This window comes from Carya illinoinensis, chromosome 6, assembly GCF_018687715.1.
Source record: "Carya illinoinensis cultivar Pawnee chromosome 6, C.illinoinensisPawnee_v1, whole genome shotgun sequence".
NCBI classification, from domain to species: domain Eukaryota; kingdom Viridiplantae; phylum Streptophyta; class Magnoliopsida; order Fagales; family Juglandaceae; genus Carya; species Carya illinoinensis.
In genome coordinates this window covers 8,402,470-8,474,337 of record NC_056757.1, presented here as the reverse complement: position 1 = coordinate 8,474,337, position 71,868 = coordinate 8,402,470, and the positions used below count along the sequence as shown (strand labels likewise).

The window sequence follows — 71,868 nt, the reverse complement described above, 5'->3', positions numbered from 1 at the left end:
TGGCCAACACATGGAACCACCACATATATCATGTCTAGTGTTCCATCTTGCTTTAAGATAATCAACTTGAAAAGCGGTGTGATTTTCATCTCTTGGAAGACCAGCTTCTCTTCCTTTTTCTCCCTCTTCATCCATGGATACTCCTCAGTGGCCACAGGTAAAGAGACTTTTTCGTTCTTTTCTTCCACGAAATTATGAAATTTTCTTCTGGGCTTGGGGGTTTTTCAAAGCTAAATAAAGAATATTTTGGTTTGAGTTCTGAAATTTCTCTCTATTGATTGTTTCGAAAGGTACAACCCCCAATGAGGTGATGTTGTTCAGCTAGCCCCCCTACTTATATTTGAATTTGTGTTACTGTCTTTTAAGATCTCTTCATGTTCTTCAAAGTACTGCACCTTTTTCTTTCTTTTTTCCACCGTCTGATAAAGCACCCGGAAAAGTTTTTGTAATTTGTTTTTATTGCTGGTCATGTAATCCTCATCGAAGTGTAAAGCAGCTTCCTTGTTTTCTCTGCCTTGTTTGTTTCCTACTACACTTTCTTTCTCTGTCTTTAAAATTCTTCTCTCCTGGCCTGAGACGTTTACTTTTGTTTTGATCATCAACTTATGGCCTTTTGCTGTCCGCTCTTTGTTCTTTCTTGGTTTTTTATTCTTCTTTAACTTCAGGGAGTTGGAGTGGTTAAACCCATGGAGGATTCGAGGCCTATGAGGGCAAGGCCTCAAAAGGATCAAGCTTTGAACTGTCCAAGGTGCAATTCAGTTAATACCAAGTTTTGCTACTACAATAATTACAATCTCTCTCAGCCAAGATACTTCTGCAAGACATGTAGAAGGTATTGGACTGAAGGTGGGTCTTTGAGAAATGTTCCTGTTGGAGGAGGTTCAAGGAAGAACAAGAGATCAACTTCTTCTTCATCATCATCATCAACGTCATCACCTGCTTCATCTTCAAAGAAGCTTCCTGATCATCATCATCTTACCCCACCAGCTGGTTTTCCTCACTCTGCTTCTCAAAACCCTAAGATTCATCAGGGTCAAGATCTTAACTTGTCATATCCACCTGGTGATCAGGATTACAACAGCATATCTAAATATGTTGAGGTACCCTTTAATACTGACAGCAAAACCCACCATCAAAACCCTAGCTCATCCTCAAATACTTCAACTCAACTCTCAGCCATGGAACTGCTCAAGACTGGGATCACTTCAAGAGGATTTAGTTCTTTCATGCCCATGTCGGTATCAGAATCTAGCACAATATATTCAAGTACTGGGTTTCCTTTGCAAGAGTTCAAGCCGAGTACTCTGAATTTTTCTCTCGAGGGGTTCGAAAGTGGGTATGGGAATAGTACTCTTCATCAAGGGGTGCAAGAGAGTGGTACTGGTGCGAGGCTCCTTTTTCCTATTGAGGATTTGAAACAGATCCCAACAACAAGCGAATTTGAGCAGAATAGAGGGCAAGGAGATCATTCTAATGGTTATTGGAATGGAATGATGGGAGGAGGATCATGGTAAATATGCCCCACAAGCTCAGAAATATTGGATGAACGATCGAGGAGTTGGTGTTTCAGTTTGTTTTCTTCCACTCCATGGGTGACTTGTTTTTTCTTTTCTTTTCTTGTTTTTTTTTTTTTTTTTGGGTTAATCAAAACTAACAGATCATAGGGTACTACATGGGTTTCTTTCTCTTTCTCATGTTATTATTATTACTATTATTATTGTTTGCATCAATTTCCCCCTTTATTTTCTTTGTTCCCTGTACTTATTTTATTTCGCTCGTCTTTCTTTGCACTATGATCAATGTGGATGTCTGAAGCTTTATTTTAGGTTGGCTTTTCAAAAGAGTGTCCCGGCATGCAGCATAAAAGCTGATAGAACAAGAGGCTAAGAAAGATCGATCGATGTCTCTTTTTAGGACTTAAGGAACAAATGACTTCTTCACTTAGATAATTTTTGTAATTTATTACAGTGATGGGATTTGTGGCTTGATTATCTGTAACTATTTCTGGATTGTTTATATCCTTTGAACTTAAAAGTGAGTTGGAAAGATGGCTGTCAATCCTTTACAGCAAAAGTTTCTCCTTTTTCTTTTTCCCCTTTTCTCTTTTTGCTTGCCAACAGGGTCCAGAAGTGTCAGGTCTTTAATCAGCACTATCTGGGTCTTAGATCAGATTCTTCCACCCAATAAAGCACCACATTCATGAAGAAAATAGGATCTGAAGAACTACCTGAATGACTTGGTATGACACCCACGAACCATTTCTTCACATGCCACACTAAAACTGCAGAAAGAGGGAAAAAATAGAAAGGTAAAAAAGATCAACTTGCTGTACCACTTGGCAACTAGTGATCCAATGTACATGATATGCATGCCTTATAATATATCACAAATGTGTCTCTCCATGCAGCAGTGCAGCCACACGAGTCCAAAGCTCATTCCTCAAATTCATGCATCATGTGCTCGATCCATTTCCATGAGTTATTAATACTTATACTGATCTATCTCCAAGTCCATGCCCCCACCCCCATCTTCGCAGCTTCTTTCTTTCTCATTTTCTTGCACCTCTACGGCTGATCTGGTGCATGCGTACTGGGTCCCAGAAACATTCCCCTTGTTAAGCGTGCTGCGGAATAATCTCCTCCACTCCGCAAATCCTCCCGATTATATATAATCTCTATGTTTATAGACCCTGGCCTCCATGTTTCTTTAATATATACATAGATATATTGTAGAGACCTAGCTAGCGTTGAACTTCCAATATTCATATATAATTCATATACTTTACTTTCTTTTGTGTCTGAAGATGTGTTTGGCACTAGGGTTTTTTTCTTTTTTCTTTTAAAAAAATATAAAGTGGTTGATGGAAGAGGGGTCACCACATAATCATGGAGGTCTTTTTCTTTCCACGCATAGTTATCTACTCCATTACTCTCTCTCTCTCTCTCTCTCTCTCTCTCTCTCTCTCTCTCTCAATCTTTTCCTTTTGCTAGTCTTTCAACTTTGTCAATGCGATGGGTGAAAATATTTAAGACTTATCACTGAACTTTCATCCCCTAGTGTCGGCGTTAATTAGGGTCAATAATTAGAATTCATGATGTGGATGTATGCATATATGCCACCCTCACAATTAACTCATTATGTATATATATATATATATATATATATATAATTGTACAGTACTATACTCTTTATAAGAAAAACATACTATAGCCCTCGTAATTATAACTTAGTTTTGACGCACAGCTCTAATTTTCCTAGCTACTAATTAATTAACCATTAATTTGTCACGTTGATCCAACCATTAAGTACTTCTCAATGTTACAATAATATCCGAATTTAACTTGGAGTACTGCAACCATTATATAGAACTGTTGCATGCATTAATATGTCATAGTCTCCGGCCAGTTATTCAATGACCTTGCAGTTTGACGATATTAATTTTCCCGCCGGCCTCCATTAATCTCGTAGAAGATATCCAAGAATTGAATCTTATACTTACTCCGGTCTAAACCCCCTTTTATAAAAGATTTATTAGTTCTAGAGCTAGCTAGGAACACCCATCATGTTCATGTATATATAGTATGTTTTGGCATATTAATGAGGGAAATGAAGATTTGGGAAATTGATGCAAGGAAAATTATATGTGGATCAGGGAAGAAGTCATGAAGGAACTAATTAAGCTAGGCGTCCCCCATGCCACTGCAATTTGGTCCGAAATTGGGTGGGATTTTTGTAATAACTGGAAGAAATTGAAACATTTAAAACATATTGAACAAATTCATAATCTAAAGAAATTCATAATCTAAGTATAAGACCTTAATGGATTAATCGATCTATATTTTCCCCGGCCCTTTGTTTCGCTGTTCTTCGATCATTTTTCTTCGATCCTCTCCTTTTTATAATTCTATTGTTAAATAATGTGATCAGATACTGCAAACTTAATGTTTTCTCTTACGACTCAAGCATATTTAAGTTATTGAACACCTCCCTGGCCTTTACAAACAGGCTTTCAAAGGTGATGATTCTATGCATGGAAAATTCTATAAACTACATTCTCAACCCATTTTATTTCATTGGCATTGCTCATCAACCTTTGAATTTCTTCTTTTATCGATCTAAGGATGGTAAAAGTGTGTCATCTTTTATATAGTGAAATAAAAATAAGATAGAAGTAATAATTTTGTTTGTTGCATTAGTCTTATATATATATATATATATATATATATATACACCTAATCAAGGTAGAACTCATCCCACAAAAGTGCTTGTGAATGAGAGTGTGCCTTTCTCAATATAAGCCACTTGCAGGATCACTACTAGCCGATGTGGGACAATCCCTTCCCCCCCTTAGATGTCCCTTGTTATATCTGTTCATCCAGTCTATTGTGTCATCTCTCAATTCTTTGCTTCGTGCTCTATTAATCTTGTTCAATTCTTGTTTCTGTTGGCATCATCCTAGTTGTAAAGAATACCAAGAACTATGTCTATAATGCCCTTTTTGCTAGGAGTGTTTAGGGCTTGAGTGGGTAGATGGTTGACTCCAGGGTATGTATTACGAAATGTAATAGGTACATGAGTAAAGACAGGGTTAGTGAGTATCAAGTTTGGTTTTGATTACTTTCATAATCAATATGATGTTTAGATCTAATTCATATATTAGTTTTAGATCTAATATAACTCTTAATATCATTAATGAGAAAGACTTTTTTGTTGAAAAAACTGATAATATTGATTTTAATAAATGAAGTATTCCAAATATTGATGCTAAATCTATTTACAAAACCAATTGGGTTCAATACGCTTTTAAGATTGAGTTCAATATTAAAACTGTTGAACAAACTTATGTTATTTCTAAAACCCATTAGAAATGTTGCATGTTTAACTGAAAATCAATTCAAAACTTTCTGGTAAAAGCTTAGAAATTTCTGCATATTGGTTCTATTTAAGTTGCTATTAAATCTCTTACGAGGAAAGACATCAATGCTTCGATATTTCTTTGTTTGTGTGATGTTAGATTCAAGAAATTTGAAACTAGTATATTTGGTATAATTCAATCTTTTCTGTTTAGTGGTCCTGTCCACTTTGATTGTTTTCCTGATTTAACTCTTGTTTTGGATGATCCTAATATTCTTAAAGTTTTGACTTTAAATATTTTGATGTCTGGATATGATATTGAAGAAGGTAGCAAACCTCTTGTCATAGTTTACCGCATTTATTATCGGATATTAAAAACTAATTGAAATCATAAAACTATTTAAAAAACTTCAGGAAATAAAACTTTGTTAATTTAGAGTTATACTCTTGATGCTTATATTCATGTTCTAAAAATGGTTCACTAGAAGGACTTTGCAAACCTCTTTCTGATGAATGGGCTTTGGAACATGAGGTTCCTCCTGCTAAGGTTATTTCTTATAAACTTAACCTTGGTTATATTCAACAATATTTGAATGGTACTGTTAAAATTAGTTTTGATCAACCTCTAGTAAACAACGAAAGAAGAAACTCTTTTGCTGGAATGAGAAGTTCGTTTGTTGAGTCTATTGTTGATAACCTAGAAAGAAGAGGCCAAAATCTCATAAACTTTATGGAAGATTTAATAAAAACCGTTAAACCGGATTTAAAACTGAAATGTATTTCTACATCCTTTTAGGTTACTTCTGCCTATTATACTACCAAAGATACTGACGTATCCAGAGGAAGAAGCTGATAAAGGAGAAGAAAATGCTTCATCTTTATCTCCAACAGTTTCGGATATAGTTGCTCATGTTCATCATAGCTAGCTTACTGTGATTAATAAAATTTTTGAAATTGATTTAATTGCTTTGGATAAAGAATATAGTTTTGCTAAAAATCATAATAAGAGAAAATCTTATCATGCTATTTTTTCTTATTCTAAAAAATTGCGTGTTAAGAGAACATAGAAAGAAAAAATATATGCCCTACAAAAGCATATACTTTTATTTGATTTTCTTGAAAATTATTATGTTTCTAAGCATAGTTTAAATGTTGTTAAAAGAAATTTTGTCAAGGAAGAAGGAAAGACGATGGTTAAATCTAGTCATCCTCCTTCAGAGATAATTATTATTTCCTATAAAGGAACATATATTAATGCTTTTCCATTCAAAGTACCCAATGTTGATACTAAAGCTACCACTTTAACTAAAACCAAGAAAATTATTGAACAAAACAATTTTGTTGATCAAACTCTCATGTTATAGGTTAGTAATTGGATCGTATTGAAGAAAACGTTGAAAGTCCTGTTTCTACTTCGACTTCCAAACCTGAAAAACCTTTGATTATTTAACCAGAGAATAGGTAAGGTCCTAAAGCCAAACAGGCCAACACTCGTGATAAAATCAATCAGATGCTTGTTGATTTTAAAAGAGAACAACCCTCTACTAATGCTTTAAATAGAAATGGTAAAGAAGTTGATTTTGGTTTTTCTACAGATGAATCAACCAAGTTTAAAATTAGTATCTTGAGTCAAACGAATGGGTGGAGGTAATGGGCATAGCATAAGGATCATAAGGTGTACTAAGAGTAGATGAAAATGAAGCAAGTTTAATAGTAGGAATACTACCAAAAGTAGCAAACCTATTAGCAATATCTAATGTAGTAGAAGGCTCATTTTTAATAAGCTTCATGTTAAGAATTGGGGAAGGGGTGATAATCTTCTTCCCCTTGTCTTTTTTCTTGCTCATGGTTGTCGCAGGAATTCACGAATAAGAAAATAAGTAATAGGTTTGGCTTGAAATAAGGAGAACCAATTTTGATCCATGTTATACAAGCTATGGAAGAGGGCGATATGACTTAGGGTTTCTTATCTAGGCCTATTGTTAGGTTTATGTGATTGAAAGTTTTGGGCTTATTTGATTCATTAAAAGGACATATATTATAAGTTATAGAAATTAGTCTAGACTATTTGGCCTTGAGGATGTTTGGCCCAATTTGGCCTTGAGGATGTTCGGCCCACATATATTTTATTTTGATGAACTAAAGTTTCAAGGGAATTAGGCATTAGTCGGGGCACCGGCCAAGGGCTTTGGGGAAAGCCTTATTTTTGGCCCAGGGTTTTTTGGGGATGGGTATTTAACTCCCATGTAGCCACATATCACAAGGTTAGACATTGAATGAATATTTTCATAGTAAGTTGAGTTTTCTCCTCTTGTTCTTAAATGAACTTTTGAACTTATCAAAGACAAAAACTTTTATGGCGTTCTTCATGCAATTTATGTTCTTGAAACAAATTTTCAATGGGTCTAGATCTCTCTGACTTGATTATTGGCTTTCTTTGGTTGGATTTCAAATTAATTGTGAGTTCAAGGGATTTCAATCCCAAAGGTTCATATCTACCCTATCCCAAATAAAAATGATTTGATTCATAGGCTTAATAACACAGTAGTCTTCTCCAAATTTAACTTGAAATCAGGATTTAGGCAAATTAAGATTTGTGAGTCGGATAGATATAAGATTGCCTTTATTACCCATTTGGATATTATGAGTGGAATGGAATGTCTTTTTTACTCAAAAATACCCTAGTGAATTCCAAACATTATGAATGATATTTTCAATTCATTTACCCATTTCACTATTGTTTACATTGATGATGTTCTTATTTACTCAAAATCTATTGATGAACATTGAAAACATTTGAATTCATTTTTAGATATTATTAGACAAAATGGTCTTGTTGTCTCTACTAAGAAAATCAAATTTTTCCAAACAAATATTACATTCCTTGGTTATGATATTTTTGAAAGTAAAATTTGATCTATTAGCCATGTTATTGAACTTGCTACCAAATTTTCCAATGTTATTCTTGATAAAACCAAGTTGCAAAGATTCCTTGGTTCTCTGAACTATATTGCAGAATTCTACAAGGATATAAGGAAACAATGGCGTCCACTCTTTGAGCGACTTCATTCCAACCCTCGTCTTAGGACTGAAATTCATATTAATCTTATTAAACAGATTAAGACACATATTAAAACTCTTCCGTGTCTTAGTATTCCTACTTTCGTTTCTTTCAAAATTCTTGAAATAGATGTCTCAGACATTGGTTACATTGACATTTTGAAACAAACTATTTCACCAAACTCACTTGAACAAATTGTTGGTTTCTATTCTGGAGTCTGGAATAATGCACAGCTTAATTATAGTACTATATAGAAACAAATTTTATCTATAATACTATGTAATTCTAAATTTCAAATTGATTTCTTAAATAAAAAATTCTTATTACATATTGATTGTAAAAATATGTTTTAGAAAAATATGTTTAAAACATTGCTTCTAAGCACATTTTTGCCAAACAACAATTTATTTTAAGTGTATTTGATTTTGATATTAAATATATTAAATGATCTCTTAATTCTATTACTTATTTTCTTATTCGTGAATTCCTGCGACAACCATGAGCAAGAAAAAAGACAAGGGGAAGAAGATTATCACCCCTTCCCCAATTCTTAACATGAAGCTTATTAAAAATGAGCCTTCTACTACATTAGATATTGCTAATAGGTTTGCTACTTTTGGTAGTATTCCTACTATTAAACTTGCTTCATTTTCATCTACTCTTAGTACACCTTATGATCCTTATGCTATGCCCATTACCTCCACCCAATATTACCTTGCTTCAAATACTGATTATATTTATTAAAAAAATAATAATAATTGCCTAGAGTCTGTTTTACGTTGAACCAAATAGGTCTATGTATGCATATCCTTTTAAAACTGCTTCCAGTTATTTTTCCCTGTCTTTCACTAGATTCTCAAGAATCCTGCAAAAAAATTTTCAATACTACTTTGCTACCATTTTCCAAACAGAATCTCTTATTATTAAACTCATTTATGATAAGACTAATAAAACCAAATTGATCTAGTACATGCTTACATCTTGAATATTGTTACTGAAGAAAAATGGAGAACTCATCCCTGTACTTCAAAAAAGCTCCCCCATTATGATATTGTTTATTGTTATTATGATTATATTGATGTCTAGTTCAAATTCATGTTATTCCAAACCCTAGAGATGGCACAATCTTGCTAAACCTGCTATTTCCTCTATTACATCTGGTAAATCAAATAAATCTTCTATGTCCAAGAAGAAGTCTTGATGTGAACCCACGGGATTGAAATCCCTTAATCCCATAATAAATTTGAAAAACTCACCCAAGAAAGCCAAATCAAGTCAATGGATGGAAAATTTAGACTCTTTGAGAACTCATTTCAAGAACCTAAATTATATTAAAATCTAGATTTGTTAAATAACTTGTCTCAAGAACCCAGATTACAAAAGAGGAACGCTACAAAAGTTGTAATTTACCTTTGATCAGTTTAAAAGTTCAAGAAGAACAAGAGGAGATAACTCAACTCACAATGAAAATTCAATATTATCTAACTTGAGATAGACAGCCACAAGATATTTAAATACTCCCCAACAAAAGTAACCCTAGGCAAAAAATAAGGCCCATTTCTAAAAATACCCTTAAGTGAATAGTTCAACACTACAATACCGTGAATAGTGCTACGCTACCGTGAATAGTACTACCCTTAAGTCATTCTCATAGTAAACTCAATTATTCTAAACTAATAAAATGAGTCATTTAAATGAATGAACTAAGTTGAAAGCCTTCAAGTTATATTGCTCTATTGCTCTCTTCCATAGCTTGTATCAAATTGATTAAAATTTGTTCTCCTTCCTTTAAACTCATCTTGAGTGTTGGGCTCTTGCTAGCTTCATCCTAAGTGGATTGCACCAACCCTTGCATTGCCTCCTTGATTTTCTTGGCTCTTGATCTTATAATTGGCACATCTAAAACTTGCAACGGATCTTTAAGACTATGTCCATCTTGGTGCCCATCAAGTCTATTCTCCAAGGACTCAAGGAAAAAAAAAATTGATTTATTTCTTGAAGAAGTCCCTCCAAAAAGACAATGATAATTCTAATGATGAGTCTAAGACATCCCCTGAAACCTTTATTAATAATACTGATCATTATGATAACATATTTGGACATGATCCAGAAACTACCCCAATGCTATTTAGTGATTAATCCCCATGAAAAATGATGAAATTATTGACGTTGGTACAAGCCAACAATGCCGATGATGATGTCCCCTTGATTCCCGTTAATGGTTCCTACAAAAACAAAGATTCCTTTTGATTGAACTTTGATTTTTTTTAAAAGTTAGGTTTACTGTTCACAACTGTTCATTGTACTTGTATTTACTATTCACTACTTTTAACCACTGCTCACTACTGTTGAAATAATTGTAAAGACGCCTCCTTGATCTATAAGAGGGGAACCTGGCTTTAGAAGAAGAACACTTCTTTCTCTCCCATCTCTCTTTGATACCACATGTTTCCTATCCAACCTTCCTGATACATTTAAGTTATTTGGAATAATGACTATTTCTTTATTTCTACTTATATTCATCTTATTTTTATCATTATTTCCATTATTTTAATCTAATTCCAGTTATCTGGTCTTGCTTTTATTTCTAGATTTTATTTACCTGCACTATCACTCCAGTTATTTGGTCCTTACTGCAACTCCAGTCATTTGGTCTCTTTCTTTACTACTACTTATTTTTTATTACCCTTCTTTTGTAATATGTGTGTGTGTGTGTGTGTGTGTGTGTGTGTGTGTGTGTGTGTGTGTTGCGTGTGTTGCGTGTGTATGGTGTTCGTGTGCGTGTGCATGTGTGTAAGAGTGCTTGCTATATATCAATTGACATCAGAGATTCCCTCGCACCAAGTTGAGTTGATTAGATATGATATTTAGATATATTTGGCTTTGTAGATGGATCTCCTCTTACAATTAAGTTGGTTTTCTAGGGTAAGTACTTGATCTGCATGAGGGTTTGCATCTCTTGTTGCTCATCATGTTTATCTTGTATTCTTCAGTTAATTTAATTAAAGAATTCTTTTCCAAGCATGCAGAAGTATATTTCTAATGATGCTCTCCTTCTGGAAATCATACACATGAATATTATGTTGTCATTCTTTTATTATCATGGATATACGTAGATACATACATATTTATATATATATATATATATAATGCAACAAAGGTGTTGCCCAAATGACTAACACAAGAGGGGGGTGAATTGAATTGTATTTAAAAAAAATAACAATTATAAATCAAATATATAATATAAAATATAAACAAAATACGAAATAACAATAAATATAAAGAGTAAGGGTAAGAGAGAAGTAAACTTAATATGTTAACGAGATTCGGCCCCACTATCTACATCCTCGCCTCAAGCTACCCCTTGAGAATTCTCAAATTTACTATTAAACCTCTTTCAGGTGGAGATAAAAACCTATTACACATTTGAACAATACCGCTACAAAAGATCCCTGTAGAACACCATCTACACTTACAATCACCTTATACGTGGTGATTCAACTATTTTCTGTGTAGAACACTTTCTACACACATAATGGTTATACACACCCTTTTACTGATACAAGAGCTAATAGTTGGTAAGTTATTAGAAAACACTCCTCAATGAGTGGAATAAGAACAATACAGCGCAAACTATATCTCTCTCAAAATGAACAAGGTTTAAGGCTCAATGCTTAGAAAAGAGAGAATGAAAACTTTGAATGGATGTTATATACTCTTGGTGTTGTGAATGTGAAGCTCTCAAATGATCTATTTATAGGCATATAAGACTTTATATTTAAATTTAAAAAGATTCACATGTCAAAAGCAACATCATTCACTTTTCAAAAATTTCAAACCTAATCTTTTTACATTTTGCATATGACAAAAAGAGCACATTTTACTTTTCAAAAATTTCAAATCTATTCTTTTTGCATATGACAAAAGGAGCACACTTTACTTTTCAAAAATTTCAAACCTAATATTTTTACTTTTTGCATATAACAAAATGAGCACACTTTACTTTTCAAATTTTTCAAACAAATCATCTACCTTTTGCATAACTCAAAAAAAGTATCAATCACTTTTGAAAACATTCAAATAAAGCATGCATATATAAAAGATGACAATCAATCATCTTTAATATTTTCAAAGTTCAAACATTTAATCATGTCATGCACATGTAAAAGATGACAATCAATCATCTTTCAAAATATTCATTCACATGTTGAAAATGTATTTTAATGCTTTATGATAAAATATTAATTTTGAAGTTTAATCCTAATTTCAAATTTTTAAGAGATTTATAACATTACTCTATGACTTTAATGTGAACTTATTCCCTTCTTGCTCATGCTTGGTTCCTTGATGTGCTTGACTCCATTGTGTAGTAACTTGAACTTGAAACTTATTTATTCTTTGAATTCATTTGTTATCATCAAAATTCATGTGTAGATATATAATTACACGAAACTTGAAACCTTGGGTTCAACAAAAGGAAATAAACACATATGCACCATGTTATAATTATGATGATTGAGTCTCACTTATCACTCTGATCTCTCTCTCTCTCTCTCTCTCTCTCTCTCTCTCTCTCTCTCTCTCTCTCTCTCTCTCTCTCTCTCTCTCTCTCTATATATATATATATATATATACATATATGTTAACATTATGTTTTGTATGCCTTTAGTCAAGTTCCAAGGACTTGAGCCTTTGTTATTGGGCCTACACAATACTAAGAAAGAGAGGTTTGAGGAAGCCGACCTTGGGCTGGGAAGCCTCTGATGCCAAAGTCAGTAAGAGTTGCAGAATGTTGGTTAATAAGTTTTGGAGGGATATGGGAAGAATTAGAGAGCTTTCCTCATAGCTGAAGGTGGCTATTTATACTAGTGCCCAAGACGGGGGTGGGGTGGGGTGGGGTGGGGACCAATCCTCTATTTCTCCCTGGACCTTTGCCTTTCTCATGATTACTTGCTTGGTCTTATTAAAGCTACGTGTCTTAGTGACGACACCATTAATGCAGCGCTTGGCTCCGGTTGGGTTGCCATTAATGCGGCATTATTCCCTGTCTGATTTGGCCTTGCTGGCTTCTTTTGTGGCCCGTTGATGAAGCAGTGTCAAAGATTTAAGGGTTTCCCCTTACTTTGCATTTGTCTAGGTAGTCAGGTACTCGAAGGTCGGACATTGTCCAAGGAATTTCCTATTGGCGTACCCCCTTTCCCGAGTCTTGTCTGTTGGTCGAGCTGATGGGACTCCTTTTTGCCGGGTCATGGGCCTTGCCGCTTTCCTGCCTAGTTGGGTTGATGGCATGCCCAAGGCTAAAAGAAGAAAAATCTCCTTACAGTTTCCCCTCTAATTTTCATCAAGTGAGGCCGATGATAATTCATCACTGCACCTAGCTCTGCTGTTGTGCTTCTAGTTGTACATTGGGGGAGGGGGGCAATGGCTTGGAAGTTGCTTCGCCATTGGGCTCCAACAGCATGCTTCCCAAAGGTGATGAATGCTAGTGTCCTTTCAATCATATTGGATGGCATTCACCTTCCCATCGTTTCGTTGTTCTCAATTCCCAGAATTCGAATCACCTCGTTTTCGCCCTCTCGCCACGTGTCTCTGCTAACTGATTACTCTTTTGTTTATAAACGGGAGGCCATCACCCATCTTCTTTTCTCATAGTACAGTTTCCTTGCTCGTTTGTCTCCTTTGACATTCTCTACTCATTACCTTTCTTGTTTCCTCCATTGGCTCTTGAGAGAACTGCATAGTCCACAATCCTTGTAAAAATTAGCTACACTGGTCTGCCTTTTGCCGGTAGTGGCTGGCATTCGACTGTTAATCGTCATGGGTTGGAGAACATCTTTGCTGCTTACCAAGTTCCTGACATGGCAGTTTTTGAGATTCCATGCCCGAACGAAGGAGCCGTTGACTCCTAAGGCTGTTCATCCAAGGTTGTCCTCTTCCCAGCCATGTTTACTAACGCCCTGAGGTTGCCTTTTTCCCATCCAGTTTGGGAGTTGTTGGAACTTCTAGTCCTTGTCGCATCACAACTTCATCCCAATGCCTGGAGGCATCTGACCAGCTGTTGTGTTTTTTGGCGCCTAGCCCTGCAGAGCTCACATCTCGGACGTGCCAATCTTATAGGGCGCGAGTTACTTCTTACCCACAATGTTCTGGACATCCACGGTCACCATTATAGTTTTAGGGTGAAGCAGCCATTGGTTTTCATGAAGAAGAAATACCGTTGTCTCTCTAATTAAAATGCCTCCCAAGTGCAGAAAGTGTGAGGTTGTTTCTAGGGAAAGTCCCAAGGTCGAATTCACAGGGATTAAAGCTTTGAAGAACTAAACCGAGATGTTTTTGCAGTTAAAGTGAGGATGTACTTATCGCTTAAAAACTTAGAAAGATTGTTGAGGAAAAAGGTTCAAAGAATGAAAACAAGCCCTCGACTATTGAGTCTGGTTCAGCGTGCACATGAATGAAAATGATATTTTTCTTAATTCTATTTTCTTTCAATTGGAACAGTGTATCTACTCTGAAATAACCTCCATCAAATTAATACCAAACTATCGTTAAGTGTGCTAATAGAAACTAGGATCTTACCCAACCCAAGAATCCATCGTGCCCTTTCAGCCGATGATGAACCAAGGTGAGTAAGCAAACCCTAAAAATAGCATCATAAAATAGACGGTAGAAACCTATCTAGATATCACTTTGCTAAACACGATGAGAAATCTTAAACCCTAGGAAACACAACCCATTCAAAGGACTCTCAAGCCTAGTTTTAGGAAATTACTCACACATAGTATATTTCAAGCGATAAAAAAATCCTAAACAAAGCAAAACATACTACAATTTTTAGAAAGGGATGAAAATATCCAAAATCGGCTCTAAAAACAAAAACTTCTCCCGTTGTCTGCTCTCTAAATTCTCTCCTTCTTATTCTTATCCTCTTGCCTCTCCTCCACTTCATTTCCCGAATCTTCCATAAGTGGTTGGTTATCCCTTCTTGTTCCATACGATTCATCACTAGAGGCTAGGGCTGGAAATGAAAACAGAACAAAGCGAGAGTAGGGGACATTAGTGAAATACTTAGAGTATTTCTGAAATGTGCTTCCGTTTCCTTAAGTGTGACTTGAACAAATAGAAAAAAATATATTATTTTTATTTTGGTCATACTTGAGCCTTTCTTACTTCTATTTTAATGTATTAAATAAGCATGTAACATGTTTTTAATATGAAATTTCCTCAACTTTATGCTTATTTAATACATTATTATCACTCCATCAACCGCAAGGTAAAAGACTGAACCTCCAAATTCTTCTTTGCGTCTGGCTCTGGGCTGAAATCCCTCGAGTGTTGGGCAAACGGTCTTACGTTTCCCATCCGATCGGCTTAGATGATGTCCCTGAAGACAGGGCAATTCGCTTCTTACCCTCCTCGATTGAGGAGGCATGCATTGCTACCATTGGGGAGTGGGCGAATAATAACGCCAACAGTGTCTGATCAAAGGCTCTTCTTTTGGATGAGAACACTTAGGTCTATCTCTCTCCCTACAGGGGAGTTAGCCCGGGCCCAAAGGTTATCCCAACCCATCTGCATGCCAACCCCCCTAAGGAGCGGCCCTCGCATCCTCTGGCAACGCTTGTAGGGAAGAAACCTCGCTAGGAAGGCGCAGGTTTGGGCAGCTGTTCCATACCAAAGCCTCTCATTCTAGAGGGACAGGTGCAAGCCAATGCCGAGATTGGTCATCTAGAGAATCAACCAAGTTCAGCAGGAGCGATTCGTCAAACCATTCCTGTGGAAGTGACCACAAGCTCTTCCTCTTTGGGGTCTTCAGAGTCGCTAGCAAGGAATACTCTAGTCACGGCTTTCACAGGACCATCTCAATGTCTTGGAGATCCTAGTCCAACTTCAAGAGCTGGGAGGCTCGCAGCTTTACTGCTAGGAGCTCTAGCGGCGAGAGGTCCTACAGGTGCCCCCTTCGTGGTGTCTCGGCCTATGACAAGAAAGCGAAGTAGTGAGGCCCCCAACATTGGCGTTGAGGTTTTGAATTGCTTAGGAACCCAGGCCTAGCGGCTGAAGGATTGACTACTGCTGACTACAACATCCAGAATGAGGTCTGTTCTTTCTGGATTTTGTAGTCGACAACAACCCAGAAAGCCTTGGTGATAGTCTGGTGGTTAACTCGAGCGTGCCAGCTGGAAGGGAGCATGGCTAGAGGCTGACAAGTTCAGACGTCAATCCCTAGACCCTTCCACTAGGTGGGATGTCGATGGCGCTCATCAGGATGAGACGGCCACACAAGGATCCAACCAAGAAGGTTCAGTCAAGGTCATCCTTCCCTTGGCCCAATGGGCCATGGGGGGGCAGGGGGCGCGATGAGAAAGCTATTAGTTAGGTAGTTGGGTACCTGTTTGGCATATTCTGTGAGGTATGCCACCTCATTCTCTCCTTTTCCTTCCCTTCTTCCTTTGTTGGCTCTTGGGGTATCGCAACTTATCTTGCTTTTCCTTGCTGTTGGCAGGATTGCTCTTCCTTGGCGGCATTCATCGTGGATAGTTAGGAAATTGTTGTGGGGGAAAACTTGACCCTCTAAGCAATGAGCTGGACGGCCCTGCGATGCACTGGCGAAGAGAGGGAGGAGCAAGAGCTACTCGAGAGGGAGCTGGCCACTGCCCTTTTAGGCCTAGAGAAGGCCAGTATGAAGTCATCCAAGCTTGAGAGTCGCAGTAGGGAGCTAAAAAAGAAAGCGAACAAGGATGCCAGACTGATTGGGGAACTGAGGGATCGAGTCATTGATCTTTAGAGGAGCCTATCATCTAAGGGACTGCTGGCTGCATACCTCGAGAGGGGTCTTTCTCATGCACAGGGGGTTACCTCTCTCTTAGACAACCAATTAAAGATGGTCGCAGACATCTGCAACGTCTCATGGGCTAAGGGGTGCATAAAGGGCCTTAAGTCACTACGGGACTATCTTTTAGAGAGTTTGCAGCCACTTTTGTGGGAGTATAAGAAGTTTCTACATAGCCTCAACCTCAATAATGTCCCTATTGATGAAGATACTTTTGAGCGTGGTCTCTGGTTGGGATGGACTTGATGTCAGATGCCTTCATGGGCCTGGTTGACCTAAACCCGCCTACTCCAACAATTAATGCTTCAAAAGCCAAGAGATCCGAGCCGAAACTCGACACAACTGCTTCTTAGCTTTTCCTTTGTTCTTTTTCTCTTCGTACTACCCTTATGCATCTAGTATGTAAACATTTGAACATTAATGAAATAGATTTCTTCACCATTTGAAGTGCATTGGTCCGATCGTTTGCTCTTGACTTATTTTTAACTGGCTCCCTTCTTCCTTCTCTCTTTCTTTTTTTATTCTTATTTTTATTTTATCGTGCGCACACCATAAGGATTCATCTAGGCTCCCGCTCTTTTGCCACAGTCCACTTGTCAGGCCGCATTGAGTGACATACCCCGTCAAGCGCTATGTCTTCTCTCATGGTTAACCCTTAATCAAGTTTTTACTCTGCCGAGCCTTTGCACTTTTCTTTCTTGTCGGATACTCGGTTGTACATTTAGTGCCTTTCACATGTTCCCTCCCCATGTCTTAGCTGTGCTGACTGAGCCATTCTTTGTTTCTTGTGCACTGTTGGCGACTATTGAGCTTTTGTAATCATGGCTAAATCTGATGGTTTCGCTTCACATTTAAAGTGCCCCTCGAGTCTTCCACAATTAAATTCATCTATCAGTTACTCCTTGATGACTTGCAAAAAATATCGTATTCCAAATTTTACAAGTTTGCTCCAGCGGAGGCTTTTGGCCGCTCGAGTGAATTCAGGCAAATTCAAACGCTCGATAGGGCTCGATAGGGAGCTCGAGCGGATTGCTGAAAAACTAAGATCGCTCGAGCGGAGACATTGGCCGCTCGAGCAAAATCAGGCAGAGTCGAACGCTCGACGTGCGCTCGACACCCCGCTCGAGCGAACATCGTATTTTGACAGATCTAGGGTCTTCCGCCGTCAGACGATATAAAATGGATTTTTCACTCTATGGCCGTACGTTTTGACTGGAGAACACCTTTTGGGACTGAAAAAGACAGCTAGAGGGATTTAATTCATTTGTTTTTGGAGAGGGAATTCCAATTATTGCACGTACGTTGGAATCATACACGAGCACAGACGGGAGAAAAGCATTGAATCGTTTCCTTGGCCGCTCGACAGTGAGCTCGAGGAGTATTTTTCAGCGTTTATTTTCTTCCAATCTTCTCAGATCAATTATGTTGAATTTCATTTCTAGCATGAGCTAAATTTTATTCATTCTAGGAAAACGATGTAACCTATTTTCGAACTATGCTTGATTGTCTATGCTAATTTAAGGCAATTCTCTCTTTGTTTATCTGATTTATTCTGAGTTTATTACTTCTAATTAACTGGCCATTGATTAGATGATATTTAATCTTGTGATTTGCTATCGAAAGAGTGAATCATAGGGTAGATCTTGAATATCTCAGAATAGGTAAGTATAGAGATCGAAAGACTTGTATGAACCTATGTAGTAATTAAATCATTGGTCTTATTACTTTCTTGCTTTATTAATTTGCATATTCTTATGTGAATTGATGAACAAGAATAATTTCCAATTGACTATCGAAAGAGGCTGTTGGATGGATTAGAGATTTGCTAATGAACAAAAAGAATTAGATTAAGTTAGCTGGATGAGAAAAGCATAGTGAAGAATTAGGTGAAATCGATTTCCTATAAGTTTTCTTTCCCATTAATTTGATCTTCAAACGTCAGTTTTATTTCATTTGCGTATTACTCTCTGAGTTGATCTTAGTTTAATTGGCAGCTACAAAAATCTTGGTAATTCCTCTATATAAAATTGAGATTAGTATAATTTTGGTATTTGGCAAAAGTAAGATACCAATCCCTGAGGACGATACTCTTCTTATCACTTTATTATAAAATTACGATACTGTGCACTTGCAGTTTTGCACCGATCAAGTTTTTGGCACCGTTGCCGGGGATTGGTTTATTCTTATTCTTTTTGTCAATATCGATACAAAGTAGTCTTAGTTTTAATTTAGAATTTTATTTTAATTTGTTCTACAGGTGTGTTTTTTACGTTGGATGCGCCGTGCTAGATATCGTGATATTATTCCTGTTAATCACGAAGATTGAAAGAACTCTTAAATCACTAAGAAGAAATAAGATACTAGCCATGGCTGAAGAAGAACGTGAGGCACTACCACGCACCTTGAAGGACTATGTACGACCGGTTGTGAATGGAAATTACTCGAGCATAATGCGTCAGACAATTAATGCCAACAACTTTGAGCTCAAACCAGCTTTGATTAGCATGGTGCAACAGGCTCAATTCAGCGAATCGCCACTGGATGATCCCAATATTCATTTGGCAATGTTCTTGGAGATTTGCGACACTGTGAAGATCAATGGTGTTCCTGAAGACACCATTAGACTGAGATTGTTTCCTTTTTCTTTGAGGGACAAGGCTAGAGGTTGGCTACAATCTCTACAACCGGGAAGCATTATTAGTTGGCAGGACATGGCTGAGAGGTTTCTTGCTAAATTCTTTCCTCCTGCAAAAACAACCCAACTCAGGAGTGAGATTGGCCAGTTCAAGCAAAATGATTTTGAGTCACTCTATGAAGCGTGGGAGAGGTATAAAGACTTGGTTCGACGTTACCCACAACATGGATTACCAGATTGGTTGCAAGTTCAGATATTCTATAACGGGTTAAATGGACAAACTCGAACTATAGTTGATGCTGCTTCTGGTGGCACTTTGATGTCAAAGAAAGCTGAGGGTGCTACTGCCCTTTTGGAAGAAATGGCCTCAAACAACTATCAATGGCCACTTGAGAGAACTTTGGCTAAGAAAGTTGCTGGAATTCATGAATTGGAGCCGATAGCAGCCCTTTCAGCTCAAGTAGCTACTCTATCTCATCAAATTTCAACCTTGACAACACAAAGGATACCACAAAGTATAGAATATGTTGCATCTACAAGTATAACAGTTCCAAGTAATGAAGCAAGTCAGGAACAAGTTCAATATGTCAACAATCAGAACTACAATTATCGTGGTAATCCTATGCCAAATTACTATCATCCAGGGCTTAGAAATCATGAGAATTTGTCATATGGAAATACAAAGAATGTGTTGCAACCTCAACATCCTCCAGGATTTGATAGCCAACCAAGCGAGAAGAAGATGTCACTTGAGGATGCCATGGTTTCCTTTGTTCAGGAGACCAATGCAAAGTTTAAAAAGACTGATTCATGGTTGGACAACATTGAGACTCATTGTAGCAACATGGGAGCCACTATGAAGAATCTTGAAGTGCAAGTTGGGCAACTAGCCACGACCATCAATGCCCAACAAAAATGAGTTTTTCCTAGCAACACTGAAGTGAATCCAAAGGAACAATGCAAGGCTATCACACTTAGGAGTGGAAAAGAAATTGAGAGGTCACCATTAAAGGAGAGCAAGTCCACCCCTACTGCTGCGAACAATGGCCAAAGCAAAAAATCAAGTAGAAGAAGAGAAGATTGTCAATGAAACTGACTTGCCTCCAGCAATTTCATTTCCTGACAATCCTCCTATTCTCGCTCCTCCACTTCCTTACCCTCAGCGTTTTCAAAAGCAAAAATTAGATAAGCAATTTTCTAATTTTTTGGATATCTTTAAGAAAATTCACATAAATATTCCTTTTGTAGATGCGTTGGAACAAATGCCAAACTATGTCAAATTCCTGAAGGACATCATTTTCAAGAAGAGAATATTGGAGGAGCTTGAAACAGTGAAGCTTTCTGAAGAATGCAGTGCCATTCTTCAAAAGAAATTGCCTCAAAAATTAAAAGATCCGGGGAGTTTCACTTTGCCTTGCACTATTGGGAATTCATTTTTTGATAGGGTTTTATGTGATCTTAGTGCTAGCATTAATCTTATGCCACTTTCTATATGCAGGAAATTAGGACTTGGAGAGATGAAGCACACAACAATTTCCTTGCAACTAGCTGATCGATCCATCAAGTATCCATGTGGAATCATAGAAGACATATTGGTAAAGGTGGATAAATTTATTTTTCCTGCTGATTTTGTAGTGTTGGACATGGAAGAAGATGAAGAAGTCCCACTAATTCTTGGCCGACCATTCTTGGCTACGGGAAGGGTTTTGATTGATGTTCAAAAGGGTGAATTGACATTGCGAGTTAATAAGGAAGAAGTTATGTTCAACATCTACCAAGCCATGAAATTTCCAGAAGATCCAAGTACTTGCTTTCGGGTAGATATCATTAAACAATGTGTAGAAGAGGCCTTTCAAGAAGATATACCATCCGATCACCTAGAACGCTGTATCACCACTTCATCTCATGCTTTTGATTTTAATAATTCTGCTGTTTTTGAATCTGACTTGCCTTTTGTTAGTGAAGAATTTTTTCACTATGTTTTTACTTTGGGAGTATTGTAGCAGGTTACATCACTTAGTAATGAAGTGGGGAAGCTAGAGCCGGTGGTACCAAAGGCTGAATCTGAAAATGCTAAAGAAAAGATACAGAAAAATACAACTCCGGAGTTGAAGCAATTACCTGAGCATCTTCGCTATGCGTTCTTGGGGGATAGTGATACCTTTCCAATGATTCTTGCTACATCACTCACACCCGAAGAAGAGGAAAAGTTGCTGCGTGTATTGAGGGAGCATAAAACAGCCTTGGGATGGACTATTTCTAATATAAAAGGAATAAGTCTCTCTATTTGTATGCACAAGATTTTAATGGAGGAGCTTTACAAGCCAACGATCGAGCACCAAAGAAGATTAAATCCAGCAATGAAGGAAGTAGTGAGAGCTGAAATTTTGAAACTTCTTAATGCTGGAATCATTTATGCTATTTCAGACAGCTCATGGGTAAGTCCAGTGCAAGTTGTACCAAAGAAGGGTGGAATGACGGTGGTGAAAAATGACAATAATGAGTTCATTCCTACAAGAATGGTCACGGGATGGCGTGTATGCATGGATTACCGCAAGTTGAATAAAGCAACAAGGAAGGATCATTTTCCACTTCCATTCATTGACCAAATGTTGGATCGATTGGCTGGGTACTCCTACTATTGTTTTTTGGATGGTTATTTGGGGTATAATCAGATTGCTATAGCTCCTGAAGATCAAGAGAAACCTACATTCACATGCCCCTATGGAACGTTTGCTTTTAGGAGGATGCTCTTTGGATTGTACAACGCCCCTGCGACATTTCAATGTTGCATGATGGCTATTTTTTCTGATATGGTGGAAGATATAATGGAAGTTTTCATGGATGATTTTTCAGTTTTTGGTACATCTTTTGATCATTGTTTGCATAACTTAGCTCTTGTTTTGCAGAGATGTGAAGATAAGAATCTAGTCCTGAACTGGGAGAAGTGTCATTTCATGGTTCAAGAAGGGATCGTGCTTGGCCATAGAGTGTCATCTAAAGGAATTGAGGTGGATCGAGCCAAAATTGCAACCATAGAGAAACTACCACCTCCAAAGAATGTGAAGGGAATCAAAAATTTTCTGGGACATGTGGGATTTTATAGAAGATTTATCAAAGATTTTTCTAAACTCTCTAAACCTTTATGTAATCTTCTTGAGAAAAATTATGCATTTGACTTTGATATTGTTTGTTTGCAGGCCTTTAATGCACTCAAGGAGAAATTAATTGCAGCACCAATTGTGATTGTGCCTGATTGGAGTCAACCTTTTGAAGTTATGTGCGATGCAAGTGACTTTGCAATTGGAGCAGTGTTGGGGCAAAGGCGAGACAAGCTGTTTAGAGCCATCTATTATGCAAGCCGGACATTGAATGAAGCTCAGTTGAATTATACGACAACTGAGAATGAGATGCTTGCTGTGGTGTTTGCTTGTGATAAATTTCGGTCCTACCTCATTGGTACAAAGGTGATAGTGTTCATTGATCATGCAGCACTTTGCTATTTGTTTGGCAAGAAGGATGCTAAGCCTAGGCTAATTCGTTGGATCCTACTTCTTCAAGAATTTGATTTGGAGATTCGAGACAAGAAAGGAAGTGAAAATTTAGTGGCTGACCATCTCTCTCGGTTAGAGCAAGAGGAAGAAAGACCAGAGTCAGTGGTCCAAGAGGCATTCCCTGATGAGCAGTTGTTTGCATGTGAGATCAAGCTTCCGTGGTATGCTGATATTGTTAACTACCTAGCTTGTAAAGTTTTACCACCTGATCTTACTTACCATCAACGCAAGAAGTTTTTGCATGATGTGAATTATTATCTTTGGGATGAGCCTTTATTGTTTAAAAGATGCTCTGATCAAATCATTAGAAGATGTGTGCCAGAAGAAGAGATGCAAGACATCCTCCATCATTGCCATTCATCATCATATGGAGGACACTTTGGAGCCACCCGTACAGCAGCTAAGGTACTTCAAAGTGGATTCTTTTGGCCTTCTATTTTTCGTGATAGTTACACTTTGGTGAAAACTTGTGACCGGTGCCAACGTATGGGAAATATTTCAAGGCGTCATGAGTTACCACTGAAAGGTATCTTAGAAGTTGAGTTGTTTGATATTTGGGGAATAGATTTTATGGGGCCTTTTCCTCCTTCTTTTGGTTTTGCTTATATCTTATTAGCAGTTGACTATGTGTTAAAATGGGTGGAAACAATTGCTACAACAACAAATGATGCAAAGGTAGTGCTCAAATTTCTGCACAAGCATATATTCACAAGATTTGGCACTCCACGAGCTATTATTAGTGATGAAGGGACTCACTTTTGCAACAAGTTGTTTGAAAATCTTCTTTCTAAATATGGTATAAAGCACAAGATAGCACTTGCTTACCATCCTCAAACTAATGGCTAAACTGAAATTTCAAATAGAGAAATTAAGAACATCCTTAAAAAGACGGTCAAAACCAATAGAAAGGATTGGGCGAAGAAGCTTGATGATGCTTTGTGGGCATACCGTACAGCCTTTAAAACACCTATCGGGATGTCTCCATACCGATTAGTGTTTGGAAAGGCATGTCATCTTCCTATGGAGTTGGAGCATAGAGCTTATTGGGCTGTAAAAAAGTTTAACTTTGATTTGAAAGCAGCAGGTGAAAAGCGACTTCTTCAATTGAATGAGATGGAAGAGTTCTGGAATGATGCATATGAAAATGCAAAGATCTATAAAGAAAGGACGAAGAAGTGGCATGACAAACAGATTCTTAGACGAGAGTTTGGTCCAGGACAACAAGTTTTACTATTTAATTCACGACTCAAACTCTTCCCAGGAAAGTTAAAATCAAGATGGACAGGTACTTATACAATTCATGAGGTTTCCTCTTTTGGAGCAGTAGATTTGAAGGACAAGACAGGGAATATTTTCAGAGTTAATGGTCAGAGATTGAAGCACTACTATGGAGAACAAATGGAGAGGAACTATGCATTTATTCCTCTTGGAGATCCTAATTGATGATGATTGAAAAGTCTGGCTTTAAACTTTAAAACAAGCGCTTATGAGAGGCAAACCATAGATCTTTATTTCATTCTTTCATTTATTTTATTATCTTTATTTATTTAGTTTTAATAAATTGGTTTTTGATGCAGGTTTATTTAGCATGAATAAAGAGCTGAAAAAAAATTTTAAACTACGGAAGATTCATCATGCAACCAAGGAAGTTCCTTTTATTTCTTCAATCCTTGTTACTTTTGCATTACAATGAGGACATTGTTTAGTTTAAGTTTGGGGGTGTAAACTCCTATATGCATTTGATCCTTTTGTTTTCAAGTCTTGGGTTGTTGATGGGTTGTTTGATTCTCTTACCAAGCATGCATTGGAGTAAGATTGAATTCTCTATGACTCTGAAATTTGTGATTGAAGATGGTTTTGAGAAAAATTTTCAAAAATTTCTTTTATGTCAAGTGGAGTTTTGTGGGTACTTTGGTTTAAATCTTTGACCTTGAACATAATTGAGCACATAGTCGTTTTTCTCTTATTCTATTTTGCTTATGAAGAGAAGAAGTTGAATTAATTGAAAGAGGGAAGTTTGATTTTGCTTTGCTCTAGAATCCGTTGATGGGTCCTTGAGGCAAAATCCTAGTTGAAACCAAATATTAGAGAAATGATCTAGGCATTTCTTTGGCATAACCAAAAAGCTTTCCCAGCCGTCCTTAATATCATGCCATCATTACATGGTGTGTTTCCATAGTCAACCCTCTTGAGCCTTCATAAGCCTTTATTTGTTCTTTGAACTACATAAACCATGCCCGCTCTAAGCCTGAAAAACAATGAATCTACCTTTGATAGTTTGAGAAAATACTTTGGTGGAGAGTACATTTAAAAGAGAAAATTTGTTTCAGATGAACCGTATTATGTTTGCTTTGTTTGATCAAAGAAGAAGAAGAAGAAAAAAGGAAGTGACTGAAAAAAAAATAAAATAAAATAAAAAATCGCTAAGCGGAGTGTGAATTACCTCAGATTTTGTTAAGGGAATTGTTGGTATTGTATCAGTGATTACAGCAATAATAATGCCACAAGTATGAGCATATTGCCAAGAAAGAGCTATGATTTGAATCATGTGGATATCTCTTTTAGTGTTCTTTTCACTAAGTATTTTTCCAGCTTGTTTTGATTTTCCATATCCAGTTCTTTCTTAACCCTCACCCTGTGGCCTATCATTACAACCTTATTAAAGACCTTTTGATCTCTGATTTTGGTGTTGACTACATTAGTGGAGAGGATTTCTGAAAATTGGACTTATGGGGTTAAGTTTTAAGAGAATTCTTCTGATTTTGGTTGTTCTATGACTCGTGGTCGAATGTGCTTCCAAATGTAGAAGTGTCAAGTTGTATCAAGGATAAGTCCAAAATCGTATTCCACAGGGACAATGGGTTATCAAAGCGTATAGGAGATTTGTGAGTAACAAATGAATCAAGTATGAGTGATGAAAATAAAATTCAAATGCAATGCAAAAAGATAATCGAATTTGAAATTAGAGTTTCTAAAAAAAAACAAATTAACGAACACTTGGGTTGGGTATGAGACTCTCTTTATTTCGGATTCTAGATAATTTTCTCGATTAACAGTCCAATCAAGGCAGTGCTAATCGAAAGATAAAAAGTTAAGCTCAAGTTTTGCAATATTTTCCTAAGAGATTCTCTACTTTACTAGTCAAACACACATTAACAAACAACTGAGAGAAGTCTTGATAGTTTTCAAGCTTTTGTTGTGCCTTACGTCAACAACAAAACAAGAGCAAGAGCCGCAATCTATTTTCAATTTAAATCCGACTAGTAACATAGTGAAATCAACAATTATCAACAAAATATTGCATCGATCTAGAATCCAAAATAAATTAAATCTCATTCCACAACCCAAGTTTCTAAAAATTAGCTACACATGATATTTCTAGCAATAAAAAGTAATCTAAGTAAACTCATATTAAAAATTAAAGAAAATACTAACATAGAATAAATCTTAAAATGCAAAATAGATGATCTATAAAATACCGAGCAGTTCAAACGGTCAAAGCTCAAAGAAATAAAACAAATCAAAACTAAATAAATGAATAAAACTTAAGAAAATTAAATGAAGCTTAACGCTGCCCAAAGGAAATGAAAATAACAACAAGCCAAATCCACTAACAGACCAAATGAAATGAATCCATAAATAAAAGTCTAATCCAAAGAGAATGGGAAGTAGAGGTTGAAACAGCCGTCACAAGAAACGAAATAAAAACAAATAAAAACAAGAGTGAGTTCTCCCGGATCTGTAAACCTCAGCCTGAAAAATAAAAGTAGAAAAAGAAAACAAATAACCAGCTGAATGAAAGGTAGAAGAAGCTGCCGAGCAAGAGACAGAGTTCCGTCCCAGCAAAAACAGAAAATGAACCAAAAAAATAGAGAGTTCAGTCTTGAGGTCTAGCTAGCGTAAACGAAAAGAACAAAAAAAAGAACAAGAAGAAAAAAAACTAAAACTGCCTTCCGTCCAAATGAAAAAGAAGAGAAAATGAATAAACTTTTTTACTAGTCTACTCTGCTGCTAAACGAAAACCAGGTGAAGTCTAAAAAAAAGAAAAACTGCCCCTCACGGTCTGAAAGCAAAGAAATGAAATCAAACTCCCAGCTTAGCTACTGCAGTAGCCGAATGAAAAATGAAAGAAAGCCTGTCTCTAAATCAAAAGAAAAGAAAATAAAATAAAACTCAAAGCTAAAAACAAGCTGTTGTTGCCGCTAGCTTCTAAACGAAAAGAAAATAAGTAAAAACTGCATGTTTTGTGTTGCTGCCTCCAGCTAAATAAATACTGATCTCCTGCTGTTGCTGCACGTCCGAGTGTTTCCCAGGTGTAGAACCAAAAAGCACTCCAGCATGTGTTTCTTTGAGTGAAGTCCAGCTCTGTCATAGTTGAGGGCCAGCTGCTTCTTTTTTTCTTCTGCTGACCTACTGCATGTCCGAGTGTCCAACGTGATGATGCATGTGTGAGTTGTTGTGGTCCAAATGATGCTGCATGTGTGTTGTCCATGTGGGTTTGTTGTTGCACGTTCATCTACTCGAAAAAGAAGAACAAATCTGCTGTCCTGCATGTGTGAGCTGTTGTGGTCCGGCCGTGTCACTTTTCTGCATGTGTGAGCTGGTGTGAGTCCAGCTGTGTGCTGTCCATGTGGTGCCCAAGTGAGTTTGTTTTGCTGCTGTACAACGTCTGCAACGTCCAGGTTATGTGTTGTCCTGCATGTTTACTAGTCTGCATGTTTACTGCATGTGTGAATAGGTGTGGGTGCTGTCCGAAGGCTGGTCTGCATGTGTGCATTTTTCTGCAACATGCTATGTCCATTTCTTCTCCTGCTGTAGCCTCCGTTCCTCTGCTGCTCAACGTGATATGCTCCAGCATGCCGAGTGTGTGCTGTCATTTTATTATACAATTCACAGCAAATGTGCAGCTCATGTTGCACGTGTATTGCATGTGTGTTGCATGCCTTGCAATGGTTAGCACGTGTACATTCACACTTGAATGATATCTTTGTTGTGTATTGCCCAAACTACCCCTGTTATGAGAGGAATAAAAATGAAATATTTATTGTCATGTGAAACAATTGTATTATAAATCTTTTTAAACACAAAAATACCAGAATTTATCAATTGACTCAAGTATTGTGATCTATTGCATAATTAAGTACTTAAATAATTTTTTATTAAACAATTTATTCACTTAAGTAACTTAATCATGCAGTTTTAGTGCTTCATCATTCTACTTTTATCTGAGTTTGCAGGTGGGTTGAGGTTAAATTGACTATATCACACACACACTCAAGGTCTTAGCTTTAGGTTGAAGTAAACGCCTAACTCTTGCTTGACAAATTGCAAAAATTTTTGATTGATTTTCTTACTATCTTTGACGTTAAAAGAGTAAGATACTAGAGATGAAATCTAAATTCATAAAAGCTTGGTGAGTGATGATACTTTTCTTTCGGGTCGAGTTGATATTGCCTAAACTATCATTTGCTTTTCTTTTTGTTTGAGTACAAACAAAGTTGTAAGTTTGGGGGTATTTGATGACTTGCAAAAAATTTCGTATTGCAGATTTTACAAGTTCGCTCGAGCGGAGGCTTTTGGCCGCTCGAGCGAATTCAGGCAGATTCAAACGCTCGACTGTCGCTCGACAGGGAGCTCGAGCGGGTTGCTGAAAAACCAAGATCACTCGAGTGGAGACATTGGCCGCTCGAACGAAATCAGACAGAGTCGAACGCTCAACGTGAGCTCGACACCCCGCTCGAGCGAACATCGTATTTTGACAGATCTAGGGTCTTCCGCCGTCAGACGATATAAAATGGATTTTTCACTCTATGGCCGTACGTTTTGACTGGAGAACACCTTTTGGGACTGAAAAAGACAGCTAGAGGGATTCAATTCATTTGTTTTTGGAGAGGGAATTCCAATTATTGCACATACGTTGGAATCATACACGAGCACAGACGGGAGAAAAGCATTGAATCGTTTCCTTGGCCGCTCGACAGTGAGCTCGAGGAGTATTTTTCAGCGTTTATTTTCTTCCAATCTTCTCAGATCAATTATGGTGAATTCGTTTATGTTGAATTCCATTTCTAGCATGAGCTAAATTTTATTCATTCTAGGAAAATGATGTAACCTATTTTCGAACTATGCTTGATTGTCTATGCTAATTTAAGGCAATTCTCTCTTTGTTTATCTGATTTATTCTGAGTTTATTACTTCTAATTAACTGGCCATTGATTAGATGATATTTAATCTTGTGATTTGCTATCGAAAGAGGGAATCATAGGGTAGATCTTGAATATCTCAGCATAGGTAAGTATAGAGATCGAAAGACTTGTATGAACCTATGTAGTAATTAAATCATTGGTCTTATTGCTTTCTTGCTTTATTAATTTGCATATTCTTATGTGAATTGATGAACAAGAATAATTTCCAATTGACTATCGAAAGAGGCTGTTGGATGGATTAGAGATTTGCTAATGAACAAAAAGAATTAAATTAAGTTAGCTGGATGAGAAAAGCATAGTGAAGAATTAGATGAAATCGATTTCCTAGAAGTTTTCTTTCCTATTAATTTGATCTTCGAACGTCAGTTTTATTTCATTTGTGTATTACTCTCTGAGTTGATCTTAGTTTAATTGGCAGCTACAAAAATCTTAGTGATTCTTCTAGATAAAATTGAGATTAGTATAATTTTGGTATTTGGCAAAAGTAAGGTACCAATCCCTAAGGACGATACTCTTCTTATCACTTTATTATAAAACTACGATACTGTGCACTTGCAGTTTTGCACCGTTCACTCCTACACACGTCATTTCGTGTGCTCTATGTAGATCAGATCAAGCATGTGGGACCAACTCCTGAATTTCAACTATCACGTTTGCTTTTATAAGGCCTCCTCTTCCTCCTTCTTCTCCATCCTTTGTTCTGTGTAGATCCTTTGTGCCTTGGTTTTCTAGGTGTTGCCATGCTTCGTCTTCTGTGCATCGGAATGCTTCACGGTTTTCCCCTTCTTGACCTAGCGGAGCTTGGTTCGCAGGTGGCTGCAACTTGTTCATCTTTATTTCGCAGAAGTGGATTCTCTTTCTTCATTTCCCTCATTTTGGGGGGCGCGTTCGTATAGAAATACATTCTCTTTCTTCAAGCTTCGGGACTTCGCTAGGGCATTTGTGGGGACTCTCTTTGACTCAGTTGAACCACCTCATCTTCTCGGTCACTCTCAACATAGAAATTAATTCTAAGATGTTTCGATTCTTGGCGTCTTCTCCCTTCATGTTGTTTTTCAGTTGATTTTCTTTCAAGCGATCTCAAGTTGAGGTGTAGCAGGAGGCTTTCTCATAGATGTTGTTGGTTCATCGTAGTGATAGAGATCTCTATTTGTTACTTTCGCCAGAAAGTGGTACTCTTGGATGACACTTCACCGCAATGCATCCTTTGATCAGCTTGATAGTCAAGAGCAATTGATAGGGTCGTCGACTTCTAGCCTTTAGCAAGATATGATCAGGTCTGGTCCTTACCTTGCTAGTCGGTGTCCCTAGCCAATCGCTTTTGGTCTTGAGACTTTAGGTTGCAATCTGTCATTCTTTGTTTTGGAACTTTAAGTTGTAGTTTGTCTTTCTTTGTTGTGAAGCTTTAAGTTGTAACCTGTTACCTTTAATAAAATTTATTTGCTTTCACGCTACTGGCTTTAGATATCTTCCCGCCCTCTTCTCATGCTTCTGTTGTGCTTTTCCTTTTTGTTGGCTTGACCCCTAGGGGAGTTTGCCACCCAGCTCCACTAGGGGAGTGCGGCCTTCCTAAACATCATGGTTCACCCTCTTGGTATTAAAAATTTATGGCTATCGTGGCCCCATAAGCCGCCGGCCCTCTGTTTGTAGAACCTTCATTCACCGGACATCTTTCCATCATAGCACACGATCTTGTTGTCGCGATCGATGCTTAACATCAGGTGGCCAAAGGACCTACCCACACTCCATCGGGGAGAGCTTGGGGTGCCTCAAGTCAACCTGCCTCTTTGATTCCCCCGAGGAGGTAACTTCTTTGGGCAACATTGTAAGGTGGTCCACTCCCTCCCTGAGATGGGAGCCGGGGTAAGTGTTCGGGCTGCTCGGGGGGTAGGACCCGCTCTCTTCTGCAGAAAGGGTTAGGCAGCCTTTGGTTTAGCCCTCCCTTTTAAACCCACAAAGAGGTAAGTTATTCGAGCAGTTTTGTTTCTGGACTCACTCCCACTCTTTGATACCTCAGGGAAAGGTAAGATTTGTGCCAAGCTGGAGCTTAGCCCACTCTTCGTTTGCAACGGAGGTTGCGATAAGTGTTGAGGTCGCCCAGAGGGCTGGACCCGCTTTCTCTTCGCGGGGGGGATGAGGCAGCCTTTGGTGTACCCATCCTTTTGAACCTTGTGTGGAGGTAAGTGTTCGGGTAGTTTTGTTACTAAACCCACCCCCACCTATTGACGCCAACGAGGAAGGTATCTTCGACTTTTCTTTCGAGCAGCTGAGGACTAGCCAGCACTTCTCTGCGAGAGGGATAAAGTAGCCTTCAGCATTACATGCATCCCTATGGTACCCTACAGGAAGGTAAGTTCAAATAGCAACGCAGCCGACCACTCTTTGCCACAATGGGGGTCGGGTAAGTATTCAGGCCTCCGAGGGGGCGTGACCCGCTCTTTACCGCTAAAGGGATTTGGCTTCTGTTGTGCTTTTCTTTTTTGTTGGCTTGACCCCTTAGGGGTTGGCACCCAGCGACGCTGGGGCCCGGGGAGCATTGCCTTCTCGAACATCGTGGTTCACCCTCCTAGTATTGAAAATTGTGGCTTTTATTCGCCAAACATCTTTTCATCATATCCCACAATCTTGTTCTTGCAACCGATGCTTAACGTTGAGCAGTCAAAGGACCTACTCACACTCCATCGTGGAGAGGTCACGGTGCCTCCAGTTAGCCCACCTTTTTTATTCCTCCAAGAAGGTAACTTCTTTGGGCGACGTTGTAAAATTGCTCGCTCTCTCACTACAATGGAAGCCGGGGTAAGTATTCGGGCCGCCAGGGGGCAAGACTTGCCCTCTTCTAGTGGAGGGGTTCGACGGCCTTCAACTAAGCCCTTCCTTTTAACCCTATAGAGAGGTAAGTTTTTTAGGCAATTTTGTTACTAGAGCCGCTCCCACTCATTGATACAGTAGGGAAAGGTAAGATTTAAGCCAAGCTAGAGGTCAGGGTAAGTGTTCGCCTGAAGGGCTGGACCCGCTCTCTCCTCGCGGGAGGGATGAGGCAACCTCAGGCAATTTTCTTATTGAATCCCCTCCCACTTGTTGATGCCTACAACAAAGGTAGCTTCAGCTTCTCTTTCGGGCAGCTGAGGACTGGCCTGTAGTTCTCTGCGAGAGGAATAAAGCTACCTTCGACATTACATCCATCCCTATGGTACCTCATAGGAAGGTAAGTTCAGACAGCTGCGATGGGGGTTGGGGTAAGTATTCAGGCCACTAGGGGAGGGCATGACCTGCTCTCTCCCGTAGAAAGGATTGGGCTACCTTTGGCTGTGATTGAGTTGAAATATTACATATTTCATACTTTTAGAACTAATACATTTTAATTAGTTCACGACATTATTATTGGTTTTAGATAGAAAAAATGGTTAATAAGCATAAATACAAGTTGTGATTTTTAATTGATTAATATCATGTTTATGCTTAATTTTTATAACCTGTGATTTAATTGAAAAATATTTCCTCATATGCACAGGGCAACGAGATAGTTTTTTGCTTTAGACGAAGTGAAAATCTTGGATGAAGTGTAGAAAAGGAAAAGGCCTCCATTGGACTCTCAGAAAATGCATGGGAACCATACGAAAACTAGAAAATAATGTTGCGCTAGGAGGAAAGGATTATTTCAGAGGGAGAGGTTTCTTTTTTGGGATGACTTATGGACTGGGGGGGAGTAATTTATGGAAGGGACAGACTGGCACAAAGAAGGAAAGTAACAGAGAGCAAACTCTAGCCAAGCTTACGGAGGGAAGAAAACCATTTTGGAGCTCTTTCCTTCTGGGCTGGGATGCAACACAGACTTACGAGGGGTCACGTAGCAGGTTTTGGAGAGAGATTAGAGGAGTGATTTATGGAGGGCACTGTTGAGACACCCCCAAATCCCCAAGCCCGAACACGGGGAAATCGAGACGTCCGGATGGTGACAACCCGGGTCACCATCCCATCGTCGGTGCCAAGTGTGTGCAGAAACAACAATGTGCACGGAATAACACGCAGCGGAATACAAAAGTCATAACTAAGTACCAGAATTGTTCTCAACGTAATACAAGCTGTTTAAAACGTACATAAATAAAATATTACAAAACACACATATAATAAAATATCAAACGCAAAGCATAACATCAGCAACCCGGCAGAGCCACATCCTCGGGCTCAGCCTCATCCTCCTCCTCCTCCTCGAACTCTGCACCAAAAGCTACGGAACCAAAAATGGTACCGCAGGTAAGTAAAACCCAAACACCACCAGATAAAAACACATAGAACTCAAACAACATGGATGCAAGAAAAACCAATGCACATGCCCCGCAAAACCACATTTTTACCACGCACGCCAAAAAAAAACTCATTTGGCCCAATAAAAACATATTCTTAAAAACCACGTCTCGCCATTATCCCAGACAATGGCCCAAACCACCATTTTCCCCGAAAATGGATCAAAAGCCTCAAAACCAAAACTCGCCATTTTCCCAGAAAATGGCCCGCATCCGAAAACCATAAAAACACACCGGTTATGCATGCACCATGATCTCCCCTAGGGATCATCCGCACACCCTGGCTATGTGCCACACCGCAGGTAAGGACCGCGCATGTGACACCTAAACGAGCGATGCCCAGACTCGCGCCCCGCGCGTACCTGGCCAGGCCATCCTCTAGCCCTCGCCAGCGAAGGGCCACGGAGTCGGTGAGTAGAGCGATGCCCACACTCGCGCCCCGCGCGTACCTGGCCGGGCCATCCTCTAGCCCCGCTCCCGTCGTCGCCCAGCGACAACTCAGGGGACGTCACTCAGTATTATCCACTCCCGAGTGACCAGAGGAGCTCCACCGAGATAATAACCCATCCCGGCTTGGGCTCGTGAGACACACGCACCCGAAAGTCCAATCACGCCAGCAAAATGGGGTTTCTCAAATAAAATAAAATACACGTGCATGCCCCATGCAGATGCAATTATCAACGCACAAAACAAATAACCAATCATAAAACAATAAATCAAGCAACTCCGTCCTCCATCCATCCGACCCCCGAACTCCTTGGACTCAGTTCGGAATCAACCAACCAGCAAATTAATTAATTGAAAGAGCAATATATATTTAAATCTGAAAATAGGGTTTGGAAAATACTTACAGCGCTATATGGCAATTTTAGAAAACACGCGGCGTTGCGAACGGCGCCGGAAAAGCAACGTCACAGTGAAAATTCACTGTAGCCGTGGGTTGTGAAAAACTCACTTTTGAACGGGGACAAACTAGGACACAAAATTGATAGGGAATGGTCTAGGGATGGTTGTGAAGCTATTGGAAGTGGTGGTTGGCCGTGGGTGGCGGCAGAAACGACGGTGGGAGGCTGGATCACCCAAAACGGAAAGCAAGCTCGTAGGAGCTGTTCCGGTGGTCGTTGAAGGCCGGAAATGGGTGGGTTAGGACGGCAAGGGACCGGTGATGAAGTGGTGAAGAAATGGTGGCCGGAGGTGGAGCGACGGCGGCGGATCGAGGCCAAAACCGTGCGGCTTTGTTGGGCGTTTTCCGGCCAAACGGCCGGCCGGATGGGGCTGAGGTTCGGAGGGGTGGTGCGCTGGAGGGAGACGAAGAGGATGGTGGGGGTGGTGTCGACCACGGTGGCCGGACGGCGCTGGGTCGACGGTGAGAGGAGTCCGGCCGTGGGTGAGGAGAGAGAAGAGAGAGAGAGGCCGGGGGGTGCTCGAGCGGGAAAGCAGGAGGAAAAAGAGAAAAAAAAAAAGAAAAAAAAGAAAAATAAAGGAAAAAGAAAAGAAGGGAAAAAGAAAAAAAGGAAAAAGAGAAAAAAGAAAAAAAAGATGCAAAAAGAAATGAGGTCCAATCCTCACTCCGGGAAAACAAAACAAACTGCCGAAAAGGGATTAAAAACCACAAAACAACTTAAAGAAATAAAACACAACATCAAATAAATTAAAAACCAATTTTAAAATGCAATTAAATTACAATAATTAAACTAATATATTAATTAAAATAAAAACAATTATTTCAGCGAAAATACACTCAAAAGCGGGTCATCACAACTGTCACACGGACTTTGGGGAGTTTCTTTTCTCTGGCTGAGGGATTTATTTATTTTGGATTGCAGAGAGAGATGCAGGATAGTGGAGTGGAATGTCTGGGAGATGGAAGGGCTGAGAAGCTTTGGTTTTACGAAAGTTACAAAGAGCACGTCTGGTGCAGCTGTGGAGTTTTTGGCAAAAAAAAAAAAGGGAGGATGTGGGAAGTCTATTTTTGGAAGGGATTTTTTTTTTTTTTCATTTTTACTTTCAAGATGAAACACTGGGGGTGGGTTTGTTTGGATGTGGGGAGAGACTAGAGAAAAAAAAATAGAGGAAGGAGAGCTACGGACTGGGGGAACAGCAGAAACCTAAAATGAAAAATGAAAGAAGAGAAGAACGGACTGGCTGGGAGGACGCTATGAGGAGCTTTTGAGATTGGGGTTTTAGTTTAGAGAGGGGGAGAGAGAGATATGAAGGCTAGCTAGGGATTAGATTTTTATTCCTCTCTCGGTTGGAGACGGAAAGGGGGTACGCTGGGATAAAATGAAAGACTGGACTTGGGTTGGGAGAGGGCTTTCTTCCTTGCTGAGAGCAGAATGAAAAAGTAGGAGAGCATTATTTTTTTTTTTCTAGAGATTTACACGAGAGCTGGAGGAAAAACTAGAGATGCACTACAGTGGAAAGGCACATTGGGAATGAAGGGAAAAGCTGAAGAGAGCTTCTGGTTTTGGATGAATTGGACATTCATTTGACACTAGTTTTAATTTTTCGAATGTGGCTTTTGAGCGAGACGCAGGGGATTCCTTTTGGGTTGTATTTTCTCTTCACTTTTGTCCTCTTGTCTAGATTATTTTCTAGTGTTTTCTTGTGTTTTATTTTAGTTTTATCACGGAGAATATTTATTTGATTTCCATGACTCATTTGATGAATGGTTGGCTAAATTTTTGTACTAAGATTAGAGGTGAAATTTAATGATTTAGACATTGTTTTTAGGTTAACATTGGAATTTATATTGTAAGTTTAACCAATTGAATGGTTTTATTATTGAATATTTTGATTATTTATATATTTATCTTGATTCATTGTGATTTTTGAATACAATGAATGCTTGAAAAAAATATGTGATATTCTAATAAATTTGTGAATGTTTCAACCATCAATCATTCATGCTTAATCATTAGTAACTATTTTTCTTGACCTTAAATGTTAAATCTTCCAGTTAAACGGGGTCATTTCTAATTTAATTAAAGTAAATCGATCAAAAACAATATTCTAAATTATTAGACGAATTCTCGAAACCTTAGTCTTTCTCCATATCAATTTATTTTATCATTTTAGTTTTATTCTGTTAATTTAAAAATCGTCATCTTAGTAATTTTCTCTTCTATTCAATTGCACATTTCTTTTAGTGATTTGTTTTCATTGTTTAAGTTTATTTTCTTCATCACATAAGTCAATCTCTATGGATTCCACCTTGTTAGGTACTACAACACCTGTATACTTGCAGGTAAAACTGCACTAAATTTTTGGTTTACTAGTTTGAGTCAAAGTTTAGGCTCAACATTAGCCTTCCCTTTTGACCCTGTGAAGAGATAAGTTATTCAAGTAGTTTGCGAGTGGACCCACGACCGCCCATTAATATCACAGGAAATGTAAGATTTGAGCCAGACTAGTACTGGGCCCACTCTTCATTGTGGTAGAGGTCAGGGTAAGTTATTAGAGCCACTTGGGGGGGGGGGGGGGGGGGGGGAGGGGGCGCACGACCTGCTCTCTACCACGGGAGGGATTGGGCAGCCTTCTGCTTTGCCTTCCCTTTTAAGCCTGCGAAGAGGTAATTTTTTCAGACAGTTTATGATTGAACACGCTCCCACCTATTTACATGTACAAGGAAGGTAGTCTTTGTCTTCAGGCTGCCAAGAGTAGACCAGCAATTCCCCATAGGAGAGGGTTTAAGCTGCTTTTAGCTTTGTGCTCATCCCTCTTATATCCCGCGGGGAGGTAACTTCTTCAAGCAGCAATATTGTTGGCCGCTCTTCGTCGCTTTAGGGGTAGGGGTAAGTATTCGAGCCGCTTAGGGGAATGACCCACTCTCTACCGAGGGAGGGATTAGGCGGCCTTTGACTTAGCCTTCCCTTTTGACCCCGTGGAGAGGTAAGTTATTCTGATAGTTTGTTACTAAACCCACTCCCGTCTGTTAACATCACGGGGAAGGTAAATGTCGCGCGTTGAAGTTGTTGTCGATTGTTTACTTTGTTAAGTGGTCATCATGTTTTTATGAGGAAAATGTAGTATAGCTTCTTGAAAAAATGAAATCTTTTCATTAACCAGTGAAAATTTACAGCAGCAGATGAAATTTAGAAAGGTGACAGTGAAGAGAGTGAGATCCTCGGAGCCCCTCTCTACCATGCCTCTGCTTTTGGAACCCTGCATTCCCCCTTCTTGTCTCCCCTTCCTCCCCCACGAGCCTAGCAGGAAGAGCCAAGGGCTAAGGCCTACATGGGGTTTTGAGCTCCTGGACATAACACTCCCGTCCAGTGACTTGTTCCCCTCAAATTTCACCCACACCCCTTGGAGTCAAAAATCTCATTTTAAGGTGGTAGGTCGAGGTGATCGCCTGCAGGCTATTGAGGGTTGGTTTGCCTATGATGGCTTTGTAGGATGACGGGGCCTTTACTACGAGGAAGTCGACCATGATGGCGGTAGTGCAAGGGGCATTTTCCACAAGGACCGACAACATGATGGTCCCCTCGAGGTGCACCATATCCCCAGAGAATCCCTTTAGTGATGTTGAGGAAGGTTGTACTCATGCTGCATCAATTCCCATCCAGGTGAAAGCCTCCCAAAACAAGATGGACGCGGAGCTACCGTTGTTGACGAGAATCCCTCGGGCAGTGAAGTTAGCCACCCCTTCTTCATCGCTCTCCCCAAAGGAGACAATTCGGGGTTGGATCACTTTTTCAATGCTTGGTTGAGCGGTGTTCTACTGAATACACCTCATGATACCGAGCTACAGCGCATGGGCCTTCCTGCTGGAGGATGTGGTGCCTCTGACAATTGTCAGGATTTCTCCCATATGAGGGCCCTGCCATGGTGGCGAGCAGGGACAATTGCGCGGCTGCTGTCGTTCTAGCAATCGTCTACGCCGAATTTCCTCCCTCCAGCGTTGGTTGGCTCAACCTGAGCTTCTGTCCCTTGATCTCTCTCTTCTTCTCTTGTCTTGCCTCTGAAAAGGTGGGTGTCGTAGCTTAGTTTGTTCCGTGTGCTCTCTTTCCTCTTACTGAGAAAGATAATGCTCAGTGTTGTGAGAGGTGGACCTGTGGTACTTACAATAGCGACGAACCACGCTTCAGTCATCGTCCCCGTGGGTGGTGGGGTGGTTGGCTTCATCGATGGCAAGGGTAGGTAGTTCGAAGTATGGCCTTGGTCCCCACTTGAGGGCTTCTTCCCTTCTTTTGCTGTGAAAGGCTTTCTCAGGCTTCTCGGGGGCCTTGGGCTTTGTCAGGATTTTCGTCCTTCATTCTACTTTCTCAAACCCCTTTTTCCTCGACTCTATCAGAACTCGTAGGGTGTCTTCGGCATTAATAAAGTTGTCGACCTAGTCCATGAATTCTAGTAATGTTGCTAGGGTCCTTCTGGCCAATTCGGCCATAAACTGGGACTGATGCCAAACTGCCCCAAGGAGCTCCCCCAAGGTTATTTTCTCATCTTGGTCGTCAGTGGTCATGCATTCCTTATTGAATCTTGCCAAGTATGTCTTGAAGATCTCTTCTTCAGTTTGCTTAATAGTAATGAGGTAAGCCACAGGGTGTCGTCTTCTTCAGTTTAACATGAACTGGGTTAGGAAATGTCATGCCAGTTCATCGAAACTATCAACGGAACCGGGCACCAGGGACCCAAACCACACTTGTGCCGACCTTTTCAATGTCAGCAGGAATGCTCTGCATGCTACCTTGCCGGGGTAGCCATGCAGTTTCACGTGGGCTTTGAATGTGTCCAGGTGCTCTAAAGGAGGGTCTCATCCTCCATCATACAACTTCATGGTGAGAATCCTGAACTTCAGGGATAGAGGAACAACCATTACCTCTTCTATGTAAGTTAAGCCTATGCATGCTAGTAGCTGGTCCACGGATGATGATGTGCCCACCTTCTTTGCAATCTCCTCATATTTTCCCCGAAGGTTGTGGAATTCGTCCTTCATATTTTTTCATTCCTCCACGTCATTTGCTCTTACCCTTGTGTTCTAGGACTCCTCATGCTCGCCACTACGGAGGTCAACTTCTTCAGTATGTTCCTGATGAGGTTTTCGTAGGTCCCTGTTCTCCTAGCAGAGTTTCAATACCTTACCTGTTAGCTTGGTTACCCATTCTTCCATGGTTTTTAGCCTCACTTCCATGGCAATTTCGTCTTGACCCCAAGTCGCCTATGAACAGGTTTTCGCGAGTATACGAAGTACATGTAAGACCTACAAAGATCTTTTAAAAATATCCCACAGACAGTGCTACTGTTAACGTAGTGTTTCGTACAATCTTGATTGGGTTCCAGGGACTCAGGCCTTCTTTATTGGGCTTGCACAATACTAAGAAAGAGAGGTTTGAGGAGGTCAACCTGGGGCCGGAAAGCCACCAATGCCAAAATCAATAAGAGTTGCAAAGTGTTGGCTAATAAGTTTTAGAGAGAGATGGGGAGAGTCAAAGAGCTTTTCTTGTATTTGAAGGTGGCTATTTATATTGGTGCCAATAGGGGGGAATAATCCTCTCTGTCTCCATGGACATTTTCCCTTCTCATGATTCCTCACTCAATCTCATTAATGCAGCGTGCCTCAGCGGCGGCACTATTAATGCGGTGCTTGGCCCAGGTTGGGTTGCCCTTAATGCGGCATTGTTTGCCGTCTAATTTGGCCATGCTGGCTTCTTTTGTGGCCCTTTGATGAAGCAGTGTCAGAGATTTAAGGGTTTCCCCTTACTTTGCATTTGTCTAGGTAGTTAGGTACTCGAAGGTCAAATGTTGTCCAAGGAGCTGCCTGGCCAACGCATCCCTTTCCTTGGTCTTGTCTGTGAATCGAGCTGATGGGACTCCTTTCTGCCGAGTCATGGGCCTTGCCCCTTTCCTGCCTGGTTGGGCTGATGCTAGGCCCAAGGCTAAGAGGGAAAAATCCCCCTACAATATATATTGCTAGCTAGAAGGAATTTCAATTAATATATAAAACAATGTTCATTGAATCCAATTGAATGAATTCCTTCGAAGTTTATTTTTGACTAAATTCAAAGCCGCCATGCATGCATGCATCTTTTGTATGGTTCGCAAAAAACAAGCTAGTTCTTGAGGATAAGTCCACTTCATGGCCATCTTTACAATTTGGGTATTAAGTCATCCTGCATGCACGAGGCATGCATGAACCTTCTATACAGTCCCTCTTTGCATAGCATTTTCCCCACAAGATGCTAGCTGCATGGTTTTGTATTTTATTTTTTCTTTCATAGAAAGCTTTTGATCATATTTTCCAAACAAAGTAAATATAAAAAGAAGAAGAAGAAGAAGAAATAAATAAATAGCGTGCATGCTTCATAAGTAAATTATAGGCTACGGACCGCCTTATATATAGTGATGATCTACTACTACTAATAGTGAAATATTTTGTAAATAATAGTGAAATTATTTGAGTTAAGATGTGCTGTTGAGTTTTGGGAAAATAAAGAGAAAAATTTGAATAAAAATATTATAAATTTAAAATGTTGTTAGAATATAATTTTTTAATATAATTTTTGTTTTGGAATTTGAAGAAATTGAATTGTTTTTTGTTTGAAAATTTGGAAAAGTTGTAAAAATTAGATGAAAAAGTTAAAAATTTGAAATTGAAAAATGTTTATACTTGAGTGATGTTGAGAATGAGATTATGAGAAATTTTAAAATTAGATTAGATGATTTGTGTTCCCAAACGAGGTCTTAGATTGGCAACATGAATTATTACTTTAGTATGCCTATCTCTCTCTTACTGTGAACCCTATATTTTAGATGAATAATTCTAAACAAGCCTAATTCTAATATATACTACAAACTTTATTTGAGAGGTTTTAAGTGCTAGTTCAACTTGAACGCTTTGCTGCCATGTATATAGCTAATTAGTTTTTACCGGCATTTTTGTATCATCGGCAATAACATTGAAATTATGGGGCACTTTCTCCCACAAATTTTTATCGCTAGAAATAGAATTTTTTCTTACCATTTATATCGTTGCAAAATGATTTTCCTGGCTATTTTTATGGAAGGCAATTCATTTATGTTTTCCGGTTATGTTCGTATCGTATCAAGTCATAAATATTTAACTATATGACTCAACTTAAACCCGACCTATTAAGCTAAACGTGCCAGATTTTCAAACTCTAACACAACCTATTTAAATAACGAATCATACCATGTCATTCGTTTTGACACATTTAATAATTAATTAAAAATGAATAAACACGGCATGACTCATTTGAACCCATTTAATCTAAATGGGTTGGACTAATCCGCATAACTTATTTGATCTAATTAACATAATTTCATATAAAAGTTAAATCTATATTTATTAGTAGCTACAATATTCTAAACAAACAATTAGACTAATACCCATTAACAAAAAATATCGATATTTTTCAAGTTTTAACTTGTAATAAAATCAATATTATAATCTCAATATTAACAAATATGAGTTTTTTGTTTAGAATTACAATCTCTATGATAAAAACATAAGCATATTGAAAAATACCAATATCACAATCTAACAATAATAAAATTGTGAATGTGAGTAAAAATCTAAACGCGTCATAACGGGTTGGTTTCGTGTTAAGTGGGTTGATCCCTTAATGACCCGTTTATAAATTGTGTCTTAATGACTCAACCCATTTTGACCCAAACCTGTTAATATCAAACTCAAGTATGCTAATTTTGTATCGTGTTTATATTAAGTTCACAAGTCATATCACATATTTCCACCTCGATCTACATGAGGAAATACCAATGAAAGTATGCAATTGCTTTTCTTGCAATTTTCCATCAGTTTAAAATTGATTTTTACGATGATTTTGTGTCACTGAAAATTAACAATAAAGTCCTGGAGCACTTTTTCTTGTGATATTTTATCCATCCAGAATGGCTTTTCCCACAATTTTTATCACTAGAATTGGTTATTTCGAACAATTTTGTGTCGTCGAAAATGAAACTGGAATTATGCAACAGTTTTTCTTGCAATTTTGTTTTTTCTCAAAAATGGTTTTTTCTCACATATATCACATGAAATAACAATAAACCATTTTAGTAGTTTTCTTGTGATTTTTATTGCCTGAAATGGTTTATTCTTGGAATTTTATAACCGATTTTGTTCGCAATTTTTTATCACTAAAAATGAGTTTTTTTGTTGACTTTGTGTCACCTAAATAATAATGAAATTATGCAACAAATTTTGTGGTGAACTTTTTATCGTCAGAAATGATTAAATTTAATTAAATATTAGCTGCAATGGTCTGTACAATAAATCCAACGTAACATCTTCATTCATGAAAAACTCACCAAGATACAACCTAGCTTGTTGTAAGTACACAAAATCAATCAACATTGCCACAATGTCATTATACAACTATGTTAATTTTGTCTAACTAGTGCTCATCCATTTTCAATTGGAATTGTCAGTTTTGTCCAACTATTTCTTGCCAATTGAACATTCTTGGTCTCTATCTTAAATCTATAGCTCCACACGCACACCGTTTACATTCTTAGGCCTAGTTTGGTTTTATAAACTTTTCAAATCATCTTATCTCATCTCATCTCAAAATCTAAACATCATTCAAATACAAATATTTTTCAGTTTCAAGTTTTCACCTTTTCAACTTTGGACAATGCTTGTGCATCCCACATATGCACACTAGTGCAAATGGATTTTTTTTTTTCTTTTCTTTTTTTTTTCTTTTTTGGTCTTAAACATTTCTTAAACATCCTTAAGCATTAAGAAAAATACAAATACAAATTTACCAATAGTCACTTCCTTAACTATTAAGAAAAAAACTAAAAATAAACTTAAAATACACAAGTGGGCACATTCGGGAGTCATATTATCATTTTTCTTCAACATTTTCATCTAATTATTACCTAATCATTACAACTTTCTCAAACTTTCAAACAAAACACAAAAAAAAAAAAAAATTATATTCTAACCCTCTTTTAACTTTATAATATTTTTATTTAATTTTTTCTCTTTCTTTTTCCAAAATCTCATAAAACACTCATCATTTTATTACTATTTACAAATTATCTCACTATTATTCACAGATTTCTCATCTCATCCGTGCAACAAAACAAACCTTAAAGTCCTACAAATTCCATAACAATAATATTACAAATATAAGTTACATAATCTAACCAATTTTAAACTGGTAAACATGAATATTTCAATCAAATCTAGATTAGGGCACACAAAACATCTAAATTATGCAACAAAAACTTGATACATCTACTTTATAAACTATCTATGATGTTCATGAGCCCCCCTACCCCCAACACACACACGTCTATTCTATTATAATAAGTGGCTATCTAACTGTTACAGCAACTTTTCTTGTTTTCCCATTAAGCCCATTCGTATTGTAAATGGGTCAAAGTGGGGTTGGCTAAAGAGATAAGATGTCAGGTCTTCTCTTTAATTTTTTTTCACCTTTCCATCTTCTCTATTTTTCTACATATTCTCATTCATTTCTCTCTCCAAAACTAAACTCCTTTCCTTCTCTGTCTCTTCATCTTCTCTCTTCTTTAATTCTTCTCTCCTCTTCGTCTTCATGTTTGCATCTTCAGATTTTTTTTCTGTAGCTTTTTTTTTTTTTTTTTTGCATGTCATGGTAGATGTCGCTGAACGAAGGCCATCTCCTCCACTCTGCCTTAGATGCTGCGAATTTGGACCCACTGCAGCTCAACACTCTTTTCTCCAACAAAAACCAAAGCCCAGAGAGAGAGAGAGAATGCAAGGCTTCCAAATGTATTCCTAGGGTTCGATGAAAACCACCTCTCCATAGTCAACGACAGCTAGCTTGACAAAAACTCTACTAGGTGGATTTCATGTTGGCCTTTTTAGGGGTCTCATGTTTCGAATTTGATCATGTTTTGGGTTTGAATTTTTGCAATTTCTGATGGACCTGTGTTTCGCGCATTTGGGTCCGTCTAGATGGTTTTGCATTTTAGGGTTTTGGGGTTTAATTTCTTTGATTTTTTTAATCATTTAAAGCTTTATTTACTTTTTTTTTTTTTTTTTACATTTGAATCTAGGGTTTATTAATATTTTGGTTTTCAAGGGGCGCCAATTTTTGCCCCTATTCAACCGAGTGTAGTGATTTCAGTTTTTGTCTCTTTCATTTCGTCCCTGAACGAGTATCAGTTCAGCTCTTTCTCGTTTGTCAATATGGGTTATTTGGTCCTTTGAGAGCCAAATGTGGTGATTTGAGTTTTACTTATTTGAGTTATTGTTCTCATAGCTTGTCTCTCTCTCTCTCTCTATTTTTTATTTTTATTTTTATTTTTTTTATTTTTTTGGTTTTTGTAAGCAGATCAGATGCTCAAAGACGTTTTGATCTCTCTCGAAGGAACTTTTTTTGCTTTAAACAGAATGTTACAGGGAAGTCACTTGTAGTGGTAAAGGGGTCTAGCTTTATTGACTTTATTCAAAATGGGTTGTGTGGCTATTGATTTGTATGAAATGATTTATGATATGTGCTTCTTGAACGTGTTGATACATCAAAAAGTAATTATGTAAAGACTAAAAGTTGTAGAAGGGTCTAGCTTTTCCTTGCATTTTAAGGACTTGTGGGGGAATCCCGGACTTGGCAAGGAGGAGTGAGGTTCATGTTCAAGTCTTAAGATATGGATTTAAGATATGAATGCCTAGAAAGGATAGGATTTCCTGGAATGCAATGATTTTGGGCTATTTTTAGAATGGGGAGTGTTTGGAAGGATTAAGGTTGTGGCACTGTAGTTTGATGATGGAAAATAATTTTCAGATAGATCTGGATGTTTTTTTGTGCATGATAATTTAGAGCTATATATTCATGGTGTCAACATGCATCAAATAAACTAAACCTTCTTTTTAATCTCATCAATAGGAAAGTTTGATTTTACTATCCTAGCATGCTTTCGGTGAAGTTTTTTAGTGCAATTGGGTTTGAAGGAACTAGTTTATCACTAAAAGCCATATGTAAAAAGTAGCTCCCCCCTACTTAATCATCACCACATGAGCTCGGAGGTTTGTTAATTTATTTGCCTTTCCTTCCTGGGTTGTGCATCTCTCTTATATACATCATCTTCTATTTTGATGATCTAATGAAACATTGGTATGACAACCACCATTGGTTGAGAAAACTCTATTTTAACTGTAATGGTTGCTTATTTGCTAAACTTGCATCTATTTATGGCCTATTTTAATTTTATACTGTTGCACCTTCTACTTTATGAACAAATTGTAATTACTTTGTATATTTATTTTTTCATCCTATCCAAAGTGTATACTTTAAACATCCACATATTTCTCATCCCCTTGGTGAATTTGAATAAACGCTTAGCAATATTAAGATTTATGTTTTTGTCCATTACATAATCATCGTAAACTATTACCTATTACATATTAAATCAGTCTGTGGAGAGGTCTGTGATCATCCCTCTAATATTATTCTGAAATTTTATTTCTTGTTGATGCTTGAATAGTTGGATTAGCAATTGCAAGAAATGCACTAATGGGAATAACCTCTTTTTTTTTTCTTTTCTTTTTTTTTTCTTTTTTCTTTTTTAATGCAGGTTTATCGCGTGAGGCTACTAGGGGACTACAAGCATTCCACTGGAATCGCTTTTGTTGAGCTTGGTATGGTAATTCCACTGTCTTTCTTATTGCATGTTCAATCTTTTTTGTTTTTCATGCACAGTCTTGCTCCTTCAGAGCATCAAGATTTGTAAGAAATGAAGAGTTTTCAAATGACCAGTTCTTGGAAAGAAAGCTATGATGACCGTTCTAGATCCTAGCTCTTTGATAGCAGTGATTGCTACTTCCTTATGCTTATTATGTTAGATTCGAATGAAATAGTTCAAACTACATTCATGGGCCTTTTTTTTGTATATTATGTATAACTTTTGCTGGTTTTGACGCTAGTGTTTATATTTTAATGATACTAATCTTTGAGTAATTTGGGAATGAATTGAAAAATTCTTCTATATGGGTTTAAACCTCTTTCTTTAATTATAGCAGTTGTATTCGTGGATTGAATGTAGTTGTATTTAGTAAGATCAAGGAATAGTAGAAATTGGTGATTAACAATTTTTGTTTTTAGGCATATGATATCATTGTCTCAATCTGTAATTTGTATTGATAATTTCTACCATCGTGATATTATCCACAATATTATCCACAATCATATAACTTAAAAGGATAATCTAACTCTCATGATCTTATGCTAAGGTACTAACAGTTGATCAAGGATGTGTTGATTGAACTCCCTGAGCTAGAACAATGAGAATATGCTCTTTTTTCAATATAATATTTCCCTTCAGTAGATTTGCATTGTATTGTATTGTTACTAATTTACTTATTGCATATTACTCAAAAACATTATATTCAACACACATATATAGGGTAAAACTATGGATTTGATTAGGCCAACAAGTCTTTTTGGTTTCTAATCTATCACTAAGTTATCATCATCTAAAAATATTTGCTAAAATTTGCTCTTATTTTCTATGCATTAAATTAATCAATTTTTTGTAAAAGAACATATGATTTTTGTAAAACACTTGTTTGATCCAACTAAGCAAACGTGCTTTGCACGTTGCTTTGATCTAGTATATATATAAATATAAATATATATATATATATATATATATATAGGATGAATGGGTACTTAAGCAGGAACTTCCCCCTGTGAAAGTTCCGGCTCAAAATTCAGACCTTAAGAGTATTCAACAGTATTTTGATGGTACTGTAAAGATTTCTTTTGACCAACCTTTAATCAGAGAAAGAAGAAATTCTTTTGCTGGTTCTAGGTCTTCTTTTAGTTTGGACCAAGATCTGAGAGATAAAAATCTTGAAAGATACTTGAAGGATCATGAAAATCCCAATCGTCCGATCCAGATCAGGAAACTTCAGCCAAAAGAAGATCCCACTGACCAAGATATAAAGTTATATATATATTTATATATATATATATATATATGCCAAGTTCTTCTCTATAGATCAATGGCAACATGTGATTTTTCTTGTAGTGAATACTAGCCCACTACGTACCAAAACATGCAAGATGTCAAAACTTGTATTTCACAATCTATGACTAAGGACATGCAAAATATTTACAACAAAAATAGCTATATTAATGGTGGCACAAGCTGCATGCCAAATGAAACATGTCAATGCAAATGCAAATGTCAAAACTTGTAATCCAAATCAACCAGCTGAAAACTCTAAATATAGGATTAACAGTTACCATATTTATCTATATATGCAAATTTTGAGTAAAGTAAAACAGTTATCATGCAAAAAAAAAAAAAAAAGATCAACTCTGTGATACCCCGCAGATTTCCTCTTTGAAAAATACCTTCTTTTGCTAATAAATATCTTTAGAGACACCAAGTGTTAATGCTGAAAAATATTAGAATAAGTACGTTGAAAAAGCAAGTGAAAGAAGTGCAAACTAGCAAGCATACTCACTAATTCAGATCATTCTTACGAAAATTTTGCAGCAGGAGATATATTAATTCTTATGACTTATTCTTATGCAAACCAAGTAAGCCATAGGAGAGAAAAAAATAAAATAAAATAAAATAAAAAAATAAAAATTAACAGTCTGCCTGTACCATCTCAAATATGAGTTATGCTACACGTACGTGCCACAGTGCCAATAATGGAAACTTACTAAATAGAAAAAATATAGTTGCAAACACAATTGTGCACTAATCTGTGCATCAATGTGATGTGATTAGTCAAAAAGTAGATTTTATTGAAAACAGTGTTAATTTAAATTTTAAGTATGAATAAATCAGTATTGGTACATAGATTAGTGCGCGACTGTACTTGTATGTAGTAAAACTCTATCATGATCTAGCTATTAGCGGATACAGGCCATGACTAAACTACTAGTCGTTTTATTTCCATAGCTTCTTGTATATAATTGTCGTATACATTAGTTACTCTTTTATTCACTTTGCTTGCTGGCACAATGCTATAGGTGTAGTTAGTTTGTTTGTTAGAATATGTTTTGTATATGTCATCTCTTGGCAGAATGCGTTGTAATCATCTATTTTAGTGGAATGGAAGAACAACCTTTCCTCCATTAGTTTTGCTCCATGTTTCTTCTCTTGCTCGACTGCAAGTTATTTGTTTCTTGCTATCTTACATGGTATCATAGCCTCAAAGCAATTTTTAATGGCAAACCCTAGTCCCAATTCTTCCAAAACTCACTCTATCATTAACTCAAACACGTTATCTCCCTATCTCAATCTCAGTGATCCGGCCAACCCATTTCGTCTTGACCATGGTGATAGCCCCGCCCTTACCCTTGTCACCAACCTTCTCACAACAAACAATTATGCCACCTGGTCTCGCTCAATGCGCTGTGCTCTTTGCGTGAAAAATGAGCTTGGCTTCATCACAGGTTTGCTTGCCCAACCCATTGACCCCAATGACCCTTTGCTTGAGCTCTAGGAACGATGTAACAACATGGTCGTTTCTTGGTTCCAAAAGTCTTTAAGCCCTTCTCTTCAATCTAGCATTCTCTTTATTGATGATGCTCGAGAAATCTTGCTAGATCTTCAAGATCGCTTCTCTCGACAGAATGGTCCCCGCATTTACCAACTCAAGAAGGTGTTGGTTGCCCTGATTTAAGAACATGATTCAGTAAGCATTTACCATGGCATGTTAAAAGCTCTCTAGGATGAACTCTCTATGTACGATCCCATCCCTGTTTGCAATTGTGGCACAATAAAAAGTACCTTGCTGGATCGTTACCAGAGAGATTGTGTGCTTCAATTTTTAATGGGTCTCCATGACTCTTATTCCCCCATCCGAAACCTAATCATGCTCATGGATCCCATTCCCCCTGTTTCCAAAGTGTTTTTCCTTGTGCAACAGCAGGAAAGAAACCATCAAATGACCTCACATACTCCATCTTCTAAAACCATGGCTATGGTAGTTAAGAAACCCTACACCCCTTCCAAATTTCCTCCCAAGCCAAACCAATCCTCCAAGAAAAATCGTCCCTATTGTAGCCACTGCAAAATTACAGGCCATTTTTTGGATACTTGCTTCAAAGTTGGCAATGTTGAGCCCCCTCTTTGCTCACATTATCACTTAACTGGTCATACCATTGAGAAATGCTACAAACTAAATGGATATCTTCCAAGCCACAAATATCACACTAAGCAGTAGCAGCGATCTAGTTTCCTTGCAAATCAAACCACCCTTTCTTTTGCTACTGACCATGGTGATCACAAGCTTGGTTTGACCAAGCAACAACATCAAAAGCTTATTGCCTTGCTTCAACCTCAGGATCCTTCAATTGCAGCTTCTGCTGTTCACTCTAGCAATCCACCTCAAACCTCCCTTCATACAACATCTTGTTCCAAAATTCTGGTACATTCACTTCTTTGTCTACACACACACAGAGCTCAGCAAATCACTCTTCTATTAGTTGGATAACAGACACAAGTGCTTCAGACCATATGGTCTGCAGCACCACACTTTTTACCTCCATAACATCCATTGTTTCATACTTCGTCAAACTTCCAAACGACTCTTTAGCCCCTGTTGCACATATTGGAACAATTCAATTAACAAATTCCATCATCTTAAAAGATATTCTCTGTGTTCCATCATTTTCTTTTAATTTAATTTCAGCAAACAAACTAACATCTACCTTAATTGTTGTTTGCTTTTCTTTTCCACTCACTGTTTTATTCAGGACATGCCTTCATGGATAATGATTGGGAAAGGTGAACTCAAGCACGACTTGTACCATTTCATTTGCATGGAAGTTCTTCCCTCAGCTCTAATCAATTTCCTCTCAGCATACTCAGACAAAAACCATACATATTTCACTTATTTTACTTCAGTTACAAACCCTGTTTCCAATACTGATGTATGGAATTGTTGCCTTGGTCATTTATCATTTCCTAGATTACATTTCATATCTAATCCCATTGTACAAAAACATATCTCATCTATAAATGAAAACTCTTGCAGAATTTGTCCTTGGGCAAAATTTCATCGCTTACCTTTTCCTGTTAGTTCTCATTCTTCTTCAAGAATCTTTGAGATTATCCACTGTGATTTATGGGGCCCTTGCTCCACAATTGCACATGACATTTCAAAGTATTTTTTGACCATTGTAAATGATTTCTCAAGAACTACATGGCTTTATTTACTTGCAAATAAAACAAGAACCAGAAAATGCATCAAGGCCTTTCATAACCTTGTTGAAACACAATTTGAAGTGAAAATTAAAATCCTAAGCAGTGACAATGACGCTGAATTTAACATACACGAATTTTCTAATCAACAAGAAATCATCCATAACAAAACTTGTGTGGCTACCCTTCAACAAAATGGCATTGTTGAGAGGAAACACCAACACCTATTAAATGTAGCTTGTGCTCTACTTTTTCAAGCTGGTTTACCTTTAACATATTGGAATGAATCAATTCTAACAGCCACTTACATCATTAACAGGCTTCCCACACCCCTTTTAAATAATAAAACACCTTATGAGCTTCTTTTTAATTATAAAAATAAAAAAAATAAAAAAATAAAAAACCCAAATATGCTCATATGAAAATTTTTTATTCCTTATATTTTGCAGCCACACTTCTCAATAATAGAAAGAAATTTGACCCTAGAGGTCGAGCATGTGGTTTCCTTGGTTATCCTTTTAGAACCAAGGGTTACAAACTTTTGGATCTCAAAACTAGCACCATTTTCATTTAAATGGATGTTACGTTTCATGCATTTGTTTTTCCATTTCAAACATCTCCTTTCTTGCTTCCATAGTCACATCATTGCCAATTTTTTTCCCCCCTTACCTCCTCCATCACTCTTTCAATCCCTTACCGCTGTTGTTCCCATCTCTTCTTCCCCTTCAAATATTATCAACTCCATTTCCCCCACTCACTCCACTTCACCTTCACCTTCACCTTCACCTCTTCTCCCACCACATTCTCCCACCACATTCTCCCTTTTCTCATACACAAAACACTACCATTTCTCTGCCCACTACCCCTCCACTTTGCATGTCAAATAAAGCAAGAACAACTCCTCAATATCTTAAGGACTTCCACTGCAAACAAGTCTTGCTTGCACTACTACCTCACCAATCGGCTATAAAATGGTACGTCTTTTTCCCTTTCTAATTGCTTATCTTATAAGCATTTTAACCCTTCTTTTCAAGCCTTTTCTTCCTCAATTTCTCTTCAAACCGAGCCTACTTCATATAAACAAGCAATTAAGGATCCTGAGTGGTGCAAAGCTGTGGAGACTAAGATTGAAGCTTTGGAAAACAACCATACTTGGACCATCACTGATTTACTTGAAGGGAAGAAAGTAATTGATTGTAAGTATGTCTATCAAATTAAATTAAAGTTTGATGGTAATATAGAAAGACTTAAAGCTAAACTTGTAGCAAAAGGCTATACCCAAAAAGAAGGTATAGATTATAGCGAGACTTTTTCACCAGTTGGCAAAATTGTCACTGTTAGATGCCTACTTAGTATTGTTGCAATAAAGTATGGTATTTATATCAATTTGATATAAATAATGCATTCCTTAATAGTGATTTACATGAAGAAATCCTCAGGGTATAACAAGGGTAAAACAAATCAGGTTTGCAAATTGCTTAAAAGCCTTTATGACCTTAAGCAAGCATCAAGGCAATGAAACTCTAAACTCACTTCCTCTCTTCTTGCTTTCGGGTTCATCCAATCCAAGTCTGATTATAGTTTATTCACCAAACAAGAAGGGGACAGCTTTATTGCTTTATTGGTTTATGTTGATGATTTTTAGGTTGCTACCAATTCCAATGATTCTATTGCCTCCCTAAGAACTTTTCTAAATAACAAGTTCAAGATTAAAGACCTTGGTTGTCTACGTTACTTTTTGGGCTTAGAAATTGCTAGATCCTCCAAAGGAATACACATTTGTCAAAGGAAATACGCCTTAGACATTTTGGCAGATTCAGGTATGCTTGCATGCAAACCACTTAAACTTCCAATGGACCAACACTTCAAAATTAGCAAAGCTAAAGGCACACCACTATTTGATCTTAGCATCTTTCGAAGGTTACTTGGTAGACTATTGTATCTTACAATAACCAGTCTAGACATTTGCTTTGTTGTTCAGTTGTTGAGTCAATTTATGGATCAACCTTCTTCATCACATTTGGCTGCAACATACATAATTTTAAGATACATTAAAACTGCACTTGCTCAAGGCATTTTGCTTGCCTCTTCATCTTAGCTTCAACTCAAGGCTTATTGTGACTCGGATTGGGCTTCTTGCCCAGACTCTCATCGGTCTACTACAAGTTATTGTGTCTTCTTGGGCTACTCTCTTATTTCATGGAAATCCAAGAAGCAAACGGTTGTCTCAAGATCATCAGCTGAAGCCGAATATCGATCCATGGCTGCCACTTGTTCAGAACTTACTTGGCTTCGATATCTTCTCCAAGACCTTGGTCTTTCTCATCCACAAGCTGGCTTCTCATCCACAAGCTGGCATTTTCTTTTGTGATAATCATGCAGCCCTCCACATTGCTGAAAACTCAGTATTTCATGAGAGAACCAAGCATATCAAACTTGATTGCATTTGATGAGAGACAAAATTCAAGAAGGAAGTGTCTACTGCTCATGTCTCTTCTCAAACATAGTTGGCCGATACATTCACCAAAGCTCTATCATTTTATTTCCTACAAGCACACTTATACAAGATGGGAATAGTAAATTTCTATTCTCCATATTGTGGGAGGATGTTAACGGATACAGGCCAAGACTAAACTACTAGTCATTTTATTTCCATAGCTTCTTTTATATAATTGTCGTATACATAAGTTATTCTTTTATTCACTTTGCTTGCTAGCACAATGCTATAGGTGTAGTTAGTTTGTTTGTTAGAATATTTTCTATATATATCATCTCTTGGTAGAATGCATTGTAATCATCTTTTTGAGTGGAACGGAAGAACAACCTTTCCTCCATTAATTTTGCTCTCTGTTTCTTCTCTTGCTCGACTACAAGTTCTTTGTTTATTGCTATCTTACACTAGCAATAAATCTAATTAAACTAAATTGAGTGACATTTCATTCTGAAAAATCCTGAGAAATTCCTCTGACGTTGGCCACCGCCAGTATGTTACAAGATCCATTTACGATGTATCCCATTTCCCCACCACTAATTAGAGAATGTAAATTTTCCAATACTAGCTAGTGCCACCACGAGTGATTTTAATCATATTTGCTAGTAAGACAGAATATTTAGTACAATCATACTAGTTACATTGATACCGAAGTCTCTAATAATCATACCACGCAATGAGTATCCCGCAAGTATCTAACACTGCAACACCCTTGAGTAATTTTAACATGTGAACAAGTCCATGCACGAACAAAACTTTAATCTATCAAAATTGTGACTGTTAAAATGATTTTACCATGTTTAATTGGTGAATAATGCATTTGAAAGAATGTACTAGAAGGAAGATTCTTTTACACATATATAGAGCAAACTCAGGTTTGAAAACATAGCCATCACACAAATAGGGGGACTATCTCCTTTATTGATCAATGGCAACACCATGCACAAGCCAACAACAATTGAATGATCAACCATATATGTTAAATCGATGAGGGATTTTGGTTGGATAGTTTGATAGCATGGTCATCTCTAGACCCATAATAGCAAAAAAAATGGTTTCTTTTGGTCCAAGGATGGCTATGCAACTCCCTAAGTCTCTTTATTAGACTCTCATTTGGACTTTTCTTACATGTATGTACTTATAAACTCATCGTATTCAGCTTACTTTTGTAAGAGTGCCCTCACATCCCCCCTTAATCCATCCAATTGGCTCTTGTAATAGTGAGCATCTTTCTCATGCCTTTCTACATATGCTTCTAATTTTGCAATTATTTCATTAATGCTATCTTCAGATGACTTGGAAATAATAATCTCTCCCAACCCCTTGCATACTCTGACTTATGGCCCAAGACCTCTCTAAATATTTTTGTACGGCCTCTTTAGTGCGGTTCTTAGGCTCTAGCTTAGACAACTTAGCAACTATCAAGTTCTATATCCAAATTTGCAAAATAATTTATTATGGACATAAAATGGAATTAAATGGCTACACTTCTTAATGACTTTATATGCACTCATATAAATCTCCTATGTTAGGAGAGTCACAAACTTCTATTTTTTCTTTGACCACCACACATCTTTAAAGAAGTCAACCAAATTACTCTTAAGTCTCGATCTGCAACTACAAGCCTATAGAAGGAAACCAAGCATTAATATTTAGTGTTTAGAACAATATGTATATCTACCAACCAATATATGATTCTATAAGGAAAGCCAATTTCAAAGAGCTTTTCGAGAGCCTATATAGTCAGTGTGATCAAAGCTTAATGGAACAGTTTTCTGTGTTAGCCAGGAGCATTTGGTCTAGAAGAAACAGGATGATCTTCGAGGGGTCCTTTGTGCATCCAAGTCTGTTAGTAAATCAGGCCTCACAATCATTGACTGATTATAGGACTGCCCAAGAGAACCTGAAGACAAAGGCTCAGATCCACTCTCAAGCATCCGTGTGGTCTCCCCCTCCATCAGGTGTCACGAAAATTAACTGGGATGCTGCTGTGGATGGTCCTAACAATAGAATTGGTATTGGTCTGGTGGCTCGAGACCAAGTGGGTAATGTTATGATCAGCAAAAAGCTCTCCATTTCTTGCTTTCCTGAACCTCTGCTGGCTGAAGCTATAGGTGCTTTCCATGCGGTTTCCCTAGCCAAGGAGATGGGTCTCACTTCTGTTATCTTTGAAGGGGATTCCTTACAAGTTGTTAATGGTCTCAATTTCCCTTCAGACAGGGGCGATAGTGTGGGCATGTTTTTATCTGACACTAAGAGTATTCTCTCTAGTTTTAGTCTTTGGTCTGTCGTTTTTGTTGGGAGGAGTGGTAATCACTGCGCTCATGTACTAGCCAAAGAATCTCTAGTGTTGGCTATGAACTCGACTGAACTGGTCTATGGTACACCATGTAATCGTGGCCCCTTTTAATGGGTTTTATATGAAAGTTTGACGTTTCTCTCAAAAAAAAAAAAATATATATGATTCTTATCCTCATTTCATTAGCAGTACAAATGAAGTTCTCCCAGCAGTGTGGTTAGTCTGTTTCTTCATCCTATTACATTTATTTCAATTTGATATCCTCTATATCTCATAAGAGATAACTCAATACTAGATCATTGTATTCTTTGAATAACCATACTCACCAACCTAGTCCCATTCGCAAATACTTCTTCATGCTTATTGTAAATTTTCAGCAGATAATACGGAATTGCATTGGATCTCTTCCTAATTGTCTTTGTTACCATTGAGCGATGATTCTCTTTGACCGGCCTAGGTGAAGTCAGCCTAGAGAAAATCCAGAATCTCTTTCCTCTCCCCGTCGTTTGTCCCTTCACACGATTCACAAGCGATTCCCAAAAGAAAATGTCTTCTCACATTTTGGAATCCGTCGCTCACCCACTGCCACCGTCGCCACCACTGCTTGATTCGAACAGCCCTATCAAAGCGTCTACCCTTTCGTTTCAGACACCTGAACCTGCCCACCGACACAGGCACGTTACTCTCCCTACCAAGCATACTCGGCTCCCCACCCTTGATAAGCCGGTGGATTCGAACGCATATGCGTCGCTTCTTGAATATTGTAAATGCCCAATTCTGGGGAAACAGATACATGCCCACGCAGTCAAATCTGGGTTTCATGGGCACGAGTTTGTGGAAACCAAGCTGCTTCAGATGTATGGGAGATGTGGTTGTTTGGAACACGCGAATTGGTTGTTCGAAACAATGCCGCTTAGAAATATGTATTCTTGGACTGCCATTCTTAATGTCCATGTGGATAATGGGTTCTTTGAGGAAGCTCTTTTGCTCTTTCGAGAACTACAATTCGCGGACATTGCTTTAGAGTTTTTCGTGTTTCCGGTGGTCTATAAGATTTGCAGTGGTCTTGGCATGGTAGAACTAGGAAGACAGTTACATGGGATTGCGGTGAAGAATCAATTTGCTTCAAATATTTATGTGGGTAATGCTCTGATAGATATGTATGGCAAATGTAACAGCTTAGATGATGCCAAGAAGGTTTTAACAACGATGCCCAAGAAGGACCGTGTCTCATGGAATTCTTTGGTCGCAGCTTGTGCTGCCAACGGTTTGGTGTACGAGGCGTTGGAGTTTCTGGAAAGAATGTCTTTGGATAGTTTAATGCCGAATCTTGTTACTTGGAGTGCAGTTATTGGAGGGTTTTCGCAGAATGGTTATGATGAGCAAGCCATTGAGCTGCTTTACAGGATGCAGGCTGCAGGATTTCAACCAAATGCGCGAACCCTAGCAAGTGTTCTTCCAGCTTGTGCTAGACTACAAAAGCTAAGCCTTGGCAAAGAACTCCATGGCTATATAACTAGACATGGGCTTATGTCTAACCCTTTCACTGTGAATGGATTAGTTGACATGTACAGGAGGTGTGCTGATATGGGGAGTGCTTCCAACATATTTTCAAAGCATTCCGTTAGAAATTGTGTCATATATAATACAATGATCATCGGGTATTCTGAGAATGGTGAAATCTCCAAGGCCAAGGAACTGTTTGATCAGATGGAGCTAGCTGGCATCAAGGACATAATTTCTTGGAACTCCATGATATCAGGATATGTGGATAGCTTCATGTTTGATGAAGCTTTGAGCTTGTTTCGAGATGTACTGATGGAAGGGTTTGAACCTGATTCGTTTACTCTAGGAAGCACTCTTAGTGCTTGTGCCGATATGGCAAATTTGAGACTAGGGAAGGAAATACATTCTCATGCCATTGTCAGAGGTCTGCAATCTAACACCTTTGTGGGTGGAGCTCTAGTGGAAATGTACTGTAAATGCCAACACTTAGAAGCAGCTCAAATGGCTTTTGATGAAGTAAATGAAAGGGATACGCCAACTTGGAACGCTCTAATCTCTGGCTATGCACACTGCAATAAGAAAGAACATATTCAAGATGTTATTCCAAAGATGAAAGCAGATGGTTTTGAGCTGAATGCATATACATGGAACGGTATTATCGCCGGTTATGTGGAAAATGGCCATTATGATTTAGCCATGAAATTGTTCGAAGAAATGCAGACTTCAAATTTGAGGCCTGATATATACACCGTTGGAATGATTTTAACGGCATGCTCAAGGTTGGCCACAATTGAGCGAGGCAAGCAGGTTCATGCACATTCAATCAGATTTGGTTATGAATCAGATATCCACATAGGAGCGGCACTTTTGGACATGTATGCAAAATGTGGAAGCATAAAACACGCTTTGCAGGCTTATAACAGGATTGAGAACCCAAATTTGGTTTCTCACAATGCCATGCTTACAGCCTATGCCATGCATGGAGATGGGGATGAGGGAATTGCATTGTTCTGGAAAATGTTGAAAGAGGGTTTTAGGCCAGACCAGGTGACTTTTCTGTCAGTTCTTTCTTCATGTGTCCATGCCGGATCGGTCAAAACGGGTCATGAAATCTTTGATATGATGGGCTATTACAAAGTGAAACCCACATTAAAACACTGTACTTGTATGGTTGATCTCTTAAGTCGAGCAGGTCAGGTTAACGAAGCTTATGAACTTATCAAAAAAATTCCCATGGAGCCTGATTTGGTGATGTGGAGTGCTTTGCTTGGAGGATGTGTCGTTTGTGGGAATGTTGCATTAGGAGAAATGGCAGCAGAGCGACTCATAGAGTTGGAACCACATAACACTGCAAACTATGTTATATTAGCAAACTTGTACGCTTATGCCGGGAGATGGGATGATCTAGCTAAAACAAGACAAATGATGAACAGAAAAGGAATGCAAAAGAGCCCGGGATGCAGTTGGATTGAGGATAGAGATGAGATTCATGTGTTTCTTGCAAGTGATAAATCTCACAACCGAGCTGAAGAAATTTATTCTATTTTAGATCATTTGACCATTGAGATGAAGAGAGGGTTCTCAACTTCTCTTTAGTGCAACAAAAATTTGAATTTGAAACACAGAAAAAAAAAAAATGCTCCATGCTATATCCTGTACCTACAGAATATAAGGATAAAGTTCCAAAAGGTTGCTTCTGAAACATTTTACCTTGATTACTGGCCTTTTCACCCAATAGTAAAACATGATACAGACGGAGAGGAAAAAAACATTTGTGCTTTTTCTATGTGTATCTTCAACATAATAATGACAAATACCACTGGTAGCACCAGAATGGTTGAAAGTAACATTCCTATGTTAAATTCAGCACAGGCATGGTGATGTCAAGATTTAGTACAGATCGAGGGACTCAAGCACCCTTCCAGCTTGGATGTGCAAAGCCGTCAGTCTTTCCTTGGGATCCAGTGTGGAGCCAAATTGGCTGGCTGCCCATATCAAGGAGGCAGATTTCTCTCCTAGAAGTCGGCTTATGTCTTCGTGTATGGCTGCCAAGGGAGGCTTTTCCCTCCCATTTACATGCCCTATGAGTAGCAACAGGAACTCGCCACATTTCAACCTAATCACAGGAAAAAGATATTTATTCTTGCCATGTATTGGACTAGTTATAAATAAAATATCCTGCCAAAAAGGGTTGAACAAGAGCGAGATTATGGAAAATTAGTGACCAATAAACCATCTCCTATTTACATGTCAAAGGTACATTCACAAGTCTTAATGACCACAGTGGGTTCCAAAAAGCTTTTCTAATCAAATAAACTAGGGTATGAGACGTAGGACAGAAGGTAAGAAGACGAGAATTTATCTTTTAGATCAAACACAAGTTAAGGTGAGTTGTCAAATGCTCCAGTTAAAACTGATTAGCCGCACAACAAAAAGGGTTGTCTAGAAAAAGAAAGCAGGAAATACCGCCAGCCTGCAATCATGTGACTACCATTTAAAGAGGTGCTGTAAATATTTTATTTCAAAGACTTCAAAAGTTACTCGAGTACAATTCAAAGGAAACTTGCTTTAGGTAAATATTCCATTTCCCTCAATTTAGATCTCCCTGACTGCCATACTGTTAAAAAATTTATACTCTCAGCTCACTACATTTGTCTCATCTCAAGTCTCAACTCACTTATAAGATGCCAAGTTGTAACGGCTCAGTGGAAGGTCCAAGCCACATAGCGTATATTTCAAAAGGACTAGTCAATAATATAATTGGAGCCTCATTGGAATTTAAAAAATTTATACTCTCAGCTCACTACATTTGTCTCATCTCGAGTCTCAACTCACTTATAAAATGCCAAGTTGTAACGCTCCAGTGGAATGCTCAAGCCACATAGCCTATACTCCTAAAAGACTTGTCAATGATATAATTGGAACCCCATTAGAATATTATAAAAAGCTAGAACCTTTCCTTCCCAAACAATGTGTGATCCCATACATTACTTACCCTTATCACTTATCAAAATGAGGGTATCAATCCCCCCCCCCCCCCCAACCAAAATATTCACAATGTCCTCGTCGGGTTAGTTCATCATAGGTGGCACGGCTCAAGTCCCACATTTCTAGTTGGGATAGGCTCTAATTCCATTTGTAATACTCCAATAAAATACTCAATCCACATGGCCTATAGCCTATACTCCAAAATGACTATTTAATAATACAATTGGAGCCCCATTGGAATATTATAAAGAGCAAGAACTTATCCTTCCCAAGTAATGTGGAATCCCATACACCACCTACCTTATAACTTATTAGAATGGGGTATCGCACAAGTTTAACTCAATAAGAATACAATCATTTGGAAAGAACAAAAAAATCAGCTCCAAAGATTAAAATGGTCCAATTTGCTGAGTTGGATGAATAACGAACACACATTGACCCAACCAAGGGTCACTGGAGAAGAGTAGGAATAGGGAGTGGAGCTCGTGACGAGAGAGATGGGTGAACAAGGACAGAACTTATTATATAATAAATCGATAATCTCCCTAATGTGTTTGTTAGAAAAATCTGGAGGAATGCAGTAGAAAAGGCTTCAAAGTCAAAAGAAATTAAGTAAAGAAAACTATTCTTCATGTCCAACTATTTTCCATAGAATCTAAACCAGCTGGCCATCTGTGAAGTTGTTACTGTATGTGTCAACAGCAAATCTAGAGCACATGGTATTGACCATAATGGAAGAAAAAGGTGATTTGGTATTGCCATAAGAGAGGAACTGCATCACCTTACATAACAGATGCTGTAAGCATTGAAGCGAGGAAAAGGAAAATACCTGAGATTTTCATCCAATTGTTTGTCTCTTATGAGCTCTGCAACTTCCTCGATGCCATTACATGCCTCAAAATCCTTGTAAATAGAAACCAAAGTACAAACACGTTAATGAATATACAGAAAACTATACCACTCAAAGTTCACTTTAAAATGCTGGGATGATTCTTTGGCTACAAGGTCCAGAAAAAATTTATGCCAAAATTTATGCAGGGCATTAAGAATGAAACATCTCTGCTCTCGGACTAGTAAGGTGAACTTGATTGGCTAAATCTTATCAGTCATATTCCAAAATCTCATTTCCTCATTTGAGCCTACTCAAACCAATATCACAGCCTAACCAAAATTGATAGAAATAACAAAATACTGACAGCACTTCAATTAACTAAAAAGAAAATCTAAAAAAGGTACAATTAACTTTAATCAGAAACCAGCTACAAAGAAATTATGGCCAATAAATTTTGAGAGAGACAATCAGAAGTCGTGGTGAGATCTTCAATAGTGGTACCCAAAGTTTGATCCATAAATTATGACTAGCTATAAGAATATAAATACCATTTGATTGGCAGTTGAATCCAGCATTATTGAGATTAACGCATCCAAGCATGCACCTTGTTCAAGTACTCCACGAGTAGATAATATGTTAATTAAAACCTGCATAATAGAAAACTAGTTCTAAGTCTGGTATTTAGGACTAAAAGTTGATTCCTACCAACATTGGCACACTTGAATAGCCAAGAATATAACTTAAAATGCCATAATATAGAATTTCGTAAGACAGGTGGTAAAAGTATTTTTAAACAGATCAACAAAATGAACAGGAAGAATGTAAGATTTCAACAAGACAATCAGTTTGAAAAATATAGAGATAAAAACTCTGAACTATGAACCCCTATGTGATAGTAACCATGTCCATTGAAAATCACACAAGGCATCTACCATTTAGCTTTCTTCTTTGGGTCAATAACCATGGTTAACGTTTAGATGGCTGATTAGATGATTAATAAAGTGCCAAATGGGTAACCCAAAAGATGCAAATTTAATCTGTGATTCACTTTCTTCATTCAAGTTTCTGACCCTTTTGTAGATCTTGCTTGGGGGAGAGGGGATTTTGTATTATGTTAAGCTATCTGCAAATGCACTTTAATCCGCTACGTCTGCTACTTTACACTTGTAATTGTATGTTTTTGAAAATATTGTTGATAGCGTCTTTCAACATAGCTCATAGGTTGACTCATTCTTAGAGATTAGTCGGGATTTTTTTAAAGATTCCAGATCTCTGCAAGTTCCTGTTCCTGAGGCCAATCAAAACCTTCACGAGGATACTGTTTCCAAGTTGGAATCAACATGGTTGGGGGAAATTCCTTACAGCCCAAATTACTTCCCAGATGCAAGACAAGAGAGTTAGTAGTTGAGTCTAAGTTGCTTACGCTGGTGAAGGAGGGGGGAAACATAAGTATTGTTGAACGGGGCTGGAAGGAGAGATATGATGTGTTGGTGGGACTCAATACTGCTTCGTGGCTTGTGAGAGTCCTGGAGGAGTGTCTGAGAGGGGGAAAAAAGGTGGTTTATTCGGTGATACGGGAGAGCTTTCGAAGCTTCGTGGCTCAACGGTGTGAGAATAGGCGTGGGCGTTATTTGTCCATTTCAGAGTATGGTCACACAGGAAGAAATGGCATGCTTTGCTTCCCTGAAGGTGAAAATGGGTGGGGATGGAGAAGGCTGAAAGAATCAGTTGCAGAGCTTATCCAGGCAAGGGGAACTAGGGGTGGAACTGCTATCGGACCTCAGGCGAGCAACCTTGGAAGAGGGGTGACCATCCGATCTTTCAAGGAAGTTCTCACGACGGCTGGTCCAAACCAGGTGCAGAGAAATGATGGTGACAGGGCCCCTGACGAAGAGAAGCATCGAGCCTCACACCATGTACGGGATGCAGAAGCTAGTAGGTTGCGTGCTGGACAGGAGGCATGGGAGACTCGTAGGAGGTTGATGGAGTTGCAGGGGCAGGTGAGGAAGCTGCAGAAAGAGTTGGAGGAAGTACGATGGCATGTCGGGCTGAAAAAGGAAAGGAGATGGTACCGGTATGAGGACAGGGGCAGAAATGGAAAAGGCAGTATGTGGATTAAAAAGAATGGGACTTTAATAACAAATGGGCCGCAAGCAAGGGCCCAGCGGGTTTCTAATGAAACCCAACTGGGTGATCAGACGATGGAAATGGCCCCATCCGCCGTAAGGGCCTCATCGAGTGGGCCGGGTGAAGGCCTGGAGAGTGAAGGCCTGGACCCGCGTGAAGGCCTGGACCCGTGCGATCTGGTTGACCCGCGGGTTGCTGAACTTACGGGTTCAACCCAGCTAGTAATGCTGCCCGTGCCGTTGTCGGAAGAAGAGACGTCAGAGCAGCAACAGAACATGCCGGCGACTTGGGTGGAACTTTCCGACGACGGCAAACAAGTGTCGGACAACCGAAATGGGGAGGTGGTTCACGCTAAGGGCACGAAGCGAGAGGGAGGGCCGAACGCACCTCTTCAGATTCAGAAAAAGTCGTTTTTGAGCAAGGAAGCGTCGGAGGAGCAACAGAATGTGCCGGCGACTTGGGTGGAGCTTTCCGACGTCGGCGAACAGGTGTGGGAGGAACGGAATGTGGAGGTGGATCACGCTAAGGACTCGACGAAGCGAGAGGGAGGGCCGAATGCACCTCTGCAGACCCAGAAAACGCCGACTTTGAGCAAGAAAACTTATGGGCTTGTTCCAGACGTGAATGAACAGATGGGTTATGTGGAGCCTGTATGGGCTTGCTCTGAGATCCGAAAAGAAGATAGGCATGCGTCGGTGGGTGTGAGGGATCTTGAAGTGGATGTGAGGGATGGGGAAGGAGTGGAAGACTCGGAAATGGAGGGATCTATGTACGGTTCTTTGGAAGGGGTTTCTACTGATGATGAGTATGCAATGGCTTTGAAAGAGAACTTAGATTTGATGGTTTTTCCAGGGGTAGAGGAAACTAGAGAGGTGGAGCCGACACCTCTTAATTTACTATTTCCTGTTCATTCAGGAGTTTCCGGATGGGTGTTCGATAAGGTGAAGGAGATTCAGAAAGTAGTGGGACTTGAATGCGAGGGGTATGAGGAACAATTTATGGCTTTACTAACAGCTATTGAAGCAGGGCATCAACACCAACGGAAATCCGTTTCGAAAAAACAAAGAGAGCTTAAGCGGTTGATGTGGTCTTTGAACACCGAGGGTAGTTCGAGTAGGAGTCGGCCGAAAGGGAAGGGGCCAGCCCTTTCTCAATGAAACCCAAAATAGTATCATGGAATGTTCGTGGCCTAAATGAGGTTACGAAACGTTTGAGGATAAGGCACTTACTTCGGGAGTGGAAAGTAGACATTGTTTGCCTGCAAGAAACCAAGCTGAAGCAGATTGATAGGCGAATTGTGAGAAGCTTGTGGAGTGGAGTGCATGTAGATTGGGTTTTTTTGGCCTCTAGTGGGGCGTCAGGTGGAGTGGTAGTCATGTGGGATAAGAGAGTGGTGGAAAAAATGGAGGAGTTTATAGGAAGGTACACAGTAGCATGCTCGTTTAAGAGTGTGTCAGATAACTTTTTGTGGGCTTTTGCAGGTGTATACGGGCCAAATTTGGATAGTAACAGAGTAATGTTGTGGGAGGAGATAGCGGGTTTGCATAGTTGGTGGAATCTACCTTGGTGTATTGGGGGTGATTTTAATGTCACAAGATTCCCAAGTGAATCTTTTGGTAATAGAAGGGGGAGATCAGCTATGATTGAATTTTCTGAATGCATCTCTGATTTGAACTTGGTAGACCTACCGTTAGCTGGGGGATCCGCCACGTGGGCCAACAACCAAACGTGGTCCCGTCTTGACCGTTTCCTTATCTCCCCGGAGTGGGAAAGTCATTTCCATGATGTCTGGCAAAGGCGATTGCCTCGAATTAGTTCAGATCATTGGCCTATTTTGCTTGATTGTGGGGGAGTGAGAAATGGCCGGAGATATTTTAAATTCGAGAACATGTGGTTGAAGACGGAAGGCTTTGTGGAACGAGTAAGACAGTGGTGGGTGTCCTATCACTTTCAGGGTACTCCTATCCTTGCGGGTAAACTGAAAGCTCTAAAACGAGATTTGAAGATCTGGAATACACATTCTTTCGGTGATCTAAGGGATAACAAAGAAAGGAAAATGAGGGAGATTCAGGAAATCGAACAAATTCAAGAGGTTAGATCTCTTACCCAAGTAGAGGTTGAGCGGAGGACTTTGTTGGGTGAGGAGCTGGAGAGAATTATTCTGATGGAAGAGATTTCATGGCGGCAAAAATCAAGAGCCTTGTGGCTTAGGGAAGGAGATCAATGCACCAAGTTTTTCCACCGGGTCGCAAATTCTCATAGGAGAAACAATAATATTGAGATGCTGAAAATTGATGGTACGGAGTGCAGGGAAGAACACGCTATTAAGGCCCATATAGTTGGCTTCTACGAGCAACTTCTTACTGAACCGATGAGGTGGCGGCCACTCCCTGATGGCTTGGTTTTTGACTCCATTGGGGAGAGTGATGTTTTTCGAATGGAGCGGGCTTTCGAAGAAGAGGAAGTGTCGGAGGTCGTGCGAAAATTGGCCAAGGATAAGGCTCCGGGACCGGATGGGTTCTCTATGGGTTTTTTTCAAGATTGCTGGGATGTGGTTAAGGAAGACATTATGAAGGTTTTTCAAGAACTGCATGAGGCTGGAAAATTCGAAAAAAGCCTAAATACAACTTTCATAGCTTTAATCCCGAAGAAGGTGGGGGCTAATGAGGTAAGTGCATATCGTCCCATCAGCTTGGTTAGTGGTGTTTACAAGATTATTTCTAAAGTGCTGGCAAACAGGCTTAGTGAGGTGGTTGGGAAGATTATCTCTAAGCCTCAAAATGCCTTTGTTAAAGGTAGACAAATCCTAGATGCGGCTCTTATTGCAAATGAGTGTGTGGATAGTAGAATGAAGAATGGTGGTAATGGAATCATTTGCAAGCTGGATATGGAGAAGGCCTATGATCATGTAAATTGGGATTTTCTACTATATATCCTTGGGAGATGTGGTTTTGGCGAGAAATGGAGAGCATGGATCCGCTGGTGTGTGTCAACGGCGAAATTCTCTGTGTTGTTAAATGGTAGTCCAGCTGGTTTTTTTCACAGTTCACGAGGCCTGAGACAGGGTGATCCATTGTCGCCACTTTTGTTTGTTGTTGTGATGGAAGGGTTGGGCAGGATGATGTCGGCTTTAAGTCGAAATGGCTTGGTGGGCGGTTTTTCGGTTGGAACCCAGGCGAGAGGCATTACTAACATATCTCATATACTCTTTGCAGATGATACCCTTATTCTTTGTGATGCAGATCAGAGTCAGGTGCGGACTTTGAAGGCAATGCTTCTGTGCTTTGAAGCAGTGTCTGGATTAAAAGTGAATTTTGATAAGTCCGAGATAGTACCAATTGGAGTGGTGCCAAATTTAAGACAACTGGCTCGATTGCTTGGGTGTAAAGTAGCCTCGTTCCCGATGACATATTTGGGTCTGCCATTGGGGATAGGGGCAAGATCGCCCCTCTTGTGGGAACCAGTGATTGAGAAAATAGAGAGACGGTTGGCGAGCTGGAAGAGAATGTATTTATCGAAAGGGGGAAGGCTCACTCTGATTAAGAGCACTCTCTCTAATTTGCCTACCTACTTCCTATCTCTTTTTCCTATTCCAGCAAGAGTAGCAAGCCATATTGAGAAATTACAATGAGACTTTCTGTGGGGCGGTCTGGGGGAGGAGTTCAAGTACCATTTGGTCAAGTGGGGAACAGTGTGTCGCCCTTTCTCCAAGGGTGGCCTGGGTATAAAAAATGTGAAGGTTTTCAATCAGACACTTTTGGGTAAATGGTTGTGGAGATATAGTCGGGAACCGGATGCCTTGTGGCAAGGGGTGATTGGGTGCAAATATGGAGATATATGTGGTGGATGGTGTACGAAGGAAGTTAGAGGAGCTGATGGAGTGGGGCTGTGGAAACATATCAGGAAAGGCTGGATGGTCTTCCTTCGGCATTCCCGCATTCAGATGGGGAATGGTATCCGGATCAAATTCTGGGAAGATACTTGGTGCGGTGATGTGTCGTTACAGGAGTTGTTTCCCTCCCTTTACCAAATTGCCAGCCTTAAAGAGGCTTCAGTGGCGGAGGTAATGGATGTAGCGGGAGGACATCTTCATTGGAACATAAACTTCATCAGGGCGGCACAAGATTGGGAGGTGAATCAATTTGTGGCTTTTTACAGTCTCCTTTACTCCGTGAAGCCGAGTAATCACCATGAGGATCGGTTGTGGTGGATCCCGCACAGGAAAGGCAAGTTCTCAGTTCGCTCCTTCTATGTAGCTCTTGAGCGGAATACACAATGTCAGATCCCTTGGAGGAGGATATGGAAACACAAGGCGCCTCTTAAGGCGGCCTTCTTTGTATGGACGGCGGCATTGGGTAAGATCCTCACAACTGATAATTTGAGAAAAAGAAGAGTTATAGTGGTAGATTGGTGCTGTATGTGCAAGGAAGGGGGTGAGTCTGTAGATCATCTTTTACTTCATTGCAAGATTGCAAGGGTTTTGTGGGATGAGGTGCTAAACAGAGTTGGGATGGGCTGGGTTATGCCGGGGACAGTGGCAGCAACTTTGGCTTGCTGGCCCAATATAGGAGGCCAGCCTCAGATTTCAGCGGTCTGGAGGATGATACCCATTTGCATCATGTGGTCTTTATGGCAGGAGAGGAACGCTAGGACTTTTGAAGACATGGAGCGAACACGAGAGGAGCTGCTGGCTTTTTTCTTTAGTATGCTTTGTAAATGGGCCATTGCCGTTGATTTCAATGGGATGGTCCTTCATGATTTTCTCCTCTCTCTTGTTCCCACCTAAAGAGGCGGTCTCATGTACATACTGGGCTAGGCCTGTTTTTGATTAATACACTTTTGATTACTTATCAAAAAAAAATTGTGAGTCCCGTTCTCAATTTAAGTTCCTATTTTTGGACAAGTAGGATTGCCTATGGTATGCCTGGTCCTCCTTAAGTAGAAGGATGAAAATGCAACAAGCTTTATATCAAAATTCTGTGATTTAAGGAAGTACAAGAAGTTTTCCCCGGTCAGAACTGGAAGCAGGGCACCATTAATTTGGGTTATGATCAGAGCAATGGCCTTTTAGTGCTCCTATATTTATTATTTTAAATACATTTACATAGATTTATCATTTTCAACATAAGAATCTTCCCATCATTTCTACACTAAAAATAATAACACAATGACAAGCGGAGGATACCTGAATTGCCTTATGGTGATGGGCCAAAGCTGTGCTCTCTCTATGGAGCAGGCAACAACCTTCCAAGACCCGCAGCGCGAGTGCCACTTCGGCATCAGTTGAGGGACTAGTTATCTTCAAAGGCTCTACGCCAAATAAATGATCCAAATTTGCTACTCTCTCGTCTTGTGTCTCTTTTAGTGAATGTTGGAACAAAGCCGGAACCACTATTACACCGTAAACCAATATTATCAATTTAAGTTCGAACTTACAACAGTCATCCACCCACAAACAAGATTCACAATTGCATTTCGGTAATCTAATCTAGTCTAATTTGTTAAGGCAATGTAATCCAAATTTAGAGTTGTTACTAATTTTTTACTGGCGTTTAGTTGATGAACGCATTAGACGCCTTCGTTTTAGAATTAGAACGAGAAACTTCAAATTCAGAAGCAGAGCTCTCTAAGATGAGATTATCATTTAGGAAACAAAAGAAACCTCGAAGCTCGGGGACGGACTGAGTAAGGCAGAAGAGCTGGATGGTGGAGTCTGACTCTGCAACGGATCGGAGGAAATTGAGGAGGCTTCGGAGGCCGCGAATGCGGAGGAACGAGAACTCTGCTCGGGCGTCACGGAGCCCGGTTTTCAGGGCCAGCGTGATCTCACGGTACAGCCGCTGCCGGTTCAGCGAATCAACCAGTTCCTGGACTACCATAGCCGCAGAATCCTGCTGCGACTCCGATTCCGGCGACACCTTCGCAGCTACCTCCTCCGCCCAAAGGGCCTTCTTCAAGTACATCTCTCTCTCTCTCTCTCTCTCTCTCTCCCTTTCTCCCTCTAGAAATAGCCGTCTTCGGTGGTAATTAAAACGTCCCGTTTTAATAGCCACGTTTAAACAACCAGGTGAGGAATCGGGAATCGGGATGAATGATGAGACTTAATACGACGTCGTATTCTTTTCATTTCCTCAACTCAGTAGTCACCGCCTGTCTCCGCTCTCCATTTCCCAAACTCAAAGAAAATTACAAGTTTTACAATATAGACTTCACAATTGAGGTGTCAAAAATTGAGAAAATGAAAAGGCAAGCCAAACTATTGCATTGATGATGTGATAGCCATGGCCCCAACTTAATTTATAAGACTTCTGTAATAAAAACTTGGAGTTGTGTTTGGCAGTTTCCAACGAATACATATGGGATAGATTTAACAAGTAGTCCTTCCTGGCCCTGTTCAGTGTTCATCCCCAGCAAAAGGTTCTCTTTGAGGTGCTTTGTAAAACTGAAACTCATCAAAGCTTATGAAGAATTGAATATGATCCCCTTCAAAAAGAATGATATAACCTAATCAGACTAATTTAGTATAAGATTCTTTAGCTGCAAAAAAAAATTTACAAAATAAACTCATAAAATGACGTGATTTCACATGATACGTTATATTTAACTCACAAACTAATGTATAACATGAAATCACGTCAGTCTGTGAGTTTATTTTATGAAATCTCTTTATAACTCTAATAGTACTTCTCGAAAGACAAGAAAGAAAAGCCTAAAAAGCATCCATTCTTTTCTCTCTTTTTTTCCTTTTCCTTTGTCTTTCAAACAACTAAACAGAACTGTTGATAAGGTTTTATACCCATGAATCTACATGGAATATGGAAATCACATATTGAACAAGGAGGACAGTTTATTAACACGGAAGTTGAAGATTCAAATTACAATTTCCAGAAATGAACACATTGCAAGATTGAAAAACTGAGAAACAATGACAATTTTTTCAGATGGGTAGAACTTCCTCCTGTACAAGATGAACTTCATGAACCATTATAAATTACTTCAAGGTGGGAAATTTGATGGGATGAGGAACCTAATGCAGGCATGCTACCAGTTCTCCTTAACAATCTTTGACTTCTCAAAGATGAACTTTCCTTCCTTGTACTTCTGTGATGCCTCGTAAGCTCGCTCGTACTTCCATCCCAACACCTCGTGGCAATCGGCACAATAGATATCAGCTACAGTGTGGAGACCAGTCATGAGATGTCTGTCTTCTTTTGGCCCAACAGCGATGTTCATTGCGTGGGAGAACAAAAATGCTCGGCCATGTCTTCCCTGATAACAATAATCGTGGAAAAGAATGATAGAGGGAGATCTACCCCAAATCAAAACAACAATAGGAGTACTCGTAAAAGATACGAAAATGATGGCAATAACACCAAGCCATAATCAGCAACATATGTGTGTTTATGAATTCTTTATCTAAGTAATCAGTATGGGGATGGCATTGCAAAGGCTCATACAGAGATTTGCCATGACAAGGCAGTTATTCTCATGATCTATAACTGTTTGGGTGTAGCTGTCTTCTATGTGCCATCACAAGTATAGATCCAATTGCTCTCCTTTATTTCAGATTGTAGTTTGCACTGGACCTGAATTCCTCTCTTGGCGTCCAACAAACCTATTTACCCATAAAAGAACGGCAGTTCTGGGTTCATTTCTTTCTCTTAGCCCTTTTCTGTTTGGTTGTTATATGGGTTTGAATTCAATATAGATCCTCATAGATATGTTCCTCAATCTAAAACACTTCGGTGTGTGTATTTCAGAGCCTTCAATTCAAGGGTACCTCATAATTCTCAAGAATAATCCTCTGCACTCGAATCGCAGCTTGGGATTTCCCCATTTACAAGAATGATTTGAAACCAACGATAATATGTCCAAAAAAAACCTAATAATATGCTTGATATTGTGACAAAAAAGGAAACAGTATGTAGGGAATTGAGGTGCTTCACCTGAAAAGCCTTGGAAATAATATCGTCGTGAAGCGAAACATGGTTTCGACAATTACAGCAGCTGTACAATCTCGGCCCTATCAATTCCGCCATCAACCAACAATTTCAGCTCCAAACTCCAGTCTCTACCAACCCACAAAAAATTGAAAAACACCCAGATAGAAGAAACAAAAGATCATTTACACAGAACGGAAAGCATCAAAGACGCTAAACCCAATTCGAGACCAAAATATGAAAGAGAGAAGCGTAAAGAGCATTGCTTTACCTACAACAAGCTCAATGATGGCCCAAAAAGTCTGCAGCAAGAAAGTCTTATCTTGGGGGCGTTGGCGTGCAAGATTAGACGGCAGAGCAAAGTTGCTTACAAGATTGAGTAAAGATTCGATGTTATTTTATTGAGGGTTTGAACATACAAAAGGGTCTGACGGAGACAGGATCTGTGTTAAACGCAAATAACAAGAACATCAAAGAATATTTTTGAAAATATATTTAAATACAAAAAACTTAACAGGTTCTATTTTTGGAGAACTGTTGCTGTTACGATAGAATAAATTAAATACATGGAATTTTTATATTTTTTTCTTATCAGAATTAACCTAATCACTGTGATACAGATTCAAGGCGGCAGCTTTTGCACTTCGGACTTTGAGCTTTTGCACAGAGAGAGGATTTTCGGCAGCATTTCAAGTTCACTGATGACTCACGCGCGAGCGCATCTGCTGCATGAGACGCACAATAGCATTCTTGGGATAGAAAATGGTAGAATGTCGTTGAGTTTATCCCTCATTTTAAGTTTTTAACTACTTAGATATAATAAAAAAAAATTTTAATTTTTTATTTAATAATTCATGAAGTAATTTTTAATATATTAATATTTTTTATTTCTTAAAAATATTTAAATATATTAAAAAATTAAAAAAAGATAAAAATAAAAAAGTAACTTTATGCTAACGGCATATCCAAGGGTCAAAGCTGGGCGGCACGCTAGCACTACTTATATAATTATGAATAAATTTATTTAAGAAAATGCTTTAGAAACAAATGAATTATATAAAAGTAAACTCACAAACTGATGTATTTTAATATGATCAATCAG

At 38.7% G+C, this 71,868-nt stretch overlaps 5 protein-coding genes and 1 non-coding gene across 6 annotated transcripts in view; 3 read left to right on the top strand and 3 right to left on the bottom strand.

Annotated features, from left to right (window-relative positions):
• Positions 1 to 2,073, top strand: part of LOC122314354 (dof zinc finger protein DOF4.6-like) — a 2,074-nt gene extending 1 nt beyond the window's left edge. The window contains exons 1-2 of the mRNA XM_043129877.1: positions 1 to 157; positions 666 to 2,073. The exon at positions 1 to 157 is cut by the window's left edge and continues 1 nt beyond it. Coding sequence (XP_042985811.1) covers positions 134 to 157; positions 666 to 1,514 — 873 coding nt within the window. The 5' untranslated portion in view covers positions 1 to 133 and the 3' untranslated portion in view covers positions 1,515 to 2,073. The remainder of the gene's footprint in view (positions 158 to 665) is intronic.
• Positions 2,074 to 19,501: 17,428 nt separating this feature from the next.
• LOC122314541 lies at positions 19,502 to 19,608 on the bottom strand. Its single transcript, XR_006243762.1, has one exon. It is a non-coding gene; the product is annotated as a small nucleolar RNA R71 (small nucleolar RNA).
• A 35,135-nt stretch (positions 19,609 to 54,743) lies between these two features.
• Positions 54,744 to 55,484, top strand: LOC122312602. The gene has a single exon (XM_043127253.1). It carries the CDS (start codon positions 54,744 to 54,746, stop codon positions 55,482 to 55,484), a length of 741 nt encoding a protein of 246 aa, XP_042983187.1.
• Positions 55,485 to 55,587: 103 nt separating this feature from the next.
• On the top strand, positions 55,588 to 58,503 carry LOC122312496 (pentatricopeptide repeat-containing protein At2g13600-like). The gene has a single exon (XM_043127119.1). It carries the CDS (start codon positions 55,920 to 55,922, stop codon positions 58,473 to 58,475), a length of 2,556 nt encoding a protein of 851 aa, XP_042983053.1. The 5' UTR covers positions 55,588 to 55,919; the 3' UTR covers positions 58,476 to 58,503.
• A 66-nt stretch (positions 58,504 to 58,569) lies between these two features.
• LOC122312497 lies at positions 58,570 to 68,863 on the bottom strand. Its single transcript, XM_043127120.1, has 5 exons — positions 68,489 to 68,863; positions 68,012 to 68,217; positions 61,248 to 61,346; positions 60,697 to 60,770; positions 58,570 to 58,995 (listed from the first exon to the last, which is right to left on the bottom strand). Exons 1-5 carry the CDS (start codon positions 68,787 to 68,789, stop codon positions 58,770 to 58,772), a joined length of 906 nt encoding a protein of 301 aa, XP_042983054.1. The 5' UTR covers positions 68,790 to 68,863; the 3' UTR covers positions 58,570 to 58,769.
• Positions 68,864 to 69,655: 792 nt separating this feature from the next.
• LOC122312498 (protein yippee-like At4g27745) lies at positions 69,656 to 71,530 on the bottom strand. The gene is made up of 4 exons (XM_043127121.1): positions 71,369 to 71,530; positions 71,038 to 71,209; positions 70,773 to 70,897; positions 69,656 to 70,095 (listed from the first exon to the last, which is right to left on the bottom strand). Exons 3-4 carry the CDS (start codon positions 70,863 to 70,865, stop codon positions 69,868 to 69,870), a joined length of 321 nt encoding a protein of 106 aa, XP_042983055.1. The 5' UTR covers positions 70,866 to 70,897; positions 71,038 to 71,209; positions 71,369 to 71,530; the 3' UTR covers positions 69,656 to 69,867.
• Between the last annotated feature and the right edge of the window lie 338 nt (positions 71,531 to 71,868).

Coding starts and splice junctions, on each gene's coding strand:
- LOC122312602 (XM_043127253.1), top strand. CDS start 54,744: ATGTATATCTACCAACCAATATATGATTCTATAAGGAAAGCCAATTTC.
- LOC122312497 (XM_043127120.1), bottom strand. CDS start 68,789: ATGTACTTGAAGAAGGCCCTTTGGGCGGAGGAGGTAGCTGCGAAGGTG. Junction 61,347..68,011: donor ATCACCATAAGGCAATTCAG/GTATCCTCCGCT, acceptor TCTATTATGCAG/GTTTTAATTAACATATTATC. Junction 58,996..60,696: donor CAATTGGATGAAAATCTCAG/GTATTTTCCTTT, acceptor TCCTGTGATTAG/GTTGAAATGTGGCGAGTTCC.
- LOC122312496 (XM_043127119.1), top strand. CDS start 55,920: ATGTCTTCTCACATTTTGGAATCCGTCGCTCACCCACTGCCACCGTCG.
- LOC122312498 (XM_043127121.1), bottom strand. CDS start 70,865: ATGGCGGAATTGATAGGGCCGAGATTGTACAGCTGCTGTAATTGTCGA. Junction 70,096..70,772: donor TTATTTCCAAGGCTTTTCAG/GTGAAGCACCTC, acceptor TATTGTTATCAG/GGAAGACATGGCCGAGCATT.